The 71,695-nt window shown below is 41.1% G+C and overlaps 2 protein-coding genes, 1 long non-coding RNA gene and 1 other non-coding gene across 14 annotated transcripts in view; 2 read left to right on the top strand and 2 right to left on the bottom strand.

Moving 5' to 3' along the window:
- TPD52L1 (TPD52 like 1) overlaps positions 1–20,846 on the top strand; it is a 110,234-nt gene extending 89,388 nt beyond the window's left edge. For 3 of the 9 annotated variants that reach the window (XM_019418253.2, XM_019418249.2, XM_019418252.2), the window contains exons 4-8: positions 6,756–6,857; positions 10,598–10,612; positions 12,469–12,507; positions 15,444–15,504; positions 20,199–20,846. In XM_019418253.2, the coding sequence (XP_019273798.1) occupies positions 6,756–6,857; positions 10,598–10,612; positions 12,469–12,507; positions 15,444–15,504; positions 20,199–20,327 (346 nt within the window). In that variant the 3' untranslated portion in view covers positions 20,328–20,846. Of the gene's footprint in view, positions 1–6,755; positions 6,858–10,298; positions 10,342–10,597; positions 10,613–12,468; positions 12,508–15,443; positions 15,505–16,929; positions 17,012–20,198 lie in introns of those variants that run through there. The other 6 variants (XM_053904525.1, XM_019418251.2, XM_019418254.2 and 3 more) reach the window with 6 other exon arrangements.
- Positions 20,847–25,608: 4,762 nt separating this feature from the next.
- Positions 25,609–51,198, bottom strand: HDDC2 (HD domain containing 2). Of its 3 annotated transcripts, none has more exons than XM_019418258.2 (6): positions 51,062–51,194; positions 49,699–49,820; positions 47,819–47,921; positions 42,302–42,370; positions 29,562–29,700; positions 25,609–25,973 (listed from the first exon to the last, which is right to left on the bottom strand). In XM_019418258.2, exons 1-6 carry the CDS (start codon positions 51,128–51,130, stop codon positions 25,876–25,878), a joined length of 600 nt encoding a protein of 199 aa, XP_019273803.1. In that variant the 5' UTR covers positions 51,131–51,194; the 3' UTR covers positions 25,609–25,875. The 3 variants fall into 3 exon arrangements, with proteins under 3 accessions (XP_019273803.1, XP_019273802.1, XP_053760499.1); XM_019418257.2 differs by having other exon boundaries at positions 51,047–51,186; XM_053904524.1 differs by lacking the exons at positions 25,609–25,973; positions 29,562–29,700 and adding an exon at positions 30,165–37,970 and having other exon boundaries at positions 51,047–51,198.
- A 5,581-nt stretch (positions 51,199–56,779) lies between these two features.
- Positions 56,780–63,726, top strand: LOC128777820 (uncharacterized). The gene is made up of 3 exons (XR_008423141.1): positions 56,780–56,847; positions 59,558–59,668; positions 63,460–63,726. It is a non-coding gene; the product is annotated as an uncharacterized LOC128777820 (long non-coding RNA).
- LOC128777842 (U6 spliceosomal RNA) lies at positions 61,764–61,870 on the bottom strand. The gene has a single exon (XR_008423160.1). It is a non-coding gene; the product is annotated as a U6 spliceosomal RNA (small nuclear RNA).
- Positions 63,727–71,695: the final 7,969 nt, after the last annotated feature.

The raw sequence follows: 71,695 nt of genomic DNA, 5'->3' as shown, positions 1-71,695 counted from the left end.
AGCAACAGAAAGGGGACAGAATTGGAGGCCAGGCCAATGGGACTTCTCAGTGGTTTGGGGCTGAGACATGCGGGAGGTAGAGGGATCAAATATGACTGTCAGGTCTTTGACACGGGCAGCTGGTTGAGCATAGGGACTGTTTGCAGCAATGGGCATGTAGCATTGTGGCCAAGCCCGTGGGCTATGGACTCCAATTGCTTGCATTGCAGTCTAGGTCCCCTGCATCCATGAAATGAGATCATATTAGTACCTATCTCATAGGTACTAAGAATTCAAGGAGTTAATATTTGTAAACAGGCAGGACAGTTTCTGATACTTTGTAGGCCTATATGCTGTTCTAGAAAACAAGTCTGAGGGAGGGGGAGACCCAAGAATTTTGTTTTGGTGTGTGCTGACTGAAATACCCAATAGACAAACAAGTGCATACATCTAGAAGGCAACTCAGAGGAAGAGTCAAGGATGGAAATGGACATGCGGAGTCATCTGCATGTTGATGTCATTGAAAGCTGCAGGACTAGATGACAGTTATTCAGAGATTATTTAATAAATCTGGGTGATCATGGATTCCTCACTCTTAGGAATGATATGAACCTTACTTTGTACGGAAGAATCAATCCTTAAGTGGAAGGCATGAGTATATCAGTAACACGATTCCAGGAAAGCACCTTTCTCCTGCCCTCTTTTCTTGGCTGCTGATAGAGGGGGAAAAGTCTTAATCACATGGTGGGGGGGGTGGGGGAGCGGGGGGCGGGGCTTGGTAACAGAATCTATTTTCCCCTTGAATTAATTAAATCCCTGCTGTTAGTGCCATGTTACCCATTCTGGGACAAGATCTACACCTCATAGGATGAAAATTTTGATGTGAGAGAATGAGAAGCTGGGGTAAGGTGAGGTTGAGTAAAATTAAATTTCAAAGCACTAAAGAGAATTTTAGCTGTCAGAGGATTGAAGGTGATTCCCAGAGGCAATACTTTGCATACTGATTAAGCAATCATGACCTATTTAGTTTGATTTATACTGAAAAGAAAATCTATGATATGTTAATGAAGGATCTTGGCATATTTTAGCCTGTGGTAGGATTCAAAGAGGAATAGGACTGAATGATAGAAATAATTATATAGCAGACTGAAATGATCTCCTTTATAGAAAGATAACCATACAGCAGCAAGTAAAAAGATCATCTGTAAACTGGGGTTTGTTGTTGCTGTTGTTTTTGTCATAGTTTGTATGGCTTTGATCTGGAATCTAAGAACATACACCAGAAATTCCCACCACCTCCTTTTGTTGTTGTTGTTGTTGCTGCTGCTGGGGTTTTTGTTGTTGTTTGTTCTCTGCTGCTTTTTTGTGTTGTCTTTAGACTTTAAAGAGGCATGGATGAGGGAGGTGGGTGGCTTTGGAGTGTTAGAGGTAGGGAGGCCACCAGAGGAAAAATTGAATCTCTTCTTAGGTAGAAGGAGTAGGGATTCAGAAATGCGATGTTCTGGTGAGCTATTCAAGCTGATAAGCTTCATTCCAGTGAGTGTTCAGCCTTTGCTAACCCCTGACATTTCCCCACTAATAAACCCTTCTGAGTTGTACCACAGACCAAATGGTGGGGCTGCCAAGAGGAGAAGGTTTGGGGAAGGAAATCCTTTTGGAACAATTAATAACTCCATCCTACATAAAGAGGAGTAAAATTCAGCATTAAGAAAACTTGAATTGAGCATGTGATTTACTTGCTCTTTGATTTTTGTGCTTCTAAGACTTCCAAACCATTATAGTCAATAATGATCATTCCCTCTTTTTTATGAGAAGCTGTTGTAGCACCGTGGAGTTTGGAAGTGCCAGAGAAGATTAAAGACCTCATTTCAAAAGATACACATAGTCAATGTCTTAGACAGCTGTTTATTCTGCTTACCTTTCGGCTTTTATCTTATCACAGAAGGCAGGAAGTAGACTCTTTCAGGTTTAAGTGATAACTATATTTTGGTAGTGTTTAGGGAAACTTCCAAAGAAAATAAGCCTCAAAACTTTGGTGTCTTTGGGGAGACGTGCATGGGCCACTGTTAAAATAATAATCTTTTTAAAATCCCATAACAGAAAGTATACCTGTGCTATAAAATATCTTCTTGTAAAAAGACTGTTGAATTAAAAAAAAAATAATGTTTATTTTTGAGAGAGAGAGAAAGAGAGACAGACAGAGCAGGAGCACGGGAGGGGCAGAGAAAGAGGGAGACACAGAATCTGAAGCTGGCTCCAAGTCCTGAGCTGTCAGCACAGAGCCCAAAGAGGGGCTCGAACTCACGAACTGCGAGATCATGACCTGAGCCAAAGTCGGATGCTCAACCGACTGAGCCACCCAAGCACCCCAAAAGACTGTTGAATTTTTAAAATTTACTTCTATTTGTGTGTAAAAAAATACTTTAAATCAAAACATTGTAGAACACCTGCTTTCTTCTTTTGATTAACACTACTTTCAAATCAGTAAGACATGACAAGATGAACTGTGTGAAAAGTCAGCAGAATCCCTTTTGGCTGGCTTGCAGAGAACCTTACCCCTCACTACTGATAACCTCCTGGTCAGTGCACCAGCCAAACAGTTAAGCTGTCCTGGCATTAACTGCTATCCATTCCTTAAAGAAAATGTGGCATATATACATATACAAAGGAATATCATTCAGCCATGACCAGGAAGGAAATCCTGCCTTGAGACACTACAGACAAACCTTGAGGGCATTATGCTAAGTGAAATAAGTCAGACAGAGAAGGACAGATACTGCATGGTATCAGTTGTACATGGAATCTAAAAAAAACATTTTTTTTTTTAAGTCAAATTCTCGGAAGCAGAGAGTGGAAGGGTGGTGGCTAGGCACAATGGTGTGGGGAAAATAGAGAACGTTTGGTAAAAGAACACAGACTTCCAGTTATAAGATGACTAAAATTCTGAGGATCTGATGTATAAAAGAGTGACTCTACTTGATAACTGTATGGTACGACTGAAATTTGCAAAGAGAGTAGGACTTCAATATTCTCACCAAAATATATATATAAACATGTGAGGTGATGGATGTGTTAATTAACTAAGTGGGAGGAATTCTTTCACAATGTGTATGTATATCAAATCATCACGGTGTACGCTTTAAATATCTTACAATTTTATTTGTCAGTTATACCTTAGTAAAGCTGAAAAAAAAAAAACCTACCCATTCCAGCCAGTCTCTGAAAAGTAAAGCCTGTGTTCCTGTTGACTTTCACTGAGAAATAGAAATTTTACTTGTACACTAAATAAAAAATCTCCCAGTAAGAAGTCTTCGGTGAATTAAAGCGTGAGCTGCTCTGTGCTATCTACACTTTGGTCAAAGAAAGGTTCAGCACTGGACCAGATTCCAGCCTTGTTGGGAACTGCAGGTTCCTATAAGGCTGATGTTTGTCAGAATGGCTTTAGAGCACAGGAGGACACATTTCCCTTCCCGCGTCTTAAGGCTTCCAAGTGCCCTCCTCCAGAGTCAAGAGCTTCACAGTGGGAAGTACTGACTCTGCATCTGTAGCTGAAGTCTGGGAATCAGCCTGGACTCTATTTCCTTCCGTTGGCCCCGTGTGGTTCTTGCTCTAGTGTATTCAGGCACTGGGGACACAGCAGTGATGGACAAGATGTGGTCCCTGCCCTCAGGAAGTTCAAGCAAGTCACAGAGACAGATTTCAAAACCAGAATCGCAACATGGTAGAAAAAATGTTCGGAAAGAGCTGTGCGAAGGGGTCGTAGGAACACAGAGGAAGGGCACATAACACAGACTTCTTGGAGCATGTATTCCCAATTTTTCTGCCTCCTGGCACACCATTGACAGCAAGCTGAGGGTACCTTAATATTTTGACTTTTTTTTTAAGTTTATTTATTTATTTTTGAGAGAGAGAGAGTGCGCACACACACGAGAATATGGGGAAGGGGCAGAGAGAGGGAGAGAGAGAATCCCAAGCAGGTTCCACATTATCAGCCCAATACGGGGTCTATCCCACGAACCATGAGATCATGACCTGAGCCGAAATCAAGAGGAGGACACATAACCAACTGAGCTACTCAGGCGCCCCATTTTGACTTTTATTTAAGGAAAATATATTAGTCTCCTATTTCATCAGTTATGTAACTCAGCAATGTGTAACTTCTATTTAGCTTAAAATAAGAGACATAATCTAAAATGCTAAATACCATTTCCATTTAAATTACAAGGTTGTCAAGTCAATTATAAGGTTGGTGTTTAAGTTGTTTTTCATTATTTGCATATTAGTGAATGTAATTTTATGTGATAGGGTTGAAAATCAGTTTTAAGTATTAGTAGTACAAACTGTGTGCCAAATTCCATGCCACAATAAAGGGAGTAAATTGTAAGTATAACGACATCCTGGGAGTTTTTAGTGGCCTGACAGGAGGGTCTTTTTTCAAGACGTGGGTGCCTCGCATCTAGATAGGGATGTATATTACTTCATTCAATCTTAAGATGGAGCCCAATCAGGATGCAGTGTAAGGTTACAGGATCTGTGCAGTGCGCAGTTCCGGAGGGACCTTTCTCTTACACTGTGAGTGGTACTTCTTAGAGCTTTTAAGTGCTCTGAGCCCAATGGCCTATTTCTCATGGGGTCCCTGGTTCCTTTGTTCTGGGAAACCACTTCTTCACATAGAACCCTCTGACATTGCCCACCCTCTCTACATTTCTTTCCCTCAATTATTGGTCTCTATGTAATGTATGTGGGATGGCTAGTAATTGTTTTCAAGAAATGTGGTAGTTAGTCTGGGGAGGAGAGGTATAAAAATGTGGGAAAAGAGGCGCATCTTAGAATTCTTGAAATGCATTACCATTTATCTCCACAAATACTGGAGCTGATATAACTCACCTTCGAATGTGTGACGTGTCCAAAGCAAGAAGACATTCTGAAGGAAGGAAGGCGCCCTGGTCCTAGCCTTATCTCTGTCTTTAAAAAGTCACGCAGTTGTTCTGGGCCCTGATCCCATCATCTGTAGTCTGAAGAAATTGGGCTCCAATGCCTTTCAGATTTAACATTATATAATTCTCAGGAATAAAGAGTTAACAGTCTTAAAAATCTCTCTTCAACACTCCTTTGAGCTCTCCATATGTTTGAATTTAAACTGAAATTGCACATAGGTATAGAGTTGCATTTTTTCATGATGAAGACTTAAATGCCACTTGTATTTCACTGAAGTACTCAGATTCCTGTATATACCCACCATATATTTTGCTAGAGAAGTGTTTAAAGCATAAAGTAGCTAGCACTTACTGCTTACTATATGCACTTCTGTCTGACTAGGTCTTTTATGTTTAAAATAAGCCCTCAAATTCACAATATGATACACAAGTGTTCAAAAGTCACCTCATCTCTAAATTCAAAGCATTCTCAAATATATCAAGTTAAACTTCATGGAACTGTTTACAAGAAAATTAAATATTTGCTCTAACTGCAAGAAATTCCTGTGGAAATGCAGAAGCAATGCAAGAAGGAATTCTCTAACTAATACCCAGTCCCAGCCTCATGCAAAGGTCACAGGTCATGCAGGGTATTTCTTTACTTTTCCCTTGTGTCACCTTTCAGGCCTTACAGACTCACAGTCTTCCTAAAGATGCAGGTTTTGGTCCTTTTAATTCTTCAAAGTGGGGCATGTACGATACAACAAAATCCTTTTTCTTGGCAAATTTGATGGGCTCACACGGCAGAGTGGCTGGAGCAGAGGTTTTAAGGCAAGATTTGGCCTGGTAAGTTCAAGGACTGGCGAGGAAGTCAGTGATGGAGCAGAATGAGCAGATAGAAAGAGGACCAGCTTGGGTGCGATCATCGTGAGGCCTGTTGCATGGACTTTGATTTTGACTCTGAGTGCTCGAGGTATCAGTCAAGTGGGAACATAGGCTTATCAGTCAAGTGGGAACATAGGCTTATTATGAACAGATAATTGCAGTATTATATTTCTAAAACTGTTTAGAAAAAGTCACTACAGTATCCTAAGATCATGTGTCCTCCTTATTCCCAGCTATGAGTATTAGAAAAATAAGCTAAATACTAGTTGTATTTTGCCCTTTTCTGATTAATTTTACCCACTTGAACAATAAAAGCTAAGTCTTCGCGTTGAAATATACATTTTCTAATTTCTGTGTTATTTTTGGTGGCTAACTGTTTACTTGCAAGGGTCTCTTTTTGCAGAGTTAAAACACACACTTCTTTAAGAATAACTCTGTACTCTCGGAGCACGTCTACTGCTTGTGATCACACATCTGATCTGCATATTCAGATCTGTACTTGAATATGAATATTTTTCCTGAATTCAGATTTAATGGTCTGACTTTCCCATTGATAAGTAGCAGCCAACCCATCATCCCCAAACAATGAATAGAATCAGTAACTGCTGTGGATCATCTTCCTAAATCTGTTTAGAAAAGGAGAGTTTCTTCTTCTTTTTTTTAATGTTTATTTATTTATTTTGAGAGAGAGAGAGAGTGAGAGCGCGTGCAAATGGCAGGGGGGTGGGAGTGTTGGGGGAGAGAATCCCAGGCAGGCTCAGAGCTGTCAGTGCAAAGCCTGACATGGGGCTCGAACTCACAAACCCTGAAATCATGATCTGAGCCAAGACCAAGAGTCGAATGCCTAACTAACTGAGCCACTCAGGTGCCCCTAGAAAAGGAAAATTTCAAAGTAAGGAAGGAGAAGGATGGTGAATGTTCTGTAGGCGATCATGACATATAAACTGTATTTCTATTGTTCTGTTTTACTTCTAGCTACAAGAAAACACATGAAACCCTGAGTCACGCAGGGCAGAAGGCAACTGCAGCTTTCAGCAATGTTGGGACGGCCATCAGCAAGAAGTTTGGAGACATGAGGTACCATGGGAAAGAACCTTGGGAATGACGCTAAGCCTTTGGCCTTCTGAGGGAAGGGAAACTTTCTCATTGGCCGGTCTTCCTAATGCATTCTTTTTTAACTGGATTAAAATTTTTATGTGGCTGATAGTGATAGTGACTAAGATAAAATTTTTAATGGAAAGTCTTCTGTCCCAAAGTCGGGTTAGTGAGCCTGGTCCCAAAGATGCCCTCTCCATTAGGACATGACCTAGTAAAAATGGAAGATACAGGGTTCCTTTAATGATTAGTAATTAGCAATAATTAGTAATTAGGGAGGATTTCAGAAGAATGCAGCACACACAGAATTTTATTCATTAAAATTTAAACAGTAAGTTAAATATGTATTCAATGGAGTATGCTTTGATAAACTATTCTAGGCTTCATTTTTGTATACATTCATTCATCTAGTATATTTTTTCTATGCTAAATATTACATATTTATTCTGTTTTTCCCAAAAGGTACCATGGTAGATAGTCCTTGCATAATTTGGTTATTCTCAGTATTTCATTATCATATAAAGTAAGGGTGAACATCAAGATTTTGAACTAAGAAATAAATGTCCTCACTATAGGCACCAGAAAAACAATGTAGTATTGACCATTCTTATTTTTTATTATGTTTTCGTAAGTTATCTCATATAGTGTTGTTACTTTCATTTTTTTTTTTTTTGCTTGTTTAAATACCTATCAGTTTATTTTGAATTTGGCAATATGCTTAAGAAATTTTTCTTTATAAATCAATTTTATTTTTCTCCCTAGAAATCAAATTCATTTTTAAAAAACTTTTGAAGTATACATTTTAAATTTCTTTTAAAAAAAACTATGCATATTATTTCACTGGATTCTTCAAACTATTACTTTCTTTATTACTCTGCAACTTTGCTACTTGCAGATGAATATTTATATCTTTGTGTTTATTTTGTTCAGAAATAAACTTTACTAGATTGTGCCAAGTATTCATGTGCTGTCTTAACAAGTTAGCATTCATGAGGCTAGAGTTAAGTACATAGCATGAATCTCAGTACATTGTTTTATATTCATATTTATTAATAATGCAGTAATGAAAAGCAACTGAAATTTTTCAGAGGCTGCATGTGATGAATGGATAAACCTTCTGGATTATTAATTAACCCCATTATTACAAATAAAATTTTTTGTCTTGTTAATGGCATTAAAACATTTATCTAAACTAATTAAATAATTTTTCTAAACAGAAAATACCCTATTACCTGTTATAGCCAGGAAAATACATTGTGCCATGTTTATAAAATTTGTTCTCCATATACTTAGTTGAAACCTTTCATTGGAACACTAGCACCGCTGGAGTGTTATTTTCTCCAACTTGAGAGGACTTTATGAACACCTCTGATGCCTGTTTAAAGTGCATATTTCCATATTCCACCTCTTGGAGATTATGCCTCAGTAGGTCTTGGGTGGGCTTTAGGGATCTGCATTCGTAACAAGCTCGTAGGTGGTCAGGTTATGAGGAAGCCACATTCACTTAGCTCACCTGTACCCAGGTGTTCTTGTTATGAAAGGGGGTAAGAGTGACAATATCATCAGGTCATTATAAAAGTTGTAGAAGAGAGTCTGCCGTGTATTAAGCACTCAATAAATGTTAGGGGGTTTTTTGTTTGTTTTTTGTTTTAGTTTATTTACTTTGAGAGAGACAGCCAGGGTGAGTGGAGGAGGGGCAGAGAGAAGGAGAGAGAGAAAATCTCAAGCAAGCTCCATGCTGCTAGAGCAGAGCCTGATGCAGGGCTTGAACCCATGACCTGAACCGAAATCAAGAGTCAGGTGCTTAACCGACTGAGCCACCCCTGCTAGTTTTTATCCTTACTAAGTGACTGTCTCAGTTACAAGTGACCCCCACAAGATGGCAGTTAGGAAGTGTACATTAACAGGAGTGCACTGTATTTTGTAAAGGTTTTGGTAGTTTTCCTAAGTAGAAAAGAATGAAGACTGTTTCACATACGTAATCTGTTAACCTATTCATGTTCATACGCTAATTGGGTATGACATCAAGGTTGTGTTAACTTCTTTTTCTTCTGTTTCAGTGTAGATTTGTTTTAGGGTAATGGATAGTCCATTTCCCAGAAGTTCCCAAACTTTTCATTAATTGTTTCTCTATATAGAGGATACAACACTTTCATTCTAAAAATGAATGAAAAATGAATGAAAAAAATGTGGCTAAAAATGTTAGTTAATGTAGCCTATGTTAGTGGAGACTCAAATGTGGTCCTGTAATATGTTGTAGACTTTGCAAACTTAGGACCTATATTTTTCTCAAACTATAACTTTAACATTAAATATAATTGCAGATAAGTCCCTGTGAAATCAACAAGTTTTATGAAAAATTTTTATTAGTCTTAAATTATGCTAGAACAAATAATATATGTGAAAGTCATATTTGAAAAGTACTTAAATTTAGTGTAATAAAGATTCTTAAATGAGAAATTAGTAAGATTTTATTTTTCGTTTAAATTAATTTGCTAATTTATAAAATAGTAGTAGAGAAATTTAAAAAAATTATCACATTTTACTTTGAATACCTTTTTAATTTAAAACATCGTATTATCTGGGGCTCCTGGGTGGCTCAGTCAGTTAAGTGTCTGACTTTGGCTCAGGTCATGATCTCAAGGTTTGGGAGTTCAAGCCCCGTGTTGGGCTCTGTAATGACAGCTCAGAGCCTGGAGCCTGCTTTGGATTCTGTGTCTCCCTCTCTCTGCTCCTTCCCCACTCACACTCACTCTCTCTCTCTCTCAGAAATAAATAAAACATTAAAAAAATTTTAAATATCATATTATCCTATATTCTTGTTAGTTACACCGTAAAATTTTCTTGTGTGTTCTGGGAAAAAGTTCCTGAACTTGTTCAAAAAGATTGCCAGCAATATTCAGATCCTGGAAAGAAAAAGAGTACCTCTCAATTTGTTTTTTGTTTTTTTTTTTTTTAGTTTATTTATTTATTTTGAGAGGGAGAGGGAGAGAGTGTGAGTGGGGTAGAGGTGGCAGGGGAGGGGGTGGTGGGGGAGAGAATCTCAAGTGCTAAAAGCACAGCATCCAATGTGGGGCTCCATCTGAGGAAGTGTGAGATCATGACCTGAGCCAAAATCAAGAGTTGGACGCTTAACCAACCTAAGCTCCCCTTAAATTGATATGTTTTCTAAAAACAAGTCATATTTTCAAGCTAAGATTCTCCTTTTATCGTGATTGACATTGCCTGAAGTCCCCATAGCCCCATCAATGGAACTGCCCCCCCTTCTCCACCTGTAAAATACCATTGTTAATAGATGGCTACCTAACTAAAATGCTTTCTGCAAAGTGAAAACGAGGACACATTTATGAAAGTACTCTGAAGAAATGCAAGCTCTTGGAATCATTTTGATAATAACACTGGCATCTTCTTGGAACTTCGCAGTTGTTTATTCAAATGGTGTGTGAACTAGTGGAGGTGAAATCTCTGGAGGAGGTATATACCTTAATAGAGTCCAACCATCTCTATAGATAGCTATGAGAACAACAGAAGCACAACTTATAACAGGTTGGTAAAGTAATTGTGAAGACACATTAAAAAGTATACTCCAAAAGAGTAATATATGGAGTTGCATAGTCTTTGCTTTGGGGCTGAGAAAGGGGACAAAGGGCACTGTGGTCCTGTCTTTGCATCCTGATATGCTAACTCTGCTCCTGCTCTCTCCTGTGCTGCCTGGGCTGCAGGTCTCACTCCATCGGGTAAGCGCCGCCTCTGGGTCCCTGCCAGCTCCTTGGCTGTTCCCTTCCTTCCCAGAGTCCACTGCTTCCCTCACACCGTGGGTGTGCTTCAGCCAAAACACTAGATCTCTTTTCCTGAGAGTGTTCATGACCAGGAAATTACAGAGTACAGGGCATCTAATGGGTTTGAATTTATTTAAGCACGTATTTGTATCATTTCTGAGTCATTTACACCAGTTTCGCTTGCTGAGCAATCTCTTAGGAATCCCTTCCTACATTCCCAATCGTTCCTGCGTTGGCAGGGGTCCTTAGAATTGAAAGAATTAAAAAAAAAAAAAAAGCATAAATTGAGAGGGGTGTGTGTGTGTGTGTGTGTGTTTTAAATGTTTATTTATTTATTTAGAGGGAAATAGAGTGAGAGCAGGGGAGGGTCAGAGAGAGAGGGAGAGAGAATCCCAAACAGCCTCCATGCTGTCAGCAAGGAGCCCGACTCAGGGCTCGATCTCATGAACCATGAGATTATGACCTGAGTTGAGAGATCAAGAGTCAGACAACTAACCCACTGAGCCACCCAGTCACCAAGAGTTGTGTGGTTTTATGAGACTTTAAAAAGTAAAATTGAGAAACAAAATTATTTTCTCTAGATTGTTGTTTTTCTGAAATTCTTATAACTATTTCTTATGTGGATGGTTTACCTTCAACTTTCTATTCCTTCTGAAGAGGGGAAAGGTTACCAGAAGACCACTTATGATAGGAAATGTGCAGTTGTCCAGTTAAGCCTTCTGTTAGGTGGAATCTTATTATATACTTTTGAGGTAGGATATACTTTTGAGGGGGGGATTTTTTTTCCTAAGTAAACTGCCTGTATTTAAAGAGATGAATTAGATTAATAATGCTGATGAATTTCTTTTAGTAATTCTTTTTTAAACATAACTTCTGAGGAAATGTTTTGCCTATGGTTTCTAAGTGGAGCGTGTAAGTAAGATCATAAGTACCCCCTGAATTTCTTTGTCTTTTTCTTTCTGAGTTCGAGTAAAGTGCTGCCCATACTAATGACCTCAGTGGATATTGTTGGGGAAGGGTGAGGAGTTTGATTGCTTACTCTTATCTTCTTGGGAGGAGAGAAGCAGGGATAGTGTTGGAAAGTGTGAAGGGGGAGCGCCATCCCAGGTAGTGTGACCCTGTAGTGCTCCCTCTCTCTGCCCAGCCTGACTTCTGAGTGGAACTCACAAAGGAATTACAGGCGATCAGAGAAAAGATGACTCAGCTACCATAGGATTAATAGAGAAGGCCGAAACCCTTAGAATTCTCAGAAATATTGGTATTTGTACCAGATGTCCTGGAATGGATACTGAAGTCCTTGCTCCCATGTTGAACTGTGCTGATGGTGTTTGCCTGCCATGTGTTTCCTTGAATGTCTTATGTTAACTACGTGTATTCCTCTGGAGAGTTTCTCTACAATGGAACGATTAGCTTTTACCTGCTGGGCTCTACTTCCTCAGTACAGCCCTTCCTCTCTTCCTGAACAGAAGGGAGGGGAGAGGGAGCTGGACCTAGAGAGGGTGTCCACGGGCTCCTGGGCGCACCTGAGGAAACCAGACATTCTCCTCATCCTCAAAGTTCCCAGCCCACAGAGAACCCACAGGAAGTAAAATAACATGCAACTTGAACAGTGTACTCTTCTTTATGCCCTTGAAAGCTGACCGTGGTCCTTCCTACCCAACGAAAACAAATGTCATCTTGGTGGGGTGGGCAAGGAATACTTCAGACAGTTGAAATTGCTGTTTTAAGAACTGTGAGGAGGGAGTTTCTCATATACTTATGTTGTGCTATCTTTTCTCTCTTTTTTTTTCTTTTAATCTGCTTTTGCCCTGAAGCTACTCCATTCGCCATTCCATAAGTATGCCTGCTATGAGGTAATGTGTGTCAATTACTTTATATAATATCAATGCAAAATGTATGAAGTGTGACTTTATTGATATTTACTTTGTGGAGTTTTTCCCCCCTCTCAGTATGAAAGGAAATCCCATGACCTCCTGTATTCTCTTTTCTGATGGCCTTCAGGAGAAAAGGCTGAGGGTTCTACAGAAGGAGGGTATAATGGTCTTCTGCTTTTGACCACACTGGCTTAAATCCAGCCTCTTCTCATTTGTGTAACCTGAGACAAGTCACTTAACCTTCTCAACTTCCATTCTCTTATCTGTTCATTGGGAGAAATAAGACCCACTGCACATGTTGTTGTGTGACACAAACCAAGTAACCTGTGTAAAGCACATTCTTAGCACTGGCCTGGACGAACACACCTGCAAAGGCGGAAGGACATTCTTTATTTCAGCAGAATTAAATGCAAGCCTGGGAGACAGTTTAAATGAAAGGAATAGGAGACCAGAGGGCTGTGGTTGTAGAGAGGATATTAACAGGATTTTTTAAGGTAGATACTAAGGTGAGGTGTCTGTTGAATAATAAAATAATAAGTGATTAAAATTACTAACTGGATGGAAACCTCCGAGAAAGACATTCCCCACTTTGAGTTTGCATGGCTTAATTAGATAAAAGCACACTAATAGTAATAGGGCATGGAAGAATGAATGTCAGACTGGGGGTCAGAAGATGCAGACTGTAGCCCACTTCTGCCATAAATGAACTTGGCAGCCCTGGGAAAGTCACCTCAGTGATAGCAGTTTCTTCATATCTAAAGGAAGAGGCTAAAACCAGATTACTGCTTCCCCCACGGTGCTTGCCGTGGGAGGGCTGCTGTGGGCTAGGCTGGCACGGTGGGGGGGCGGGTTGTGGGAGATCAGGCCTCCAGGACCCTCCCCCACTACAGTCTGAACTATCCCCATGCTCCCTGCTTTATAGTGTATATTCATACCAAATCTGCATAGTTTGAGACCACCGAAGCCAAATTCTTTTGGGGTCATTTATAGCTGTATATGACCTGATTAAATCTGAGGAAATAGCTTCTCCCTGTTCTCTAGCACACATCCTAGTGTAATTTAATTACAGGAATGTCTGTTTTATTATCCTGATGATGTTTCTTCCACACTGGGGTTGTATAGTTACTTGAGAAATTCAGCCGCAGTATTTGATTTCCCTAATTTGGTGGTAAATAGAAAGCATAGATTCAAGATTGCCTAGTCTATCTTTGAATGACTTGCTCCCTGTGGCATAAAAACACTCAAATTGAGTAGCACATCCTGCAGCCCTGAGCTCCTTTACATGTCCAATTCTAAGTGTAGGTGTCCAAAGAAGGGCTTGCCAAAAATTAACATGGTTTTGCTCTATGAACCCATCTAGTAGCTTATGTAGTCCTCATGCAGATGTAGTCTTATTGGCTTATGCAGATGTAGTTCTCATGATCTTGCCTGAAATTAACTTAAAAAAATTTTTTACTCATCTAACATGTACCCATGAGGCATTAGGCTGAATTGTCTGACCACCGCGGGCCTGTTAACTGATCAGTGATAGGCAGGCATGTAAGCAGGCTTGCCCAAATAAAACCCACAGTGGAAGTAAAGTGCCAGTGAATGTATACTCTTGAGTCATTCAGATATAAATTTGTTAATATTTCATAATGAAACAGCAATATTATGGAGGATTACCCAAGAATTTGACTTATACTTGCATTATAGATAAGATGTGAGATCATAAGGCCCTGTAAACTCACTGTTCTTAATTCATACAGTATGAATGCAGATGCATTTCTGACCATCTGGAGTGTCACAGTTTCCGGAGATAATCTCTAACAAAGCCAAATGCACTCCAAAAACATACTATGTACATTAGTTTCCTCTTGATAGTATTAGAGCCATGCTTCACTCCACACCATACAAAGAAGCCCATATATTATAGCCATTCTCCCTTATAAAATTCCTCTAGGCCATTCCTTTTATTTCAGTTCTTTTGCACTCAAGACAGAATAACGGGCAGCTTATTAAAATTAGTATCATTCAGTTGAGTTATTTGACTTGAAAATGATGACAGTCTTTGTGGCTGAGTGCTTACATGGATACAAGAATTCAGATACATTTTTAGTTCCTTCTTAGTTCCTGTTTCTTTAGTTAGGGATATCATTTTCAGTGGTCATGGTGTCATTAAATCATGATGTCATGTGGCCAAATCCAATATAGGAAACCAAAAAGCACCAAATGAAGTATCTAACGCTTAAAGTAACAAGATGGTGTATATAGATTATTTAACACAATGAATGAGTCACAAATAAAATGTCAATAACTGAAAAGATCCTGTTTGGTAAGAGAACAAAAAGTATATCCTCTTTACGAGGAAAAACAATGAAAGCATTGACGTTCAGAAACACCACTTCATGAAAATTGACGAAGTGATTACCTTTTGAGGCATGGAAAAGAAAAATTTATGAACCTTTTTTTTTTTCCCTGGAGCTATTTCTGTCTTCTCTCACATTTACTGAAATAAATAACTTTAAAATTCCAGGGGAGACAACTCTAACACAACATTCTTCAGATAGACTTTCCATTGCTTACCAAAAAAAAAAAAAAAAAAAAAAAAAAAAAAAGCTGGAAAAAGGAGTACTGTGCTAGAAACAATTAATTAGTAAATGACAAATTAAGCTATCACTCCTTTGACTCATTGGAAATGATTTCCGGTGCCCCTTGAAATTATTACAGTTGTGTCATTAACAAAATGCTGTACTATTTATTCTACAGTTGATTATCTGAATATTTTATTTAGCAAATGTCCATGTCAGGACATGGCTGTGGTGCAGAGATGATGTTTACCAATAAGAACAGAAAGCCACGGTTTCTGCAACCAGCACAGTTGCTAAGACAGTGAGTCTTTGGGGCTGACCTCTCTTCTTTTTTTGTTATTTTAGGAATTCTCCTACTTTCAAATCATTTGAGGAGAGGGTTGAGACAACTGTCACAAGCCTTAAGGTACAGATGAAGTGAATTTTGTGTCGTTGGGTCCGTGAATCAGGACAGCATTAGTCACTGCTATGGTTAGTTCCGAAGGCAGGGCCGCCAGCATTTGGTGCAGCCAGGAAGGCAAACTTGCACAGAGTCCATCTTTTTCTTTCCATATGAATCTATCAATAAAACCAGTACTGAACGGTGTTGCTGTGCCCTCACAGAGTTGTTCATGTAAGCCCTTCAGGGGTGATTACTTGTTGGAAGTGAACTGGGATTTGTGTTCACGTCTTGAACTAAGATTAGAACTAAGATTACTAAATTAGAACTTAGTGGTACCCCTCGAAAACAGGTATGTGCGAGAGGATTGTGGATAGGATAAAGGATATGTGAATTCTGGATTTAGAATGCAAGTGGAAGGTCAGTAACAACTCAGAGCCCCTCCAGTTTGCACACGGGCTAGCAATAGTGAACTTGACTCCACACGTTATGCTGCCTTCCACCTCCTGTCAGACACCTAGACTTGTTTCCTCCATTCACACACTGAGCACAGCACAGCAGGATTATCATGGAGGGAAAATAAAGCTGAGTCACAAAATGCATAACTTTGTAATAATGCATTTGATTTCCAGGTTTAGACTGAAAATATGTCTGTTTCATGGGAGGGGCTAAAAAATTTCATTTGAAAATATTGTCTGAGCATAGGTAGGTTAGTCTACAGAGGAAGAAAGCACAAATAAAATCAATCTAGGCTTAAAAGATAGAGAACTTTCAAAACAGGAAAAATCATTGAAACTACTAAGACTGTTTATTTAAACAATGACTTAAATACATCTTGACGTTATTATCACTATTTTGTAGACCGACCATTTCTGTATTTCCCTAGCTGGGAAAATGAAGGATGCAGATGATCTTTAACCAGATCAAAAGCAGGTATATGCACATGCTGATTATCCAGCTGCCTCTGAATTCTCTGCCACCATGTGCTGCCTGATAAGCCTGTGAGGCTGGAAAGTCTTCCTCCTACAGGATCTCGAAGAGTCTTTCCTCTTAGGGAAGGATCTTCCACACAGTCTTCTACTTCTACTTTATTTAGCCTGTGATTAGATGTTTATGACCCAAGAATGAGATTGTTACTCAGCATTTACCAGCAGTTTGTAGTTGTGTAATTTCACTACCCCTCTTGTCAACATCATGGCTTATTGAGTGTTATAGGGACCCATAGGAACCATTACAATTGCCCCCATGGGTAGGGAAAACTTTTGATAAGGAGGGTCAGTGTGGTTCCTTGAACATTTCTCTTGCTAAGATATCAAGTTTCAGAACAAAAGGTTCAGAAAATCCTAGGAGTTAATTTCTCTGCATTTGGTTCTCAGCCTCAGACAATCGAAGGGAGATGGATTCTGTTACTTGTTAGATAAGTTCTGACACAGGAGAAGTTGTACTTTTTAGGTTTTCTTTAGAAGAAGGAGATATGAAGAAGCAAAAGAAGAATAAAGAACAACCTATTTCCATTTGCTTTTAGGAAACTCTGGTAAGCTCGCAGCTCACATATCATTTGTTTGGTCCACACTCCGAGCTTCTCCCTTTTCTCACTTCATGGGGATGGAAAGTGGAGAGCCTGCCTCCTCCTTCAGACAAGCACAGAACTAACTCAGCCGACTAGATACTAGCCTGTGTCAAGACTTTTCTTAAAGTGGCTTCTGTGTCTGCATGATTGTCCCTGGGTTTAACAAGACTCACATGCCACCCACTTCCTATGTCACAGTCAATGCCTACTTCCTCTTTTTCTGCCCACCCAGGCAATGGAGAATAAGCAGCTAATAATTGTGCTTTGTGTAAAACTTCCCACTCATATTCAGTAATTGCAAACTGCTCATTCTTTTTTTCCTCCAGACTAAATAATACAGGTTTAACCCTTCTTTATCTAGTTTCTTTGCTGTATAGTTTACTTTTGTGTTCTAGATTTTCTTCAAAACTTCTGTAACTTTCTTTAGTTATGGATCGTGAGGCTGTTTCAGCTGACTCACAAATCAGTAAGGATGAATCAGTAAGGGCATTCCTTGCAGGTTTATAGTCTGCAGTTCAATTCACACACACTGCTTTAGGCTTGGTTTGTAAAACACCACACGAAAGGAGTCATGTTCATGTTTGTGTTCTGTTAGAAATAATGTTCTGCTGTGAAGAGAGGTCCGTTCTTGCATCTTCCAGCACAATCTGTCACACACCAGGTGGCATTTATACCCAATTGATTGTTATTCCCTTTTTTTTTTTTTTACCAAGTTCTGTAGTTTGATTTTCCATGAACATTTTCCCAATGCATCATAATTATGTAAAATTTAGTCCTTTTTGCCTACATCATTGATGGCATTACTTGATGACATATCAGCTGATTTCACCTGTACACTTTGTATTTCATCTAAAACAAACAAGCAAGCAGACCAAAACCCAGCTCCTGTGAAATCATATTTGTTATATTCTGCCATGTTCCAGTGAATAAGCAAGCACATCCCTTCCAACCATTCTAATCACGTAGCCTTCCAATCATTCTTCGAACCATGTCAACCACACCATATTTTTAGCACGCCTCTTTTTGATGAATACATTGCATGGCCTGATTTAAAACCTTAAAAAAAAAAAAGACAACATATACTTATTACTTCTTGGTGTCCTCTCAACCAGCCATTTTTTTATTAGAGATTAGGAGGCCCAACACCATAATTCAAATAGAATTGTATGCAAACAGCAATCATAGTTTTGGGGACAAAGTGACAAATGCTTGGATTAAGAGTCCAGAAGATGTCTATTGTTCACATCTTTGCTGAAGCAACTCCTCACCTAAAGTATTGCTGTGTGCACTCATTCAACCCACATGGTTAGGACACCCTTTTATTCCACTCAACCCACATGGTTAGAAAACGCCTTTATTTCATTCCCCTTTTTGCCAAATTTGCTTTATTTCAAAATGATTCCCTCCTTTATTTTTCTATTTTGATTTGAGAATATCAAGAAGAGAGGAGAGGAGAGGAGAGGAGAGGAGAGGAGAGGAGAGGAGAGAGGAGAGGAGAGGAGAGGAGAATCCAACAAAACCCAACAGAAAATATCAGTACTTGGTATTCACTTGATTCAAAAGTGTGTGTGACTTCTGTTGCAAAATTGAATACAAATACAATAAAGAGGAGAATGGGAACTATTAAGAGAGTAGATTACTCTTGTTTCTCTCTGGAAAGAAATAAACATAGTGAAAAATTACCAAGTTGAAAGAACGCCTGCTTCTTCCCAGTGCTGAGATGACCCAGAGTGGGGGAGGAATCCATGCTCAGTGCCAGAGGTCTGCAAATGAGGGCCTGTGGGCCAAATCCAGCTGGTTGCCTATTTTTGAATGGCCTGTAAGCTAAGAATGGTTTTTATCTTTTTTAATGGTTGAAAAAAATCAAAGGAAGAATGCTATTTTGTGATGTGTTAAAATTACATGAAATTCACATTTCGGTGTCCATACATACAGTTTTCTGGGAAAGCAGCCATGCTCATTCATTTATGTGTTGTTTTTGGCTGCTTTGTACAATGGTTGATTTGAGTATTTGTGACAGAGACGATGTGATTCCTAAGCTTAAAATATTTATTATCTGTCACTTTCTGGAATGAGTTTTCTGACCCCGAGCGTGGTGGTAAATTCAACTTAGGAACTGAATTTAAAGAGGCAGAGAGGGATTTTAGTGACAATTGGAGAAAAGTGTGTGCTTGTTCTGCAATGATTAAACAGCTTTTAAAACCTGGTTAAGTTTTTTAAAGGGCAGACCAGGCAGGAAGCGGATACATCCCCTAGTGTGGCTTATGTTCCTGTGAGTGAGTGATCACTTTGGTGGCAGTGAGGAGTAGTCAGCATTTTGGGAAAAGCAACATTTTCTATTCTGTACCTTTCTTTTCTTAACGTGTTTTTCCATATTGTTAATAGTTAAAGGAAACCAATGTGACCATCAATAAGGCTTGCATTAAGCATTAAATATTCTTTCAAAGGACTTTTTATGAGGAATTTTTCAAAATACTTTAACCATATTTCTTATAAATTGATTTCTTCCTGATTCTATTCTTATTACCAGTAACAAGTACATGAAAAGGGAGCTTCCTAAAACATCATAACTTTGCATTTCAAGGGATATTCCTCCTATAAGGGCAACTGCCTAGAAAGATGTGAAGGGGCCAGAACTTAAGATTTGAGTCCTGTCTACCTCTCACAGCAGAGACCAGAAAGCATGCTCAATGCAGCCGCTTTTCAAAACACATTTGTCAGGAATCCAGATCGCCTTGCTAAATCCCAGTAGAAAGCCTAAACTGAAGTCACTTAAAGATGTTCATACATTTTTTAAATTGAGGGAATTTATCTAAAATCCGGTAACATTTTGATTACATCTGTTCTCAGGGTGAATGTGTAGACAGTGTAAATCCACAGATCTGGATATGCTCCTGAAGGGATTGAGATTCTTAGATGTAGACGGGATAAAGAGGGCACTGCTAAAATTGTACAAAATTGTGGAGTTTTGGATCCTATCCCAGAACCCAAGTATAAATGGCATTCTAGCACTCTTAAAGGAAATTACTCTACACCCTTTACGTCCCTTCGCAAGAAAAAAATATATTTCTGAGTTTGAGAGTAATCCGTCTTACAGGAACATTGCAGACCCGATGAACTAACGGCACGCTTGCGTCTCTGCCCATTTCAGACGAAAGTAGGCGGGGCGAACCACGGCGGAGGCAGCTTTGAAGAGGTGCTCAGCTCCACGGCGCACGCCAGCGCGCAGAGCTCGGGGGGCGGGCCCCGGCGGGCCGAGGAGGAGGAGCTGCAGTGCTAGGGCCGCCCCCTGCAGCCGCCGCCGAGCCCCGCCCCCGCCCAGCGCGCCCTCGGATGCGGCGACCAAACACGCACTGCGAAAAACCCAGGCCTTGACCTGTTCTTCGAATGGCCCCACCGCGGAGTTTCGTAAAATGATTTCCATTTTGTATGTGTGCTAATGATGAACCACTTGACCATCACACTTAAGTATTCGTAGATTGTCATAATTTAAAATATCCCCACTTCAGCAGGTACACAATTGGCCATACCTTTGTCTTTGTGTAATTCAACGTGTATTTCCCGTAGCTATTAATGACCTGCTTTGATTTTTGCTTGGACTTATGATGTGCATGTTTTTGAAGGCTGAGGGTGAGCACCCCCTTTCAGTTCAGTCACGTGGGCGGGATGGAGCTCTTTCTGAGAAGTCTGCAGCAACGGGATGGACTCACTGCAAGTTTCATCAAACTGCTTGTGATCGCCCTCACTTGCATCAATTATGTATGTTTATTTAAGCAATTAAAATCGATTTTAATGATGACTTTGAATTCTTAATTTCTTTAAGTTTTCAGGGCTAGTACAGACTTTAAAAGGTGGTAGCTATGAATCTGCAGATGCTATTTTAAATCAACTTATGCTAATTTGGTGTACATAAGAGGGTGTGTAGGTAATTACCCAGCGACCCTATCAATTCTAAAATTCTCTCTAATCTACATAGAGTAGGGTTTTTTTGTTTTGTTTTGTTTTTTGTTTGTTTTTTTTTACATAGAGTAGTATTTAACTCAGGTAAAGGAGATCTGAAAAGGGAGTGGCTAGAAACTGGGAGAAATAGTTCTTCAACACCTTCCATTTTGCAAATTGCGCACATGAATGAAAAAAAGCATTGTATTAATACAATCGGATTTCTGCAGGAATTTTTACCTTCCACATCATATACTTCTCTTTCCTTCTAAATGGGAACATACATTTGTTACTAAGTAGACACACATGCTACAGATGCAATTTTTTTTTTATTTTTTAATATATGAAATTTACTGTCAAATTGGTTTCCATACAACACCCAGTTACAGATGCAATTTTTAAGTGAACACAGAATTGACCTACTAAGAAAATTCACAATTTAATATATATATATATATATAATCCATGCAATATATATTATATAATATTTTTTAGTGTTTATTCATTTTTTTTTTAATTTTTTTTAACGTTTATTTTTGAGACAGAGAGAGACAGAGCATGAACGGGGGAGGGTCAGAGAGAGAGGGAGACACAGAATCTGAAACAGGCCCCAGGCTCCTAGCCATCAGCCCAGAGCCTGACGCGGGGCTCGAACTCACGGACCGTGAGATCGTGACCTGGCTGAAGTCGGACGCTTAACGGACTGCGCCACCCAGGCGCCCCGTGTTTATTCATTTTTAAATTTACTACTAGAGAGAAGTGGATATATGTGACATAGGGAAATAAAGCCAGTCTGAAAAATCCTATTCAAATGAATGGGGCAAGACAATGCATACAGCCAACTGAAAATCAAGCTAGTTCAAAGCCATATAATCTCTGAGGCTTGGAATATTAGCAGAGGTAGGTATGGGGCTATAAATTTGAACCAGAGTGGACAAATGTGGACAAAGAAGCCCTGCCGATAGGATCATTGGCATTTTCCCTAATTTTAAGCTTCCAGCATGTTGGTTGAAACTAAACCCTGTCCAGCTGGCTTGTGACTTGCTCACCCACTGCTGCATGTGGGTATCAATCTTCCTGTGCTCAATCTGCAGTTGCCTGGTGTGTTTGAAATGGTCACCTTTTATAAACTCACTTCTCGACCATACTCCCTTTGACCGCATTCAGCACACTGCACTGCATTAGAAAAAACAAGAGTTGTGGTGCATAAACAAATATCTTCATTCACCAACTAATTTCTGCACACACAGGTCTCAGCCTTTAAGGCTGAAAACCGTATTAAAAGTGGATAGAAAAGCAATCAAGAAAATTAGTGTTAATGTCTTGAAGCTTCAAATATATTTTAGCTGCTTCTTTTAAACCATTCTTCAAAACTTTGGATTTCACCCATTTTATAAAAACTATATTCATGTCACGTCTACTAATTGAAAGGTTTTCTTTGATTATTATTCACTCTGATCTGGGAGTGATGTAAGAGACAATGACACGAGTATCATTTTGTGATGTGTGAATAAGTCACATCACTCCAACTGAAATAATCAAACCAGTTGTTGGTAGGTGGGTAGTCTTAGCGTAGAGGTTTCATTTCCTAATCACTCAAGAGCTGCCTGTTTCTGCCTCACTTTGCACGTGCAAGGTCATCCCGACTTGACTGGCCCTGGAGTTTCCCTATTATGTTCACATGCGGTAAAGTGTTTCCACAAGTGTTAAAAGGTATTCACACACGATGGACATCATCTTTTACTAAAAAATCAAAATGACTTCAGGTCAACACCATGTATACAAAATTATAGTACAACAAAAAAAATTCTCAATAACCTGGAATTCCAATATGAGTTGTGGTTACAAAATAAACTGGCTCTTCAAAAAAGTATGCAGTTCTGTAAACTAACCATTTGCCACTTTTTAAAATGCTGTTGCTTGATGAAAAATATTCATGAATTTACTGTGCAAATTTATCTTATAACTCACATCTCATAAAGACTATGACCATTGGTAGGTAATGTCAGCAATCTGCATCTTACTCTAAATTATACATTTTCTTATAACGCTGTTCTCAAACTATAGAAAGCAGAGCTGCATGCTTTATTATGGAACGTCTTAATAGGCCACACCATTCATGGTGGTCAATGTGAAGAAAACACTGGAAGCCTAGACTGCTGCTCTGTCACTGTTCATTGTTCCAAAAGTATCTGACAGCTTGAAATCTGTAGAACTTCACCACAAAACAGTGCATAAGCTTGTGCACTTATTATCAAGTTGGACTGTGGATGGGTGTGGGAAAGGAAGATGGTGGGAAGATGAAAAAGTGATTTAAACATGAGATGTAATAAGACTGCTTCAAACCTGGTGTTCAGAGAACTTCAGACTATCATATGTGGCAAAATCGTGTGTGTGTGTGTGTGTGTGTGTTTTAAGTTTATTTTTTGAGAGAGAAAGCACAAGCAGGGGAGAGGCAGAGAGAGGGAGAGAGAGGATGGCAAGCAGGCTCCACACTGTCAGCACGGAGCCCAATGCGGGGCTCAAACCCATGAACTGTGAGATCAAGACCTGAGCCGAAATCAAGAGCCAGTTGCTTGACCAACTGAGCCACCCAGGTGCCCCTCTTATGGTTACTTTTAATAATATCTAAGAATGGTAAAAATGCTTTACATGTCTTTTAGCTCATACCATAAAGAGTAGGTATCAAGGCAATGCAAAAATAACATGATCAATCATAAATCTCCCCCCCAGAAATCATCCCAATCTCACTTTGAGTATGAAGACTGGCAAATTACTCAGGCAGAAATGCTGGGTACAGAGGATGCTCTTCCACAAGGCACTTTATCAGCCATTCATCTCCAAGCACACATCACCACGAGACTGAGATGAACAGGTTGGACATTCTGGTAGAACTGACATTTTTCAAATAGAATTATGTAACAGCTGGTGAAATTCCAGTCCACAAGGGAAAAACAAAGGAACTATTTTTGAAAAAGGGCCCCCTCACCCACGCCTCCATGCCCCCAGGATCTAGGTAGGGAGAGCCAGGCTGAGAAGAGCCCCGTCTGTCTTCCCCTGCAGCCCTGCCTTTCCACCCTGTCCTCCTTTTGAGTGGGGTAGTCTCTCTTCCTAATTACAAGGAGGTAACAAATTCTCTTTTGTTGAATTCAACTCAACAATTTTTTGGTACCACATTTTAATTATAGGTTCTGTTATTCAGAAGATCGATTCCAGGCAAGTAGCAGGTATCTTCTAAGAGAAAAAAAAAAAAAAAATTAAGCAACGATGCCCAAATATTTGCAGAGTTGGCTGATGAATTCAATAGCTATCTCTTCCTACTGATCTTCGTTGTGTTCTTTATTAAATGATATTTATAGCTCTCTTTTTAAGCCTGTTACTCCAGCGAGTAAGGTTTAGGACAAGTGTGAACTTGGTAGGTAGATGGGAAACTGAAATAATGATTAGGTGACTAGTATTTTTTTTTTTTTTTTTTTTTTTTTTTAGGTGACTAGTATTAAGTCTGACCCAATACAGGCTGGATTTATGAAAATTGCAGCAGGCAAAAAACATCACAAGTAAAACTTCACGACCACAGAAAATCTTCTGGTTATAAATATTTGAACTTTTATCTGTGATTATTTTATGTGCATATTTTCATGCCAGGAGAAAAAACTCCAAAATACTGATAGATGGAGTTCTGTTTTCCTACTAACCATATCTCTAGTAACGAGCAGACTTGGAATTTTCAACCATTTACCACTTTTTAAATACCGTTGCTATGATGCATCAGTATTTTGAAGCAAACTGCATTGCTCTTTTCAACGCGGAGCAGTTGTATGTACACGTGTGTTGCTTCTGAAGAGATCATGCACTTTGCTTCCTGCAGATTGGGTATCCATGGATACTGCCAAGAGTTTCCAAAGAAACGCTTCCTAGAATATTCTCATCATGCCAGAGTAACAGGCCTTCTTCAAATGGAAACTGACGTTTGAATTAAAGGGGCAGGCATCATTGCTTCACGCCAAAATACTGGGCAAGTTTGCACAGATGGACTTCTTTTCCTGACCATTCCATGGTTGTGCCTCATTCAGAGGCAAGCAGGGTAGGTTACTTGTCCAATGAAAGGAAATGGGGGAAGAAACCTGGTCTGATGTGTTCCCAACATAAGGTGCAGTGCCCTCAGTAACATTCCTCTGATTACAGATTTCTTACCTGGTGATAAATGTTCTCATAATCAAGGTCTGAATATTTATAAATCAGACAGGGAAAAATACACAGAGGAAGACAAGATGGCATTTGAAACCGTATGCCTGAATTTATATCCCCAAATGACAAAAAGGATTAGGGGGAGAGGCAGAACCTGTTAGCCGGTTTACAAGTCTATGATCAGGGGCCTAAGGCAGGTCACAGTGAAATGAACAATGTGGCTCCACGGAGTGATCATCTGAACAAAGCAGCATTTCATAAATGCATTATAATACATTCCTTTTCTTGGATCCTCACCACTAAGTCAGCTGAAGAATCTGTTCTTAAAAGCAATCGTAACTTAATTTTCCATCATTGCATGAATCTGGCCTTCAGGGCTGTAGGTTATTAATTTAGAATAAAATGATTCAAAATCTCCAATAAATAGTCCAAAGTTTAAGGTTTTAAAAATTTATTTAGTTAGTTCATTAAAAAACTCCCCCCACTACCCTCAGGCTTCATCCATGGCATTTTCAGGACCACATCCTGTTCTGTAGCTCCTTTTATTATCCAGATTGTATCAGGTTTCTTACTGGAGTCCAGGCAACGGAAAATAAACAGACTTGCATCTGGGGAATCAACAAAGCAACAGTGGCCAAACAACACCATGAAAGGGAAAAACACAATGTCTGTCACAGGAGTGCAGCAACCCAGAGAGCACATCAGGAGCGGGGCTCACTGGTGGCGGCAGCTATGTTAGCGTTTCTTTCTGCCTCAAGTTCAGAGACAAGTTGGACTATCTCCGGGTGACTGAATTTTCCTGCAAGGCAAGAAGACAGGGAAAGAGGTTGACAAGAGAATACATCAGTTTCTCCAGCTTGATCCTAGGCTTGTCAGGGCCCGGGTTCTGTGATCGACTCCAAGACAGAATACAACTCCAGGTCCCGGTCAGAGGACCACTTGGAGCTTATCCTCCATCACCCTGGATGCCACCAAGCATTGGGGATGACAGTCGGGCAAAGAACTGTTCATCAGGCAGAGCTAGGGAAAACTTCACCAGGTAGAGAGCTGGACACAATCTCTGCCCATTCTGAAACCAGAAATCACGGGCACAAAGCACATACATATTAAAAAGACTAATAGGAAGAGCAGAAGGTCTAGGCAGTCCCAGGATGCAAATGTGTCTCTTGTACACAACTACACTAAAACCCACTGATCTGTCTTCCCTGCTCCTCAACCCTCCCAGACTTCTGCCCTGGGCAGCAACCTACCTATAAGCTCTCTTAGTTGAAGGTGGTTGGCGTGCAGGATTATCAAACCCACCACTTCTTCCCTGTTTTTTTCTTGCCAGTGCCTTTGTTGTTTACTGTTCAGTCCAAATTTGATTCCATTTATTCCCTATCCTCAACCTCTTCTCTGAACGTTCCCTTCACTTTCTGGCCCTGATGTCTGGCTTGTCCTGAGGATATGGCTTTCCCTGCAGCTTGTCACATGGTGGATGTTTTCTCTCTCACATGGCTCTTTTCACTGGGCCTGGGTCTGCCCTCTATGCTCCCCGTTGCCTCCAGGCCACCGTCTGCCCCACTGTGTAAAGGTCACGCTGTCAAACTATTACTGCGATTCCACCAAAATGGCTCTTACTTAGGACACACCAATTAGCAACACATTGCTGAATCTGATGACTACCCTTCTTGAAACATTTTCTTCCCGTGGCTTCTGGGACTCCTGACTTTCTCCTGTGAAACCTATCTTTTCCCCACCTTCCCCATCTAGTGGCAACTCCATTCTTCTATAGTTGCCAGACCAAAGTCCTTGGATTTCTCTCATAAACACCCCTACACAAATTCTGTTGGCCTTTATATTCAGAATATATCCAGAATCTGGCCGTTCCTTTCTTTTTCTATTGCTACCAACCTGGCTCAAACCACTATCATTTCTCACTCAGATACTGCGATAGCCACCAGCTGGTCTCCCTGCTTCCAGCCCAAGTGCCCCTTTCAAAACCCAAGTCAGATCCCACTCGCCCCACGATCCACCTCCGCCAAGGGGTCCCCATCTTGCTCAGAGCACAAGCCAACCTCTTAGGCTGCTCGGTGGGCCTCACCTGCCACCCTCTCCTCTCATCCACCCCCACGAGCCACAATGGCCTTCATGCTGCTCCTCAACACACAAAGTTTCAAAAAGAAAAGAGAAAAAGAGAGCTCTAAGTATTGACTGAATTAGAGAAATAAAATTGTAAATGTTATCAAACTAAAGCCTTTAAGTCCCCTTCAAAATCCTAACAGAGGGGGGAGTGGCACCCGGCTGGCTCAGTTGGTAAGCATGAGACCCTTGATCTTGGGGTCATGAATTCAAGCCCCACATTCGGGGTACAGTTTACTTAAAATCCTCATGAGGTTTGCCATGTACAACTTCACTGCTCCCGAACTAAGCCTGTTGTTTTCTTTAAGCATTTTTGAGAAAAGAAACCACTCCTTACATCACTTATATTACTTAAAATTCTTAACTTTTTTAAGCGTAGTGCACCAGAGTGGAAAGTGAAGTGAATTTTGATCTCAACTCAGCTGCGGGCACATGACCCTCTTTCTCATTTCATTTCTTCCTCAATAAAATCTGGAGTTTAAACTAGATGACCCTTCCAGTTCCCACATTTTTTGATTCTACTAGTAGTCTGATGTTTCATTTTCTACTTTTCATTGTGAGTGTATCAAAATAGAAGATGATAGTGTGAAAATGCAAAGCACCACATAAACATGACTTGTATTTTAGAGTTACGTTATTGGTGACGCAGGCTATCTTGGAGACCGATCATTGCTCACAACGGGTTGGCAAACCTTTTCCGTAAAGAGTAAGACAGTACATACTTCAGGCTTTGTGAACTATGTGGCTTCTTGCCGACTACTCAATTCTGCCACTGTGGTGTAAAAGCAGTATAGACAATACATAGAGAATGAGCGTGGCTGTTTCAATAAAATTTATTTATACAAACCAGCACCAGTCCAGCTTGGCCAATGAGCCAGAGTTTGCTGATCCCTAGTTTACAATGCTACTCTATTTAGCTGAAGTCAAACATTTCCGAGCATCGTCTATATCAAAGATAGATGAGACAAACCTGGTCTTGGCCCTCACACAGCTTAGTACGGGATAGGCTGAGCAACTGGGGGTTTTGGGAAGAGACCCAGTAAGAAACATCCTTAAGGAAAACGCAAATCACACGGTCACAACATTATGGCAAATGCAGACTGAGCAAAAAGAAGGGAATACCTCATGTTGACAGGGAGGATTCAGAAAGGAGACTAGGGATGTAAGTGGCCTCAGACTGCAGAGCTCTTTAGGCCACTCCAAAGTGTTAAGATCTTACTTTTGAGGAAGAGGAAAGCCACAAAAGTTTCAAAAAGGAAGATGCGATAATATCTAGGTCTACGAAGGAGGAAAACGTTGAGACCTGTAGGATGAACTAGTGAGCCTGGCTGGCCGAGTGAGGAGGCTATGATACAGAAATAACAAGCAGAGAGAGGCAGAGAGAGTGGGGCTGGAAAAGAGGAAAGGAAAACGGAACCAACCTCATGAACACCAGCCAGCACCTCCATAGCGTATGCAGCTTCACTAAACACTGTTATCAAAATGAAGATAGTGAAGGCTTCTTGCCAGGTATCATTCTAAGCACTTCACGTGAACTAACCCGCCATGTCTTCAAGTAGCCCTATAAAGTTGATTTTAAAGATTTAAGTCATCTCTATACCCAACGTGGGGCTCAAACTCACAACTCTGAGATCAAGAGCTGCACACTCTACTGAGTCAGCCAGGCGCTTCTATAATTATCCTTATTTTAAAAATACAGAAACTAAGGCCCAGAGCTATGTTGAGTAATTTGCTGGAGGTTACATGGACTGTAGGTGGCAGAACCAGAACAAATCAAGCTCCCGGCCTGTGCAATGGAGCACTATAATGACACTGGTGACTTCAACTGTCTGGGGTTTCCTATTTTTACATCTCTTTTTCTACCTTCATCTCATATGACTTTACTCCTATAAAGACCTTCAGATTACAATGTACTTTCACATATATTCTCTCTCTTGAATCTCAAAACCCACCTGTGACTCAAGCAGGGTCAGTTCTGTGCTTTCCATTTTTCTGGGAGGACACAGAAAAGCCAGGAGACTGCCCGGGGCGGGGGCACACAGGCAGGTGTGGACGTGAACCTGGCTTGGTGCTCAGATCCAAGGCGCCAATGCTCTCCCACAATAGACCACCTCTCACCATGAATCCCACCCTTTCCTATTTACGTGCCCCAGGTGCAAGTGTCAGAAGAAGGTAACAACAGCAGATTTCGCTAACGTGATGTCAGTCACTACGCGAGGGTAAAAGCCACACTAAAATGGTGTTTACTGAAAAGAGCACCGAGTACCTGCTGTGGAATCATAGAAGTCCTGCAGCCTCCCCGGTGTGTTCTCAAGGTCTTCATACTCGGATGCCTGAAGAATCATCTCACACTGGTCCAGCTGCTTCACAAATTTGGCTTCTGCACTAGACTGGGTTTCATACTCCTAAGTGAACGGACAATTAAAGCAGCATGATGAGAGCCGCAGGACGGGGTCCTCCAGGAAAATTCAGACTCTGGTACTGACATCAGAGCCACATGTAAAAGCACACTGTGAACTGGCCGCCCTTCTCGACCACGCACAAACCCTTCCCAGAGAGGCTTCGGCTGTAATTTCACGGCTCACCATCAGCACTCCTTTCGAGAAGGGTGTGTGTGCCAGTCCATGCATTGCACCGGAGGCCTCAGGAGGCCCATTCGTTCACATCAACGCTCCAAGCATTTCTCTTCCTGTCTGGTACCCTGTCTTCATCTCAAGATCGTTACTCTTTAACCCACCCGAGTGCTGGAGGTCTTTTTAACTTCAAGCTAATATTTCGTCTCACATTTCTCAAAGGATTTCCCTGTCCATTTAAAAAACAGTCAGCTTCCGTTTCCTTTTTTTTTTTTTTTAATTTTTTTTTTTTTAACGTTTATTTATTTTTGAGACAGAGACAGAGCATGAACAGGGGAGGAGCAGAGAGAGAGGGAGACACAGAATCTGAAACAGGCTCCAGGCTCTGAGCTGTCAGCACAGAGCCTGATGCGGGGCTCAAACTCACGGACCGTGAGATCATGACCTGAGCCGAAGTCGGACGCTTAACTGACCAAGCCACCCAGGCGCCCCTTCCTTTTCCTTTTTAAGTGAATTTCTGGCTTTCTCGTTTAATTTTCGCTGTCCCTTTCCAGTGGAAATCTCTGTCCTTGCTATCCATACAGGGAGGATTCAATCGAGTCCCCTTGGGTTATAACTCCTGAGGATACAGTCAGGGTCTGGGAGTTCTTCATGCAATGGTGTGTGTGTGGTATTGGTGATAAGGAGGTGGTGAAGGCAGCGGATGGGGAGCAGGGTTTTTTTTTTTTTTTTCTATCTTCCTCCCTTGGGTCTGTCTCCCTCCTTACTGCAAAACTGAACCAAAAATCTACAGGAGGGTTGCCTCTTATAGCATGACACATGCCACACAAGTCCTAATTAATACTGTATAGAATCGTTCTTCTATTAAGACCAAAGTGTTCCCAACTGATTTCCCTGCAAAGTTCTCATTTGTAACTCCACCCCAGATGTGTCTGGATAATGAACCTGTCATGCCTTCTTGGCAGGGTGATGTGATGTGAATCACTTAAGGTTTCTCAGTTTCTATCAGATGCCTTATTCTTATAAAGGCAGCTATTTGGATTTTGATAGAGCTGAAAATTGTACACGGAAAAACCATTTTAATACGAGACCAAATACATTTTGTTTTAATTCAAAAGCACTTAAAAATAACTCCTTTTACTTAATGCTGATTCACATTTACAATTATATATAAATATAATTATAAATAATTATAAAATATTATAAAATATAATATATATATTTAACAAATTCAAGTTCATTATTTAATGAAAAAGAAATGGAATATACTCAAAGTATAGCAGTCCAGGATTTTTCTCTATTGAAAGTGAGAAGAAAAAGATTTCAAGACCACTAGGAAATACCACATACTGTATAACAAATTCTGGTGAAATTCCATTTCTCTTAAAAATGTAAATTGTTGAGTTTTTTTGGTCAAAAAATAATGGTACAGACATTCTTTAATTTCACTTTCCAACAAGGAGGCAGGGTAAGAACAGTGTGGCCACAAAGCTCTAGAAGTAAGACAAGGCATCTTTGGGAACGTACTGCAAGTAGTTTCTCACGACAGAATGCAGAATTAATTGCAGGAGAAAGGGAGAGAAGACGCTGAAGGAGGAGGAGGGCCAACTCCCAAAAGGCTTTGTGGTTGTGAGAAGTGGTTTCGGCTTACCCTGCAGCTACTGGACATCACCAAGAGATTTCAGGCCAGAAGGGTCAGGATCAGATTTGCGTTTTAGAAAGATCATTCTCCCTTCGGTGTGGAAAATGGCTAGATGGGAAGCAGAGAAATCAGGCTCTGAGACTGTAGCACCAGCAGAGAAGTTTGAAGAATCTGGTCTGGCTTAATCTCACGGCAACGAAGATGGGACAAGAGTGCAAATTTGAGAAATGCTAAGGATGAAGAAGGACACCAAAATATGAATGTGAACAAAAGACAGAGCTGAGAATGACTTCCTAGTTCCTGGCATGCGTAACTCAAGAGGGAGCAAAAGAGAAGAAACAGACCCAAAAGACTGACAGAACAAAGAAACAGCAAAACCGAAACCTAATGAGCAACATTTATAAAAAAACTAAGGTACATAGCATTACCATGTATCACAAAATATACATAAGTGGGGACAAACTGGCCCCAGCCATAAGCCCCACTTTCTTTTTACATTTTTTAACATTTATTTATTTTTGAGACAGAGAGAGACAGAGCATGAACGGGGGAGAGGGTCAGAGACAGAGGGAGACACAGAATCTGAAACAGGCTCCGGGCTCTGAGCTGTCAGCACAGAGCCCGATGCAGGGCTCGAACTCATAGACCGCGAGATCATGACCTGAGCCGAAGTCGGACACTTAACCGACAGCCACCCAGGAGTGCCATAAGCCCCACTTTCAATCAGCAGGAGCAACAGGGGATCTGATGCACCTGAGAGATGGAGAAGCTCAGGACAGCCAACAGGTGTGCTCCAACAGCACCTGACACAATCCCAGCCAAGGTGGATTCAGCAGTCTGACCTCCCGGGGCTCCTCCAGGACAGGACCCCACATAAATAGAAGCTGCTGGGGTGGAATTAAAACCGAGTGAGGTAAAATGGGGCGCCTGGGTGGCTCAGTCAGTTAAGCCTCTGACTCATGATTTTGGCTCAGGTCATAATCTCACGGTTCCTGGGTTCGAGCCCCACACCAGGCTCTGTGTGGACAGTGCAGAGCCTGTTTGGGATTCTCTCTGCGCCCCACCCCCCCTTAAAATAAATAAACTTAAAAAAATAATACAATTGAGTTGGGTAAGATAACAAGATGAAGCAAAGAAAAAGTCCAGATAAAAGTGGGGAAAGAGCACAAAGCCAGGGAATATCTGAACATAAGCCACCGAACATTTTAACATCCCATTAAAACACAAACCAAAACAGAAGAGTAAGTTCTGTGAAGTCAAAAAAAAAAGCTATCTGGACCAAGTTTCCTTCCAAAAGTTAAGGAAAATGAAGTGCATATCAAAATGAGCAATGTAAAAAACACAGAGATCAAATCCCCTACAAGGCTACCAGAAGATACAGAGAGCAAGGAGCGAAATGACATCTCTACAGAAAAGTCACCTCAGAAAGACATTCTTCATTTTTTTAAAGGATCAAATCTGTAAGAAACTACTTCAAAAAGAATTAAAAGATGCTAAGAAAATGGTAAGACATGAAAGAACCACATTAAAAAAATTAGAGATAGAGATGAAAGAAAAAGTCATTTTCTCAGCGAAGGCTAAGCAGCAAACAGGAACACTGGGATGGATATTTTAACACGATAAATAACGCCTTAAGAGAAACAGAAATTGAAAAGGAAGTTAGGCTTAAAAGTCAAAAAGAAATGAACATGATGTAAAGGATCTGAGAGAGAAGGTGACAAATACTGAGTTGAAGAAGAATCAACAGACAGACACGTAGGAGTCTTGGGGGGGAAAAAGGAAACTAAAGTAAAAGAAAAACTATATTCAAAAAAACTTTCTTGAAATTAAAAGCCCATACTAAATAGCTGAGGATATTGACCCAGAAGGACCAATACCAAAGCACATTCTAATGAAATTACTATATATTTAAAAAAATCATTTGTACACCTATGCAAAAGGAGCATCTGACACATAAGGAAAATAAAATTATGATCCAACAACAATGCTTTACGACCAAAGAGAATGGAGGAATGTATTTAAGATATTCAAGGAAAGAAACTGGGAACCATGGGATTTTTATATCAAGCAAAACGGACCTTCCAGAGTAAAGAACACAGAGGAACAATTAAAAACAGGCAAGATTTAGAGAATATTGCTCCTGTGAGTCCTTGTTGGAGAACTTACAAGAGAACAAGTTTCAGACACACAAAATGACCAGGAGAAATTGACATAAGGACTGGTGGTGAGCATCAACAGGGACTCATAGAACTTTTTTTTTTTTTTTTAAGTAGGTTCCATACTGCTCGTGGAGCCTAACATGGGGCTCAGACTCAGGACCCTGAGATCAAGACCTGAGCTGAGATCAAGAGTCAGACACTTAACGGACTGAGCCACCCAGGCGTCCCAGAACTAAGATTAAATGAGGTGTGAGAGACAGCATGTAATGGTTAAATGATTTGACAGTCTAGATGGAGTTCAACTATAAAAAAATAAAGGGAAAATAAAAACAGCATAGGCAAAACAATTTTTTAAACTGTTTTTAATAATCGGAATTGACGATGGTGGGACATACAATTGTTATTCTGAGACATGTACATGTGTAGAGAAGGATAAAGCCTGTATAATCAGGGTTCCTTGTATGGAAGAGTGTATAATATAAAAGAGGTTAAGACATAACATAAGAGGTTACGTGAAAACCGTACAGTACTGTATCTGAATTGAAAACATCACCATGAACTCAGGAGGCACACACACATATATATCCTAGCCCTGTCTATTAAAAACATGAAAACCATAACCAACTCAGTAGCAGGAAGCACCCTAGTGCGCATATTGTGGTCTTGAAACAACATAACCCATTTAAACAAAACCAACCAAACAAACAAAAAATAGGAAGAGGTCTAGCTGAAGCGTGTTCGAGATAAGTGAGGCTACAATATCCTGCCATTCCTGCCATCAAGGAAACAACCAAAGTCAAGTGTTAACCCACCTTTCCTTTGTGAACTGCAACCAAAGAGCAGATGAGGAAGAAGCCTCTGCTAATATAATTATTTCAACTACTAAATGAAAATAAAATAAAAACAATAGTGTCTTACGATTCTGCAACCCAAAGGGATTAAGGGATAGAAGCATCAAGAAAAAGGATGGAGGAAGGGCTAGATGGGTGACTTAAGGGGGGCACTTGTGATGATAAGCACTGGGTGTTATAGGTAAGCAATGAATCACTAAATTCTACTCCTGAAACCATTATTACACTATCTGTTAACTGACTACAATTTAAATAGAATTTTGAAGAAGAAGAAGAAAAAGAAAAAGAAAACCCAGACATCATGTGCCTCATGATGAAAGAATCCAACACCACCTACAGTTTTGCCAAAAAGATCCAACGTAAGTCTGATCCAGCCTCTGGATCCAGCTGCCACTCTGCAGAAAACAGGAGAACAGAGGAACATGGACTGCATCATGAGTGTGCAACTGGCAAAACCCATGGCAAAACTATGGAAAACTCTGTAAGCCACATGGTCTGAATTCTTCAACAGATAACTTGCAAGAAAAAGAAAGAGACGGGGTGGGGGTCAGGGACAAACTATAGATTAAAGGAGATTAAAAAGACATATTAAGCCTTAAAAAAATGTGCAAGATTAAGCTAAAATGTCTAAGCATGAGCACTTTGGTGAAAAAACCATAAAGAAATTCGGGTGATCACTGAAAATCAGGACAGTGGGTTCTTTTGGGGGAAGGGAGGGGCTGGCTTTGGTCAGGGCCTAGGAAGGGGCTTCTTGCGGTGAAATGGTCAAGTTCCAAATCTTGATGTAGGTGGTAGTTACAAGGATGTCATCCCTCTAGGAACTCATGCTATACAAAGGTTTTTGAATTTTTTTCTGTGTTTTGTTTTTCAATACAATAGTTTTTAAAGTAACAAAAAGGACTGAAGAAAAGGAGGATGCTGAACAGGATACTTAAGTGGAGCTCCATTAGGCTGTTGGATTTGTATGTTTGGAGCTTCGAAGGAAGATTTTCAGAACATATGGGATAATCAGAATGTGACCACTGAAGCCTTGGAGGAGTGTGCAGAAAGGACAGGCCAAGGACACAGCCCTGGGAAGACAATATCGGCTCTGACAAAGTCGGCTGAAGAAGAGGAACACTTGAAGAAACTCAGAAAGAGCCAGAAAGGTACAAAGAAAATCAGGAGGGAGCCATGTCGCAGACCTGAGGGACGAGAGGCAACATCTTCTATGCAGCCAAGGTGTCAGGTGGCACCTGGGCAGAGCAGGACTTGCCAGGCAGAGTCACACAGAGGCAGTCTGAGGTCGCTACAAGAGCAGCACATGGTGGGGCTGAGTCACACTGGTGGGCTGTGGGGAGGCAGAGGCAGGGAGTGGGGACCATGTCCGACCTATTTGGTGGTGAAGGGAAGTAGAGAGATGTAGTATCTAGGAAGTTTATTTCAAAAATATGATGTGTAAACATTATTTACAAGGCTTACAAAAACCTGAAAAAGTTCCCATCTGGAAACTTCTATGTTCTCGGTGAAGGAGGCAAGATTATTTGCTATAAAGTTGGGAGAGAAGTGCAAAGCAGGTGAGCAAAGAGAGGGATGGACAGCTGATGTGGGGCCAGAGACAGAGAGACTGTCTGTTGCCAACGAGGAGTCCTGCAGCTCTGAGGCTCAGCAGAGCCTGGAGACCTAGATGGGTCATGAGTGATTCCGGTCCCCAAGGCAGGGGGGTGGGAAGGTCCCTGCATCAGCACTCTGCAGTCTCCAGGTGGGACTCGGGAAGACAAGTTGACTGAAATGACTCAGACTGGGGTTCTGTGGAGCAACAGAAGAAGTTCAAGAAGGAGTTCAAGCTGCAAAGAGATACAAATCTAGGTCGTGAAAGGGAAGAGAAGGGGACGAAAGGGGACAAGGCCACAAGTCTCCTCCCTCTTCCTTGGGGAGGGGTCGGCCCCGACTGAAGAGTTACATGAAGTCTCTCTCTTGCACCTCTCACTGCCTACCTTCTGTGACTCTCCCTCTGGGACCCAGTACTCTCATGTTGCTCTGCATCAAACTCCCCAATAAAATACTGCACCTGAACTACAAAGTATCCTTTGTAGGGAGATTTTAAAGGGTACCCATTAACCCACTGTGTCTCCCAACTGATTGGACTTCCGGCAATGGCAACTGCATGAGGGGCAGCTCCTGCTATGCCTTGGGATTCATGGGGATATTTCTTTAAAGTGAAAGGCAGGTGGTGGGGTGAACATCTTTCAGTGATGCTTTGAAAAAAATGAAAATGTTTGCTCTTGACTTACTGATATTTGGTTTCACACTTCTATGGCAAAGATAAATTATAATCAAGGATGTTGAACTGCATTAAATAGATGTGACCCTCTGGGTTCATAGCTATTTATAGTGGTGAGCAGCTATGATTAACATTTCAGAAATCAATCAACTGGCATTTTCTTTTTTTAATTAAAAAAAAATTTTAATGTTTAATTTATTTTTGAGAGAAAGAGAGAGGCAGAGACAGAGGGAGACACAGAATCCGAAGCAGGATCCAGGCTCTGAGCTGTCAGCACAGAACCCGATGAGGGGCTCAAACCCATGAATCATGAGATCATGACCTGAGCTGAAGTCTGACACTTAATAGACTGGGCCACCCAGGTGCCCCTCAACTGGCATTTTCTATGTAACTGTACTATTCTAAGTTCCCTGGGTACAGAATGACCGTATCTTCTTAAACCAAAATCAGAACATATGGAATGGAGACAGAAGGAAGATAGAGCTTACCGTGTGCCAGGCAATATTCCAAGCACTTTACATATAGTAATTAATCTGATTGCCATACAACACTATAAGATAGGCATTCTACTGCTATTGCCATTTTATAAATAAGGATATTGAAGCACACAGAGGTTCAATAAGTTGCCCAAGATCACAATGCTAGTAAACAGGGCATCTGAACCCTGGAAATTGGATATCGAAATCCATGTACTAACATAGGACATGAATTACAAAAATGCTTAAGTTAATATGAGAGTGTATATGGGTTGCATAGTGTTTTCCAAAAATTCAAGTCTACCTGGAACCTGTGGATATGACCTTATTTCCAAATAATGGAATATCTGGAAGATTGCAGATGTAATCAAACTGAGATAAAGTCACACTGGATTGGGATGGACCCTAGTCCAATGGCTGGTGTCCTTACAAGAAGGGGGAAATTTGGGCACAGATACAGACCCAGGGAGAACAGCATCTGACTACCGAGGCCTACATTGGAGTGATGTGTCTATAAGGCAAGGGATGCCAAAAGCTAGAAGCAGCATCTATCAGAAGCCAGGCAGAGGTAAGAAAGGATCCTCTCCTGGAGCCTTCAGAGCACAGCCCTGCCAACACCTTGATTTTGGACTTCCAGACTCCAGAACCATGAAACAATACATTTCTGTTGTTTAAAGCCATCCAAATTTCCGGCAATTTGTTACAGCAGCCCTAGGACAGTAAAAGAGTATCTTACTACTAGTAAGTAACTGACATGGTGTCCTAAATACAACAGAACTATAAATGCTTGTTCAATCAACCCCTGTGCTGCATCATAACCTAAAGACAATGCTGAACTAGGAGGCAGGCTTTGTCACCCACTAGCTAAGAGACCCTGGGCAACATACTGCTCCTCAGCCCTGTTTTCTTATGCGTAAAATAAAGGAGTTGGGCATGGATTTTCTTCCAGTTTTAAATTTACAAAATTCTAACATGTACAGTAAAGAGTCATAGAGATGGGATCCAGAAATAATTTTAAAATACGTAAGAATATGGTAAAGTAGCCACTACATAGTACCAAAGGTCTCAGAAAGAGGAAAACACAGAGAGATACAGAGAAAGAGAGAAGAAGAGAGAGAGAAGGAATGAATTAGTTTTCTAGGGTTGCTATAAAAAGAACCATAAACTGGGGCTTAGGTAACAGAAATTTATGGTCTCATAACTCTGGAGCTAGAAGTTGGAAAGCTAGCTGTTGGCAGGACTGGTTCCTTCGGAGGGCTGTGAGGAAGAATCCACTCCAGGCCCTTTTCCTGGGCTTATAGATGGCCTCTCTCATGTTCACATAGCACTTCCCCAATATGCATCTTTGTGTCCAAGTTCCCCTTTGTATAAGCGTAACAGTCATATTGCATGAGGACCCACCTGAATAACCCCATATTAATTTGATTACATCTATAAAAATCCCATCTCCCAAAACACTTTTTAAATCCTATCTCAAGGAGGGGCGCCTGGGTGGCTTGTCGGTTAAGCGTCCGACTTCAGCTCAGGTCATGATCTCATGGTCCGTGAGTTCGAGCCCCGCGTCGGGCTCTGTGCTAACAGCTCAGAGCCTGGAGCCTGTTTCAGATTCTGTGTCTCCCTCTCTCTCTGACCCTCCCCTGTTCATGCTCTGTCTCTGTCTCAAAAATAAATAAAAACGTTAAAAAAAAATAAAAAAAAATATTAAAAAAAAAAATCCTATCTCAAGGAAAAAAAAAAAATCCTCCAGTAATCACTTCCTCTTTGAAGAACACCTGAAATGATATAATTACATTTTGACATGAACAATAAAAATCTGAAATACAATTATAAAAAAAAAAAGACGTCCTTCACACTAACAATAAAAAGTCCTATCAATTCATTCAACAAATATTCAAATATTCATTGCCCACCATCTATTTTATATTTTACTAGGCACTGAGAATAAACTACTGAATGGAGGAGAAAGAAAATCGTATCTCCAAATAACGTCTTATTTGGAGATACCTCTGAATTTTAGTGGGACACAATTCAATCCATATCAGATAGAGAAGAGGGGAGAGGAATATCTTCTTCTGACGTACCGCCTAGAGCTAGGTTTTTTTGTCATAAGATCCTGTGAGCTGTGAAGAAACAAGTGTTGTATACGGAAGGACAGTGATACTCTAGTTCCTGAAATACAGGCTTTAATAGACACAGGATGGGGAGAAATAGTCAAAGAAATTAGGAACAATTCTAATGTCTAAAACTCTCTTTAAAGAATACTAGATTCTAGAGAGGTACATTTTCCTGCTTTGTTTTCACGATATTTAAATAAACTTAAATGTATCTGTGCCCCCCAGCATCAGCACATACATACACACTCACCCCCTTGCACAGAGAATAGACACTGAGACTTAAACATGTTTAAGTCCCCCAGCCTGTACCTCAGGGGCCTCTCTTGACCTGAAGCAGCTACTTCATTCATAGGGGTGTATGAATTGGTTAAGGAAAGTTTAAGAGCCATGAATAATATTCTCTATAAATACATTTCTACAATTCTGTCTGAAAAATTTGTTGCTGCCTATTTATATGGTCCTCATTTTTCCCCCCTCGGGCTCTTAACAGAAAAACGACCCCAACCCTTTCATAGCATGCAAAGATGGGGTTCACGTCAGAAAGTAAGAAAGTGCAAATGTTCCTCCTCCACATCCATCAATATCCCACAGTGTCACCAACAAAGTAACCGAATCCCATGTTCTCTTCTTTTAAGCTGTCTGCCGGCACAGCTCCAACAATTCTAAAGAAGGACTGTCACATTCCAAGGCCACTGTGTACCTGTCCTGGGACCTTCTTTAACAAGCTTAATTGATTCAACCACTGACTTTCATGACATCATAAAACTGTCACCTATTTAGGGGTTATCGAGTCCTTTATGCTCTGTATTTTATATTTTTCCAAACCCAAAGTCTTTATTGTGATGTTTTCATTTGGAACCTACTTAAATAAAAGGAAATTTTCCAGTAAATGTAAAGTAATTTTTGTAAGTAAATTTTGCTGTAAGCTTTTTTTAGCCAGTAGCTGATGGCTAACTGAGAAAATAATTTAACAGATACTGCCACTGTGTTTATAATAACTAGGAGACAGTAGGGTACCAATTCTTATGAAAAGTTTTTTGGGTTTTTTTGTTGTTGTTTGTTTTTTGTTTTTGTTTTTTAATTTACATCCAAATTAGCATATAGTGCAACAACGATTTTAGAAGTAGAAAAGTTTTAAATTAAAGAGTCTTTCCTTTGTCAAAACAATACTTGAGATTAGTTTCATAGGCTCAGGGGCTACTTTTTTTCTCTTTCTATGTATGAAATCTCTTTCTATAATGAACTCTATTCCATTATTCCTCAACTCACAGTGTTCCAGAAGTTCACTTGAAAGGACCTACTTTGGCACAAGGGACTCTTTTTCCTAAAGAAACCCCGTTACACCTAGTGACAGATACCACCCGAGCCAGGCTCCGGCTACATACCATGCATATTTTGCCAGATTGAATTTTCACAATTATTTGGCAAGGTAGGCATTAACAGCCACAATCTTTCACCTTCAGTCCTGAGGACAAAACTGTTTCAGTTTTCAGCATATTTTTAACTTAGAAAACAATATGGTATATATAGTACACATTACAGAAAACCTCTAGTGGGGTCAAGGGCAGACTCAGCTGCTAAACAGATGAATGAATATTCCTACATCAAAGCATATTAATTTTCACACCAAGGGGAATGAGTGGGGACTCTAAACAGCCTCATGTTGATTCAGGTAAATTTTGCCGTATGAGTGAAGTTAGGTCAGGTTTTTTAAAAATGGGCTCTCTGAACTTTGTAGATTTCCTAACTGAGGATTTAGGGCCTGTGGAGCTGTATTACTCTCATGTTCTAGGAGAAATAGGCCAACTAGAACCAAGTAACTCACCCAAGGGAGGTGGGACTCAAATCCAGGTCTCTGGAGGCAAGCCTTGCTCTCTGCATCATAGTGTACTGCCTCACAAGGGAAGGATGCTCACTTCATCCCATAATCCAGCTAAACCACAGAAATGACATCATACTACAGAATCTGACCACTGAGGAAAATGGCATTTATAGGAGAAACATCTAGTCAGGGTTCAACCTGGTCACTTCCCAACCTGACCCCTAGTCTTCCCAAGTCAAGGAAAGACCTGACCCAGCACGCTAGGCAGTGGGCAGTGGGAAGGGAAGTCTGCCAGCTCTGAGGCTCCTGGGAGAGCCGGGGGGGGGGGGGGGGGTTTGGTTGTGAAAGGGGGAAGATCGTCCTCTGACAGTGGGAGAGGGGAGGGGGGCTGTGGAGGGGGGCGTCTCAGGGCTCACGCAAGGAAGGGCCAGTACGGACTGCAGGGAAGTGAGAAACTGCAGTAGGCAAGGATTTGTCTGCTGTTGTTTTCTCTTCACAAATGAAAACCAGCACTAGGAGGGGGGAGCAACAGGAGCACGTGGGCTTTCTTTGCTCTTTCCACTCTTCCTGCCCTATACCACCAGCCATTCTGCCTCCCACCTTGCCATCAAGCACCGGGAAGGCAGTGAGCACCTACAGGGCCCCCGTTCTGTGCCGGGCATCATGGCACCACTTCACTTTGACCTCACTCAGCTCTTAACAGCCCTTCAAGGTTTCACAGGTGGGCAACAGGCTCAGGGAGGGGAAGAAGCCCAAGGTCAGAGGCAGGAGGTGGTGAGGGCCCACATTCTTTTCAAGGACCAGAAGGCTGGGCGAGTGCAGGCTGGCAGGGTGGGGGTGAGAGCAGCGCAAGAGGAAATCCAGGGGCTGAGTCAAGATCTGCACCAGGCATCATGGTGTCAAGGGAAATGGGGAGACTGGAGGGAAGAAAAATTTCTATTAGCCATGAGAAACCCCTCCAGCAACCAGGAGGTGAGAAACAGACACAAACGAGAAAATAATAAGTTAGAGACAGCTTGTTAAGATAATCTGAGGCAACTACAACATTGAAGATCCATATAAACTCAATCACAGTAAATAAAAAGCAACTCATCACATATACTTACTTCCCAAAGTCCATAAAGTTCCTTCCTGAGATCTTCTGGGAGGAGCTGTGTTAGCTGCTTCATAGCTTCCTGAAATATCAAACTGTTATTTTACTCACGATCACATTTATCTAATTAACAATTCAACTACAAAAGCCAAATAGTGGGCTCAAACTCTTACAAACAACTCCCCAAAGGACAGCCAAATGTTGGACAATATTTATAGATTACAAGGAGGGCAGTTGTATACTTTAAAGAAACATGCGTACTTATTCATATGGGGTTCAGCAAGCACTTATTTTGTGGCCTGAAGCACACCAGACACCAAAAAAAAAAAAAAAAAAAGACAATAAGGAAGGTGTGAGATGATTACAGAGATATCAGAAGTGAGGCCAAGGTTTTACATCTTGTGGATGAATCACATCTTGTGATTTCAATCATAAGCATCCTGGAGTTCAAAACTAACCTGAGAACAAGAACAGGAAAGTAACGCTGAATAACAAAGCTCAAAGAAATTTCCTGTGTATTATTATATTCATTTCCCACTGTTAATATTTTTATTGCATAACATAAAGCACTACACACATGGGCAGTTATTGTCATTAACATAAAGGAAACTACAGGATAGTATTTTGTGGGGTCATACGCACAGGATGAAAGAAAGGGATATTAAAGCATAATCAGCCATACCACCCGTGTAGTATCTGAGCCATTCGACAGCATCACCAATCACTTCTTGCCCTCCCTTCATAAACATGTCCAGGGCTGGGACTCTAGCTCCTCCAGAGGCTGCCCAAATGGGCTTTAGGCAGCACTGACAGAAAATACCTTCTTGTACCAAGTTGGAAGCTATCCCTGCAGGTCCTCCACCAGGCCTCACCTCACCCCTCGCAAACACAGCATCAAATGCGTGGGCAGTGACCCAGCTGGGCCAGAATCACTGCGGCCACAGTGACCGGTCCAAGGGAAGGCCATGTAACCCAAACCAGCCACTTGAGGGACATCTGCATGGTCTGTCCAGCAGAGGGTAGGAGAGAGAAGGCACTACTCTCTGAAGTCCCCGGAGCCACCCTCGTTCCTTCCTCCTCCATTTCTGTGTTGCTCCAGCTTAGTTGTCTTTCTAAAACATCATGTCTTGGGACACCTGGGTGGCTCAGTCAGTTGGGCAGCCGACTCTTGATCTGGGCTCAGGTCATGATCCCAGGATCGTGGGATCAAGCCCTCTGTTGGGCTCCAGGCTGAGCATGACACCCACTTTAAGATGATCTCTCTTGCTCTCTCCCTTTGCCCCTCTCCCCCACTCACGCTCTCTCTCTCTAAAAAATAAAAAAAAATTAAAAAAAAATATCACATCTTGGGGGGCATGAGGTCTGCAACTTACTCTCAAATGGCTTCAGATCCCTTCACCCTCCTCATCCTACACCTCTTAATTCGCTTCAGTTCTTCTAACCGGAGGTGAGGGTCCTTGGCCAAGTGGCAAAGGCCCCATATAAAATCGAATAATGAGCTGGGAAAAAGCATTGAAAATAAAAATGGGAGGAAAATGTTACAGAACACAACCACTGGCAGGGCGAACGGCATGTGTCAGTGTCAACAGTGTGCTCTCGTAAGTAACATCACCATCTTGAACGGCCCGTAGCATCATACCACCCTCAGTGGTATCAAATTTAGGGTATTGTGTATCTGCATTCTCACTTGTTTCTTTTTCATAAACTGCAGAAAATGCTTCAAAACTCTTTGCATTTTCAAAAATTAAAGGCGTTTTTACAAATAGATCGCCTTTCTCTACACTATTCCAAAAACACACGTTTGTCCACTGCCTTTGTTTGAAAAGAATGAACTGAGTAATATGTATTTACAGGTATATAAATATCTAAACTCTTGGATTAATATATTCCCTTTATGGTGACGTACCCAGCACCGAACATAGTGAATGAGGTGTGGTCTGACCAAGGTGGGAGAGAATGGGGCCATTGCCTCCATCATGCTGGACGCTGTATTTCTATAAAGGTAGCCTGAGACTGAATCAGCTTTTTGGAGATCACATCCAATAAACTTCCAGTTGATTAAAACCGCCCTGTCCTTTAAAAAACAAAACGGATAACAAATATGTTGTTGCTCTCTTCTTGAAATTGAACAAAGATTTTCTGGATCTAAAACTCATTGATATCATGTTATTACACAATCAAAATCTGCATTTTGAGACCTTTTAGGTGGTCAATATTCCTTGTTCGGCAACATATGCCAAAGAATCGTGCCTAACTTTTTAAATGAACCCTCCAAAACCAACTTTGCTAAACTCAAAGGGTACATGGCTCCAAAGGCCAGACTTACCCTCCCGGTGGTGAGCTCTGCCACTCCCACTTCTATACTGAGTTTTACCTTGTTCACACACAGATTTAGAGTGATAATTTTCCTCTTTTTTTTTTTTTTTTTAATGTTTATTTATTTTTGAGAGAGAGAGACAGAGCGTGAGCAGAGAAGGGGCAGAGAGAGACGGAGTCACAAAATCTGAAGCAGGCTCCAGGCTCTGAGCTGTCAGCACAGAGCCCCATGCAGGGCTCGAACTCACAAGCTGTGAGATCATGACCTGAGCCAGTCAGACACTTAACTGACTGAGCCACCCAGGCGCCCCTAGAGTGATATTTGTCCTAACTTGACATGCTTCTTCCTGTGAGTAAAGCATGTCAAAAGAATTTGCCTAAAGTCCTGAGCCGAATAAGCTTCTAGCAAATGTCTTAGGTCAGTTTTGTAACCGTACCTAGAAAGCATTACGCATCTTCACACATCACTGGTAAGGCTGAACAGTACAAAAGTTCACTGGGGTTTGAACAGGGTTTGACACTTAACTCGCCCATCACTGACTGTGGAACCCTGAGGTTAAAGGTTATTAACCTCTTTGTCCTTCAGGTTTCTCATCTGTACAATGGGGGTTAATAACGGCATCCACCTTAATTGTTGTGACGATTAAGTAGGTAATATATGTAAAGCTTCAAATATCTGGCACATAATGAGCACTCTATAAAACGTTCACTATTTTTCAGTTTCACTATTTTGCCATGTTCATTTCCATCATAAAGTTTGGTTCTTCCCCTTTGAACGTCCTCATTCGCAAGCAACTTTTAGCAACTTTAACCCTGGAAGATACATACATACCATGATTCTGCCTTCTAACTTAATGTTTTCTCTTTGCAAAAGAATATAACCTGCTATTGCTGTATTCCAGCCTCAATTTCCATCCCACCAGTTCCTGATGATCCTTACTAGGCATCATTCACCAACTGGGGTTATGAAATAAAGTCTGTTTTATCTTGTTTAGGAAGGGGATCAGACAACACATATTGCTTTTGGCCCTAAATTTTCTCTTCCATGCCCTCATTTTCCTTTTCATCTTAATACCTACTCTCCCTCAAAGCAATCAGCTTTCCAAGTTTATCAAATATGTTCTCTCCCTCCTACTTCAGTTTAAGCCTTCCTGATGCAGTTGGCTAGCCTCTGGGCGAATAACGCTGCCTGCTTCTCATTATGTGCATTCCACCTTGAGCCAAGAAACCCTCATTTAATTATCTTAATGCATGGTTCAGACATCTAAATCTCGTTCATAAACACCATCTGCATAAAGAATTGTTCACCTTCCAGATCTTTCTCTCTGTTCCCAAATCCTAACCAGCAGCAGGAAGAGGTAATGGAATATCAGCACTCTTCCAAGCCTTTGGTTTCTTGTCCAAGAACTTGTGGTTCTTCAAGATGCTTCCCCTGTCCCTTCTGATTATGGCACTGAGTCCCCTGGAGAACACTGGAGTGGCAGCAGCCAAGAAGTACAAGGAAACCAGAAAAATTCTCATCATTGCCAGGACAGGACGTCCAGAAAGGCAGCGGCACTGACGGTTCACATCTCCACCAGGCCCCTCCACAAGGTGTCACCACCCAGGCCTCACTCGTGTCAAAACAGTAGCACGTTTTCTCTCATCTTCAGTGGCTAGAGAGCCTCTGATGGGTTCTTTTTTTCTTCCAAAAGGCTCTGGTTTGCTCCTCTGTGGAGGAAGCCTCAAATTCATTACGCACCTTCATGGGGACAGTTTGTCTTTTCTCCTTGTTCTGTGTCACTTTATAGTCTCTGATGACCCTCTGGTACTTCAATATACCATTTCTCCTCCACAAAGTCCAAATTTATCATCCTGAAATGAGCTGCATAATTAGGGAGATTTTTCCCTATCCCCTCTCCTTTATGTCATTACTCAACATGATCTGGTTCAGGGTTCATTCCTCTCTGCGACTCTGTCTCTTGAACTAATTGGTTTCTTTTTCTATAAATTCTGCCAATCAATCTAGGAATTCTTTATTCCCAACAGTCTAGACTCCTACAGAGAGACATCTCCTCAGTTTCCTCCCTTTTTCACAAGCTGTCATGATGCCTAGCCTGTATTCTGGATCTGTATTTTGGCAGGAAGAAAACATTGCTTATGTGATTTTCCTTGTTCCCATAATGTTAGAACTCCTAAACTAGGATTCCTTGTGGATCTTCTTGTTTCTGGAGGGATAAAAATACTGTTGGCTACTGAACTCCAGTCTCCCTCAGCTCTGAGAACAGATATTCAGGCCCACCTACTCTGTTAAACCATGTTGATGAGGATTCATCCACTTAGGAATTTATGACCAAACTCCTGTAATAAAAGTAGCTTGCAATAATCCCTGAATGGAGAAACAGCTGTTCAATTAAAAAAAAAAAAAAGAAAAAAAAAAAAAAAATCCTGGATTTTCCAACCTCTGCCTCAAATATGTGTCCTTCTTTGGTCCTGGACTTTGGATTTAGAGTCCAAATTAATACAGATTTAATATTTTATTGCTGTTCATTTCTTACTATTGCCAAGTATTTTTCTTCACTTCTGACCAATAAATTAAAATACTAATGGAAAATTCACAAATTACTATAATATTGATTATATTTGTGATTTATAGAACTTTTCTCCAAAGAGCTTAACCAGCATGGAGAATTCCTTCAAGATCTAGCTACTTCCATTGTTCTAATGAAAGCCATACCATCTATGTCCACATACTAATGAGAACAGAAACCAACAGTTTCCTGTCCCTGTGTTAAACAAGGCTGGGAATAGGCATACTTTTCTGATCTTGTGTTAAACAAGGTTGAGAACAACCAAAAACCAATGCACTGCTTATTCCACGGAATCCTTGCTTCTGGAAGAGAAGACTGTAAACCACCCAAAACAGAGTAAACACTAACAGCCTACTCCTCAAGAATTTAAGACTTTGCCACACCAGTCCTACCAATCCAAGGCTGTTTTGCCCTAAACCTTGTGCAATCTAACTAGCTGCCCATCTCGTTAAGATCCATCTAAGCATCCTCCAGCCCCGGCCCTAAAACTCGATAAATATTCTCTCCTGACTTCCCTTTCCTGAGACACTACTAAAACTCTGCCCAGGTACTCTCCCTTACTGCAACAGGTCTAATAAACTTAGCTTTGCTTCAGCAACAGGTTTCTCTGGTAGTCTCTTGTGGAGTCAACAGTCAACACTGACCTCTTCTCGCCTATGTTTTTCTTCTTTGGGGATGTTATCTGCTGGTGCTATGTCCCCAACGATGCATTCTGCCATATCGTGAACCAGGGCTAGACGAATACATCTGACCAGGCAAAAAATGGTGAATAATTACACAAAATTAGATTCACTACAAGTTCCTTCTCTATACTATTTTGAAGTTGCATATTTTTTTTCTCCACCATCACAGGGCATTTTCATGCAGTATTTTCTAAGGTAATTATATTCTACCAGCCCACAACAGTTCTGATTCAAAACTGCTAGCTAATATTCAACATAATAATACATGATTGCAGAGGAAACGGTTAACATGGATTTTTTTTTTTTAAATGGCTGGTTTTTCAAATTTCACTTTAAAACGTTGATAACTTCAGAATACAACGCCAAGAGGAGATGATCTGGTTATAGTATTTACTTACTGATACAAAATTCAGAAACAATCATCCCCTACTATACTAGTTAGATGTCAAAATGAGTTGCTTTATAAAGAAATGGTGGAGTTGGACAGATCTAGGTTCAAATCCAGCAATCATTTATTAGCTGTGTGACCTTTGCCAAATTACTTAATTTCTTTAAATGCTCAATTCTGTCAGCCTTCATTTTATCATCTGCACAAAAGGATAATAATACATCATAAGGTTGGTCTAAAAACTAAATTTGATAATTTATGTTCCTGATAATGATTAGTGATGAAGATAATCACTGTCAAAATAATGAAGGCAGGTCATAATATAAACGCCCCAGAGGGCCATCTGTTTCACGTACCCACTATCTCCAAGGTGGCACAAGGCCTGACAACCTCCTCAGGGGTGTCCCATCCACAGTCTCTCTCTGTCATCCAGTTAAATCTCAGACTACACTTAGGTTTATCTCTATTTGACACCGTGTTCATTTTGTACTTTTTGCCAAAAAATCCCACTTCCACACCATCTACAGAATAACAGGGCTAATGAACGCTTTCTAATGGACCTTTGCTACACATTGATTTACTTTTTGTTTCCAAAATACACCTTTACGTTCCTATCATCAGGGCCTCAGTTGCTAAGCTGTTCTCTCTGCACACTGTGCCATCTACTCCTCTACCTCATCAACTCTTCAGAGCTCACCTCACATTCCACTTCTTCCACTTCCCCAAGAACACATGATCTCGTCTGTTAGAATAACTTGCTAGTTTTTTCTTAAGCTTTGTATTTATTTATTTTTAAAGTAATCCCTACACCCGAAGTGGGGCTCAAACTCATGACCCCAAGATCAAGAGTCACATGCTCTGCCAACTGAGCCAGCCAGGAGCCCCAACCTTGCTAATTTTTTAACATAACTTATTTTGTTCCTTTTATAGAAGCCAGTTGGGACCCGTGTAACTCATGGGAGACTTATTTTACTGTCTTAGCTACGAAACTTTGTTCTGTGTTCAAAAAGCATTTTAAAACACTTGCTGACTGATTGAAGGACAAGATATCCCTTTCTTAGTTACATCCTGCACATTACCTCTCTAAAAAGTCACCTCACAAACAGGTGCTAGTATTTATGAAAGGGGCTAAATTAAAGCACATGGTGTACTAATACAATAAAAGAATTTTAGACATGCCACACGCACTCTCCAGCCCTGGAAATCCTAATATCACACTTGTTTTCTTGAGACCAAGGCAGGCTCTATCACTTGCCAGAGAAAACCCAGAATGCAGTTTACAATTGAAGCAATCAACACCCATAATTCCCCTTCCTACATCCTGAATCTGTATGGTTTATCTCTTGACAGATAAACTAACCTGCAAGAATTAGACACAGGCCTCAGTCAAGGGAAGTGGTGCATATGCACAGACCAGAGATCTTAACAAGCATCAATGTTCACATCAGCTTACCGGTCTTTGTTAAGATGCTCATCCTTGGTCACCAGAGCCATAATTGCCATTCTGTACATGTGATCTGATACGCTCTCTGGACTCTGAACATTTCTGTATACCCAGCCAGTCCTTGGGACTCTCTAATGAAAATGAAGAAAAGAGAGAGGTTTATAAAAATAAATATTTAAACTATCTGTTATGCTCTTCGAGACAAGTCCAGGGAATAGGGCATAGAAGCAGGGTCCTGGTTTCAGAAAGTAGTAAAAAATTCTCAACTAACCTCAAATAAACCAGGGAGGTCAGAGAATGAGAAAGAGAGAGGGGGGGGAGAAATAATTCACAAGCATACCATGCAAAATTCCAATAGTCAAATTACTCTGTTACTAATGTGTAAATTAAGGAACTTATACTAGTCCTTTGGACAGAAAAATAAAGCTGTAAATTACTGTGTTTTTCCTAACTACAAGAGTTGGGACTTTCTGCCTTCAGACAATACCATCCCACACGCTAGAAACTCTTGTGGTGAAAGCTTTCAACTTGAACAAGTGACAGACTTCCAAATTCTGGAGCAGAAAGGAGTAAGGCACTTCTAATCGTTCCTGCTACCACCTGTCATAATTCTTCCTTTTGTTCAGATCAGGATGTGATCTTGTGAGACTCCATTTTCTCCCCAAAAGTCCACATTTTAAAAGGACTTTATATAAACAGTAGCAATGGTGGCAGGAAACATAATCTGCCTTTAACTTGTAGAAATTCTGCATAAATTATGGAGTGGGGAGGACGCACAGGATACAACTCCAGTATGTACTACAGAAAATATTCTGTTAAAAAAAAAAGTATTTTTATCTCTAGAAGGAGCTAAGAGATTGAAGGCACCCCGCTTCAAATCTGCCGGACTGAGGGGCAGTTCCGCTCTTCCCACCTGCTGCTCGGAGGGCCACGCTTAACCGCGCAGCTGAGCGGTCGTGAGCCCCGCCTGTACTCTGGGCGGCCTCGGGCCAGCGGGGAGGGTCCCGAACATCCGCGCTCCGGAGGTTCGACGGGAACCGCTCGAGGGGCTGCTAGGGCCGGTCCCCGGCCGAGCACCAGGCCTGCCTCCCCACACGGGACTTTCGCGGTTCAGACTCCGCCGGGCCTGGGCTGGGCCTGGCAGCCCGGCCGCGCCTCCTCCGCCCGCCGTCCGCACGCGCCCCCGCTCCCAGGGGAGTTTCTGGGCCCAACCCTGCGAGGCGGGAGGGCGGAGGGAGGGTGAAGGCCCCGGCTCGCGGCGAGCAGGAGCTCCAGGGCCCCCGCGGCCACCCCGGCCTCTCCCCGCGCGCCGCCCGCCCGGCCCCAAACGGCCCTGCCCGGCCCGGAGCCCGTTCACCTTGAGCTGCCCTACCAGCCGCAGGAACTGCAGCAGGTTCTGGGCCCCCCGGCCCGATAGCGCCGCAGCGGAGGCCGAAGCCATGCGGCCACCGGTCTGGCAGGTCCGAGCAGGCCGAGAGGCCGCCTCCTGAAGCTCCTCCCCCTCCTCCGCCTCCGCCTTCCTCCTCCTCTTCCCCCCTCCTCCTCCCTCCCCATCCTCCTCTTTCTCTCCAGACTCCTTCACCTCCCTCGCCCTCCTCTTCCTCCTCACCCAGGTTTTCCCAGACCCTTATGGAAAAGAAGTGTTCCACCTTCCTGGCCTTGATGGCTGTGCCTCAGGCACTGAACCATCCGTGACAGGCATAGTGTTTGGTGCATACTAGTCACTCACTACTTGTTTGCTAATCTCCACTCAACTGAACTCTGTCAAATTTTTAAATGGATTGCAGTTGGGTAGGGGAGAGGCAGAGGGTAGTGTGCCTTTGGAGCAGGAGGGCTAGGCAATATTGCAGGAAAATCTTACCCAAATTAGCAACTCAGTGTCGGATTGGGGGAAGAAATAAGAGCTCTACTAAAAGGTGGGCAGTCTATGAACATTTTAACAGAGGCACAAGGAAAGTAGTCTGGAAGGCAGAAGTAAACTAGGAGACACACACAAAAAAAAAAAAACACTGGGAGAATTTGGGACTAGCCATAAAAGGCTAGGGAGTGAAAGCAATCCCATGATGCAATTACAGCCTCCCTAACGACTGAAGAATCCCCTACTCCAAAAAGTTGTCTGTCTGTCCCAACTGTCTTAATTTCATCAACAACCAATGATACTAGTTTTTAAAGACATTTAATGGACATGCATACAGAAGGACTCAGGGAGAGGCTAATGTGGAGAATAGACTATATGGGGTAGGGAGGAAGTAGGGAGATCATTTAGGAGACTATTGAAATAATTCTTTGAGGAGATAATTTTGGTTTGGTCCAGAGTGGTAATGCAGGTGATGAGAGGGTTGTTAATTTTGTATACAAGGTGAAGGTAGGAGTAACTAATAAGATTTGTGACAGACTGGACGTGGAGTATGAGAGAAAGAGAAGGATGACTCCATAAAATTTGGCCTGACCAACTGGAAGGATGGAGTTGATATTTAGGGAGCTGGAGAAAACTGCAAGAAGAGTATGTTGTGGACAAGGGTAGGAATCAGAGGTTTGGTACCTGGGGTACCCAACATTTAGAGTTTGGGAGACGGAGAAGAAGCAAACAGTGAGGTAGAAAGAGAACTAAGAGATGTGTTCTAGAGCTGAATGAAGAAAATATTTCAAGAAGGAAGGAATGTGGTTGTTGTGTATTGGTTTGTTGTGATTTCCAAATCTCCGCATTTATGACAAAAATGAGATTGTTTTTAAGAGTAAAGTTTTGATTAAGAATGAAGTAAGCTGCGACGGGCTAAGGACATCACGTCTGTTGTTGTTTATAAGCACTTAGGAGCTCAGGTGCTGGGGGCTTAGCAGTAAAAACGTATGAAGGAAGAAACAGCTATGGCAAGGGGGACATTAAGACTCTAAATACGAAGAGTTTGTAAGGACATCAGAGAGTGTTTGCTCTGTGCAAGGTGACTGTCTCCGCTGACCACAGTTCCCGGAAGACCTTGGGGCAGTTAACGCCTGCTGCTGTAAAGACAATTCTTACCCTCAGTGCAAAACCCAAGCAATGGCAGACCAAGGAGACTTTGCTGATCAGCAGTAACATGCCACTAGCAACAGGGGATTTTTAGTTTTGCACTGCCAGCGGTTGATTGGCTAAGCCGGCTCTCCTGAGTATCAACTGGTATAAAGGAACACTTCAACTAAATATGGTCTTTCTTTCATCTTCCCTTGCCTGGAACAATAGTGTGATTAATCTGTCATTGGTTTGGAGTATGTTATTCTTTACTGGGTTATTAAGAGACATTATCCTGTAGGCCATTGGTTTATAAAATTCCTACAGCGAACCTGTGAAAAATAAATTTCTGGGACAGGCAAACTCAGTCTCTGAGGATTAATTTGCCTCCCCCCAAAAAACCGTGGTCAGCCAAGTCAATGTTATGTCGGATAAGGATTGAGATTTGATTACCGGACTTAATAGATTCAGTGTCATTCGTGATGGTAGTAAGAGCAGTTTCACTGTAGAGAGGCAAACAGAACCCTAACTGGAGATCGTTCCAGAGAAAACAGGAGTGAGTATTTCAACTCATTTCAAATAGAGTGGGGCTACTGGAGGATTTTTTTTTAAGACTAGAGATATTATAGTATGTTTACTGATAGAGGCAATCTAGTAACTAGCAAGGGAAAAAAAATCATGATATAAGAGACAAAGGAGAGAAATGCTGTAATGATGGCATTGAGTAGGTAAAAGAGGATGCAATCTAGTGTATAAGTTGAAAGATTAACTTTAGGAATATGGAGAATTCATCCATAATACAAGAAGAAGGAAAGTGTACAGTAACTAATTTATGGCAGATGTGGGCATCGGAGATTGTAGAGTTCTCTTCTGATTGCTTCTGTTTTCTCACTGAAATAAAAAGCAAGATCTAGACTAGGTTATGTTGTAGTAACAAACAGCCTCCCTCTGTATTGCAGCAGTTCAACACATCAAAGGCGTGTTTCTCTCTTGCTAAATGTCTATTGTTGATCAGCCTGGGAATGCTGCTCTGACTCATCCATGGGGCTAGAGGCTCTCTGTGCTCCTCTATGGCTGACACTGAAAAGAGAAGAGTGGCATACTGCCACTTAGAGCCTCTGTCTGGAAGTGTTATATCACCCTTCTACGTGTCATTGGCCAAAATAAGCAACACTGCCATATCTAATTCAAAGTGGGGCTATGGGTACAGTCTTACTATGCTTCTGGAAGGAAAGGAAACCAGAACATTTGTGAGTGGAAGAGGAGGTTTGGATGATTATGGAGAGTGAAGGCATAAAATAATGTTTTGGAGAGTGGGATAACAGGTGTAAATATGACTAAGGACTGAATGAATGCCAAGGATGGGGGGGGGGGGCATATGTTAAAACCGGTTAGGGTGATGGGCTAGGTGGTACCAGATGAAGGAAGGATCAGAGATAAAGTGGTCAGGTCCCGTGGAGGAAAACAAAACTAAATAAACAAAAGATCCAGTAGAATAAAAAAGAGGAGGATGTTTGATTTGCAGAAGTACATAATGAGGAACATTCTAGAGATGGGTGCCGTGAAGCAATGGGACTGCAAGCCAGATGGTGGATGTGCAGTGCAACCTGTAAGTTCTCTTTTTGAGCGGCCCTGCCCGCTTCTTTTGCCAACAGTGCCTTGATTTCCTTTTGATTTCCTTACTCACACTGGGTTCATTTAGTCTTCATGGGTATCTCTACATGTATTTGCAACTTGCTTTGCAAAATACATGTGAGCTCTCTTTACTTTGTGTAGCAAGCTATAAAGACTTTCTCCAGTTGCCTAAATTATCAGGAGTCAGAAGACATTAAGTTGACAAGAAATTGGGCATATATTATTTTTGAGAGGCCCTATTTTAAAGATGATAATGGATCTGAGGGGATTTTATTATCCAAAAATAAATTGTTATGACAATTCAAAAAGTACTGTCACCTTATTACTTTTCTAAACTGTAAAGATTGGTCAGGACTTGTAACAGGGCTTTATTGCTTCCTTGTCATGAAAAATACCAACAAGAAGCGACTATGGTACATAGAGTAATGGCCTCCCAAGGACGTCTGTCTGCTAATCTCCAGAGCCTGTGCATATGTTATAGTTCATGGCCAAGGGGAATGGGAGCACATGAAATTTAGTTTGCTAATCAGCTGGATTTAAAATAGGGAGATTATGTTGAATTATCTAGACGGGCCTTGAAGGTTGAAGAAGGGGACACAAGAGTAAGTATCATAGTGATGCCATGTGAAAAAGATTCAACTGGCCATTGCTGGCTTTGAAGATGGAAGGTGGTCATGAGCCAGGGAAAATGGCAATCTCTAAAAGGTATAAAAGGCAAGAAAATTAGATTTTCCTCTCAAACCTCCAGAAAGGAATGCAGCCTGGCCAACATCTTTCTGTTGGCCCAGTGAGACCTGTTTTGGACTTCTGACTCCCAGGACTGTTAGATAATAAATTTTTGCTGGATGAAGTGTGTTCTAAGTTTGTGGTAATGTGGTAAAGCAGCAATAGGAAGCTAATAGAGTGACTCCTCATATTGGACGACCGGCCTTGACCCTTTTTTCTTCCCCCAAAGAAGGGAAATTGGCAATCCCAAACCTTGGTCCCTACCAAATCACTACCAAACCAGTGACTTATTTCAAGGTCAATCAGTAGTGTTGGAGGAAATCTGAATCAACTTGTCTCTCCAGAAGGATCGTCTGTGTTAAGCAATGGGCAAGGAAAACTATTTGGCACCACTTACTTGAGTCAGTTGGAAGAAAAGATGAAATTCGTAGGCTCTCTCTAGACGGCTTCTTCCCTTGGGCTCACTATACATTTCAGGTGAATCCGTGAATATCCTGAAATGGTCTACAAGTTGAGTTGCTTCTGAGGACTTTTATGGTGAACAGATCCTTCCAGAGATCTGTGACCAGAAAGAGAAAGTTGCTAGCTATGCAGCTGTGGTGTCGCACACAATGCTGTGGTCTTGGTGTTACAGTTAAAAAAAAAAGCTACAACTGATGGAGCCTCTGCTATGATGTGTGTTGTCACACAGCTCACCGCGCTTTAACCCTCCCAGCCTCCCTCCTAGCTATTAATAATCCCCCGTTTCACATGAGAAAATTGTGTTGCACAGAAGCTGACGAACTGGCCTCAGTTTTGTAGCCAGGGAATGGTGGTGCCATCTTCCTCCACCTCTTTCTTTACATGACATCCTGCTGCTCCCCAGCCAGCTGCCTGTCCGTACCTGTTTCTTATTATTGTAAGTATTAAATGAGACTCTATGCATGAAATAGATTTTGTAACTACTTAGGTAAAGAATTGGGGGAGAGAATAGAGAGCAGTAGATCAATTGAGACAATCTGCCTTGAAAACAATCATAAGTATGCTTTAGCAACTGACTGAACAGAGTAGAGACCAAGTCTGACCAAGATCCAAATTCTTTTTTTCCTCCTTAAGATATTCGAGGAAGAAATATTGCTTCTGCCTGCTGTATCTTCATAGATTATAAAAGAAGTTAATAGTTGACCTACATCAGTGGTTCTCAACCTCAAGGTGATTTTGCCCCAAGGGAACACTTGCAATGTTTGGAGACATTTTGGGTTGTCATAAAGTGGGGGTTGCACCTAGTGGGCGGAGGCCAGGGCTGCTGCTAAAATTCCTACGGGCATACAACAACCTCCCACAACAAAGAATCACCTGGCACAAAATGTCACCAGTGCCACAGTCTGTGGGGCCAAGGAGAAAATGCTTACAATTAAATTCCTTATATTGTTGATGAATTATAAGAGGCAGAAAACTGATGTTATGTTTATATTAAAATGAATAAGGAAATAGAGGTGCCTGGGTGGCTCAATTAAGCATCCGACTCTTGATTTCGGCTTAGGTCATGATCTGGCTCGTGGTTTGTGAATTCTAGCCCTGCATTGGGCTCTGCGCTGACAGCATGGAACCTGCTTGGGATTCTCTGTCTCCCTCTCCCTCTCTCTCTCTCTGCCCACCCCCCTCCGCTCAAATATAAATAAACTTTGAAAAAAAATAAAATGGGTAAGGAAATAAAACAAACAAGTTTCACATGTAACCCCTCTTTCTTCAGAGGCACAGAAAAGCTCCTGACGGACGCCGTGCAGAGATCAGGGAAATTAGAGGAAGGTTTTGATCATTTCTGTAACTAGGTAAAAGCGGAGCAACTCCTCTCACAGACCGTCAACGTGGGATAGTAAGTGTGGGAGCGAAGGAACAGTACGAGAGGAATGCTTATTCGCGAGAAGGAGATGGGGCTCTGTTCTCTTTTGCCACTTCTCTTGCCTGCAGCGTAGGACTGCAGTGCAGGAGAGAAGTCAGAGCGTGTACCTCCCCTGTAAAACCAGACTGTAACTAAAGAGCTCGGGAAGACTTCCTGCCGAGATGGGCAGCAGCTGAGCTCTCCAAGCCTGTGGTGGCTGAGGGTGATGGCAAACACATTGCCAGGGACGAGGTGCCTTCTTCCAGCTAACCTTAAGCAGAGCAAGGACGGTTTGGCTCCAGGCCAACCGCCATCAAAAGGTGAGATAGTCACCTTTGCACGTATCTGGATTACAGGGTGAAGGATTCCTACGTGTACAAAGGCAACATTACTGTTTTGTTTTATTTTAAATTATCTGAGTAAATAATTCCTTTGCATCAGTTTTCTGGTAAGCCCTCACATCTTCTCTGTAGGTGTCCATCTTCAGAGACTAAAATATAGTCATAGTTGTACAGGTACCTTTAGCTGCTCTATCACCCCATCTTTATCATAAGGAACAGGCTCCGACTTTAAGAATTCTTTAACTTAAGAAGTCCATATCTGAGCTCATGGAATATTTCTTCGTTTTATCATGACGGCTGACACTAGACAGAAAGATTCTTGTAGGTAGACACTGTCCAAACCATCTTTTATCCACAGAACCTAAAGCCTAGCCTGACATTCCCCTAGATACGGTGACAAGAAAATGGCAAGTGGGAGGGGAACGTAGAAGGGAGACCCATTTGGGGACAGAATCATCTTGCCCAAAGGCGTTCGTAGAGTGGCACAAATCAGGAGCTTAAAATGTTAATCTGAGGAACAAAACCAGTCTCTGGGAGACGGTTGCCAACTTCTACCAGAGGAGATGCCATTGATCTAAAGACTCCAGATTTTGTGTGAAGCAAGAGTATCCTGGATTGGGAGACACATGTGCCCCTCTTCTCCTGTGCCCGGGTGAGGCTGGGGTGGCAAGGAGCTGGGGAGGAAGCTATCAGACTTCCAGGAGATCCTTCCTGTCTCCAAGCCCACGCACGGTCCACCTACCACCACAGCCACGGCAGCAGCCACATCTGTTCTGCTCCTTCTGCTGCTTCCTATTCTCTCTTTTGAGCTTGTAAACTGCCTTCAAATGGGAGCAGCTATGAGCCTGTATGTGCCTTCAGCTGTTTCTAATTCTCTCCCAGGCCCACTCTCTCCCAGTAAATGACACATTGTAGAAGGTGTTTTATAGCTCTACTTGTTAATAGAGCCAGACAGTTCTGTAACAAAACCTAGCACAGCAATCAAGGTTAAAACACAAAATCATACAATAGGAGTAAGATAAATAGAATTTCATCTATAAAAGAAGGAGCTGGACCATCTAATTTTTAAAGTGCCTTCCAATTCTAAAATTCTAACCTATAAAACAACATTTCCTCAAAGTCGAGGTATATGTTGTTTTGTGCTTGGGCTGTTGGAACACTCCCCTGTTAGCGGAGTTAGCTTGTCTTCACAGATTCTACTATAAACAAGTGAATGAATGATAAAGGGATAATTGAATCTGCTCCTTTTCTCTGTGCCAGAGATTCAGGACTGAATGTCTATATAGGACTCCACATTGCGTTTAAATATACATTTTTTTTTTATGTGATAGAGAGTGTAGGCCGGGGAGAGGGGCAGAGGGAAGAGAGATCTTAAGCAGGCTCCACACTCAGTGCGGACCCTGACGCAGGGCTCAATCCCACAACCCTGGGATCATGACCTGAGCCAAAATCAAGAGCTGACTGCCCAACTCACTGAGCCACCTAGGCGCCCCATTAGTTATTTTTTTTCTTTTACTTATCATTGTGTTTAAAAAATAATAATTGTCAGTAAATAATTGCAGGCTGCACTATCAGATAAAATATTTTTTCTTTAAACTTTCCCTATTAATGAGCATTTTCTTCCTTCTTTTGAGATGAGAAAAAAATTCTGAATAGGTATCAAGGCCTCAGTTTAACTCAGTTAATGAAAAATTAACCCATCATCCTTTGTTACTTTGTGATTAATGTTGGTCCACTGCCAACTAGTTGCTACTGAGTTGATCTATAAGCTCAGAGAGGATCTATTAATGAAGAAGTAACAAGCAAAATAGTAAAGTGCTGTTGAACAGATATGTGTATACTGTCCACATCCCTGTTCAGGATGGGTAAGAGAGGAGGGTGTGAGAATAAGCAGTGCGTTCTCGCCTTCTCAGTAAAGACAAGAAGAAATACAAACTTCTTGGAGTTTGGCTCCTTTGGCAATTATTTCCCCGCCGTTTAGACACCGCCTGTAGTATTAGAAGATTTCCACTAGGTGGCACCATGTAATCAGGGTTCCTTTTCATCAGCAGCCCGAAGCCTGCTGGGCCTTTCTGAATCATGAAATAATTTATTGTTCTGTGTTAATTTGGACTTACAGAAAGCTTTCACCTCTCTCTACACTTCTGTGACTTTTTCTATCTTTCTACTTTCCTGTATTTTATTTTGGTTCTTGGAAATCTGGGTCAAAACCTAGGGATAGGCATAGAGTTGATGGCCACCATGGTAGTGATAATCATGACAGATGACTTAGAGACACTGATAGTGACCTTTTACTGAAGACTTATGATGTATTTCTAGGTATTGCTTCCAAGACTCACAGAAACTCTGCAAGATTGCCTTCGCTTTATGAACAAAGAAACTAAGGTTCAGAGATCTGAAGCAACTTTCCCAAGGATACCCAACAAGGAGGTAAAGAGGCACAGCATGAATCCAAGTTTATGTAATTGCCAAGGTATTAATGATCCTTGGGTCATTCACAGAAGTTGAATATTGGTTGCAATGAGAAAAAACAGGAGTCTAGCCTTTGTGAAGTTCATAATCTAAAAGAGGATATAAAGTAAAAATAAGGGAAATAGAGCAAATTTTTTGTAATACAAATGAAAAAAATATGTATATGTATATATATATGACATTTATAAGACCATAAATTTATAAGGAGTGTGAGATTACTAGTTGTAGAGTCAAGAAGACGTCCTGAAGTCGATTCTTCTCTTGGAGTAGAATTTTTCTGTGGGGACAGTTCTGAAGACAGGAGTGATAAAGGCAGAAAAAAGAGCAGATATTCTTGGATTTAGCTCTCAAACTCAGGAATCTCTATTGTTCATGGTGGGTTTCTTTTTTTCATGACACTCAGATTTGCTCTATGCCCTTGGAGGTGATATCTCAGCTAGAGCTGTATACGTAGATGAAGAGACCTAAGGAAAACGTTTTGAGGGTTAAGAAACCCAACTATTCCAGATTCTTTATCCTGTAGAACCATAAGAACAGCAAGAGCCAGGAATATCATAATACTAAAATAAATGAATGTTTATTTGCTGGAGGCTGGGCATCCCACCTGGTACCTTGCATGCATCACTGAACTTAATCTTAACCCAACTCCATAAAATGTTCATTAAATTAGTATTCCCTCAGAATGTCGAGTTTAGGCAGGTTGTGTAACTCACCAAAGAGTGCACAGCTAGTAAGTGATGAGGCCGAGATTTCATCCAAATTGGCAGATCAAAGAACCCAGCTTTTAACCTTTAAATACAGTGCTTCCATTTAACATGCATGCTACATGGCAGTGAGCAAACGCTCTGGCCATCGTAATACTAACTTGATTTTGATTTATAAGATTCAAAGAGCTTTCAAGGATGTTATTGGATTTGAGGCTAGCAGAAATCCAGTGAGAAAGACAGTTTAGATTTTCTTACCTCTCCCTTCCCTTCCACTGTCCTTCCTGCCCCTGCTGATGGATACACATGCCTCCAACAAAGAGTTTACTAACTTAGGTTAAGTCACAGAGCTACTAAGTGGCAGACACTTGAACCCAAAATTCTCATCCTTAGCCCGTTGCCTTTCTCCTCCAATAGCAGCACCCCTTTATAGTAAATAATGTATTATTAGGTAAAATTTCTGCCATTGGCACTGAGAATACATTATCTCCAAGAGTTTCTGTTAAAAGTCAAACAAGCTATATAGGAAAAACTGCATGAATATCAAATAATACATAATGGTATATATTTTAAATTACTTAAAACTCCCTGCAAAGGAAGAAGAATCAGAAATGCTTTTCCAAATATTTTACATGAATGATTTTGGAGACATATGCAGTGATTTGTAAAACTATTTGCAATCAACATCTGTGTTTTTTATGTGTTATAAATAGAGAGGTCTGCACTTTATTAATACAAACAGAACATAGTAGAGTTTAAAGGTAAGAAAGCTGTTCAGTTACAGCCTGAGATATTACAGTAAGCTTTTATACAGTCCCAATATTTCCAATACCCTCTAAGCTGCAAAATTCTGTGAACTCAAGTGAGGGAAGAGTGGTCCAAAGGAAAGGACCCTAGGGTAGTCATCAGTTGGGTGAGGAGTCAACAAAGGAAGTGTATGATGTAGTCACTACACCACTCTGGACCCCAGGCTCCTCGTCTGTAACAGGAGAACCCCAGAAGACCTCTAAGATCCCTATACTTCTAAAGAATAGTTCTTAATCTGAATCATATTTTGAGATTTGTGTTATTCAGCAGAAGATCCAGAACTTTTAAGAATGGTCCAGGCTGAGAAGTAGATTGTGAACTTTCCATTATTCTTTTAAAATTATTTTTTATTATTTATTCATTTTTATGGAGACTTTTTTTTCTTTGTTGAAAAACCTAAGACTTGGGCACATCAAATAAAACCAATTTCTGGGGGAGAAAAATCAAAACCCACAACGGAAAAAAAAAAAGTTAACACTGTCTGGGCCACAGCAGAACCCAGAGGATATATTCGTTTAGTTGAAAAATTCTAGGTACTTCCTAAAAATATGGAATGCTTCATGAACTTGCATGTCTTCCTTGTGCAGAGGTGATGCTCATCTTCTTTGTGTTGTTCCAATGTTAATATATGTGCTGCCAAAGCGAGCACCCATTACTCTTTTTTACGTGAATTCACAGGTGGTGAAAAAACATTTTGACGTGGGAAGCTCAGGTTTTATTTTCAAAGCACCCACCTGGCTGCTTCCACTGCAACAGGCAGGATGGATGTATAGTCTCAGGTCCTTTGCCATTGTTGGTAGAAAAAGTGGTCAAATGCTGTGCAAAGAGAAAATGCTAATGAACACAGATTCACTCCTCTGGTTGACAGTTGCTTTGACTCTGGCCCACAGAGAGGCCATACTGGTTTCTGATGACAGATGGCGCACTTCACCAAAAGATCATCACCACAACCTGACGGTTGGGCGGGAGCCTTACCACTTTATTCTTTCCTTTTAATGGGCTGCAGATGTTCAGTATATATGAATGTGGCATGCATGAATATCCAAAAAGTGATTATCAAGGCATCGCATTCCTTTGGATGATAAACTTCGTTCAGCACTGAAAGAAGAAAAAGGGTAAAAAGAGAAGGGTGAGAGTGGGGGAGGGGAGAGAAATCTTTAAAAAACTTCCAATGTTTCAAGAAATGTTTGTATTCTCTTGTGGGCCACCTGTAAACTAATTTAAAAATTTGAGTTGCAAATTAGTGTGCCAACGAGGTAGCCTTAGGTTTGATTCTGCAGGTAGAAGGAATTGGGTTTTTAGGATCCCTAAGCCACAGCATTGAGCTTGTATGTACCAGACCAAATTCTTGCAAACTTTCAAAGGTACAAATGCTATTCTTAGTTAGAAAGAAAAACCTGAAGGATTGTAAATAGAAATTAAAAACTTAGGATTTAATAAACTATGGTTCAAATGTAACACACAACTCCCAGAAAGCAAGGCACAAGTATTTGGTCCCCTGGTTTAAACTGATGGTATCACAGGATGCATCTTTTTATACCTTTCAAGTAATGAATATCTTTGTGTTCATGAAATAGAAGGCGTTGGAATTTTCCTTGGCCTCCTAGCCAAGTTGGCTGCCCCTGTGTTAACCTCCCAGGTATGGTCAACTGTCTAGCTTATGTACCAGTGTCCCTGTTTTATGCTTGAATTCCTCCAAAGATGGAGAACTCACTGTCTCTCATGATGACCCACCTTGGACAGTACTTCTTATTAAATCATTCTACTTATGTTAAAATGAAATTTGTTTACCCGAAGTTCTTTTTTTTTTAATCCATCAATGAAACAATAGTTCAAGAAGCATTTCATAGTATCTGCTACATGTCAGGCCCTGTTAGTCCTTAGGAATAAAAAGATGAGAAAATTATATATAGTTTAGCTGATCTTGTGGGATTTATAATCCAATTGGATGGATCTCTCCATTTTTTCCATCCTAATTCTTCTAGAAAATAGGTCATACTCCTGTGGACAACAGTGGTACTCTACTGTAGGTACATCAGCATCTCAGTAGAGAAAGGGGCTATAACCTGAAGGGGTCCCTAAGTGACTCTATTTACCACCACAGCCCTATTTAAGAGTCATTGTTCTAATGCTTTTCTATTCCTCCAGAAGTCCAATCTTACTCCAGCAGGATGTCAGATCAAATATCTGAAGAAAACTGTCATATTTCTTTCTTCCCTCCATAATCATTTCTTCCAGTTAAACATGCCACATAATTCAAACTATGATTATTTTATTCTGAAGAAAAGATGGCCTCAAAAAAAGCTGTTGAGAGCAGCTCTAAAGGCAGAAGAAATCTGTGAGAAGTGAACCTGAATCCATCAGGCCAAAGCAACAGCCGAGGAAGAAGAGAGGTGACCAGCAGGGAGAAGCCTGAGCTTTGTGTGATGCCCTGTAGATGTGGTCTTTCCAGAAGAACATCGTCCACAGTGACCAACCAAAAGTGTGGGGAGCACAGAGAAGAAAAGGCAAGTGGATGCACTTAGTTCCCCATCTTCTTGTCTTCTTTCGTTCTGAGGCACAACAGATTGTTCCTTGATGGGGGTTAGAAACCAGGTAGAAGAAAGCAAATTCTGTACTGTGAGCAAGTTAAGATTTAGAGACAGCTACAGAGAAGCAGGGAAAGACAGAGAGAGAGGGGGGAAAGAGGAAGAAGAAGAAGAAGAAAAGACAAGCTAAGATAAAAATCATTCCCACTTATATAGCTGGAATGTTTATAATGTAAAGAGACAGCTGCATTAAAGGATTAGGCCCCACTGCCTGATTAACATCATTTGATCTTTTGCTATTGAAAAGACCCTGTGTATTTTCAAAGGCAGTGGGTTTCTTAAATAAAACCAGGAGTCTGGGTTAGCAGAAAGCTGTTAAAAAACAACGCACTTTTAGTTTAGTAATCTTTTTGTCCTACCTGCTTCATAGTCTTCAATTTCCTTCTTTGTGTTCTTGGGGGAGGGGGCTGCACCTAAATCTGAAAATTGGGGCTCCAGGAAATACGATATGACAAAAATAAGCATGAAAAGTCATGATGACCTAAATCGGTCAAATCAGATTTTTCCCATGAATATCATCCTGGGGAGCTTCTTTTTCTGTTTTGTTCTGAGTTTATTTTTTTTATCCTTTACTCTCCATTGCCAACCATCACCACACAATTTCAGTGAGAGAGATTAGCACATCATACCATACGATTTTCATGTTTTACTTTCTATATTATTAATCTGCTTTTCTTTCTTCCTCCCTCCCTCCCTCCCTCCCTTCCTCCCTCCCTCCCTTCCTCCCTCCCTCCCTTCCTCCCTTCCTCCCTCCCTCCCTCCCTCCCTCCCTTCCTTCTTTCCTTCCTTCCTTCCTTCCTTCCTTCCTTCCTTCCTTCCTTCCTTTTTGTAAGTTAAAAGTGAGATCGGAACTCTTAACTGAATTAGATAGAAATTGATTGTGAGGAAGTCAAAATTTTCCATTAGCCAACTTGTGGGAGGAATCAGAGCATCTCCACATCCATACTGTCATCCCAGGGTGGCCGGGCAAAGAGGTGGGAGGGCCTCTGGTCATTTGAGAGGACCAAGCAGTCGTCATAACTAGTTCAGTCTCTGTGGCCCATTCAGCTCTTGGCATAGTTGCCAAGCCAGCCAACAAAGGAGCATTGTAATCCTGACAGTTTCCCAGCATTGACTGGACAGGCACAGACCACCAACCAGCTCCCTTCACTCCTACTGTTCACAAGTGAGACCATGAATGGAAAAAAAAAGTCAGTGGCAAAAATCCCACATCCTGCTAAGTTGCTGTGCAGATGCTTTTCTAGCAAGTGAGTCTCCCTCCAGGCTGGTGATGCTCATACCTGTTTCCTTTTTCTTTTTTGTTTGTTTGTGTTTAAGTATATTTAGCTGAAATGGTGATAACATAATTCTCACTGATGCCTACCAAAAAAATTAGGTTTGACTTTTGATAAATGAGCATATGGCACACAGTAATATGGAAAATGGGAAGTGTAACAAAAATAAAATGTCATAAATGTAAAGAAGATAAATTGAGGGAGGCTGCTGCTAAGTTAAGAAACTAGTGGTACAAGCCACTGTGAATCTTAAGCAGTTGAATTTGGAGACATAAGAATATGGTTTTCAGGTGTAAAGTGGAATCATTTTAACTCAATTTTGAATTTTGAATATGTGCCCCAAAGTCTGCCCTTTCTGTAGACCAAGCCAAGGACGTCTCCAACTCTGGTTTTAAAAATAGCAATAAGTGAAATAAAATTTTTTAGAACCGTGTAAATTCAAGAGATATATATCATGTATTTATTACTGATTAAAGGTCAGGAAGTATTTTTAACAATTAGATAAAATGATCTTTTAATATGTTTCAATGGTCAATGTGGCATAATTTTATCTATTTAAATTGCCTTTTTAAAAATAAGTACAGATTCCAGCAATGGGATGCCATCTTTACGTATCAATTTTCAAATATTCAAGCAAATGACAGTGTGCTCCATGCTGATGGTGGAGGTAGAATGAGAATATGGTGTGTAAACTGGATCCACAGATTTAGACAGCAACTTAGCAGAATCTTAGTAGTACTCTGTCCCTTTGACTCATCATCCTACTTCTTAAAATATATTTATGTGTTTATATATTACGTATGTATGTGAAAAATATTATACTGAAGGCAAAATAAGGCAAATACAGTATTATTCATCAAGGGGAAAATAAAAGCAAAAACAGAAAGAAACAAAGCCCCCAAACAAAATGAAAATAGAGTTACCTTGTTAACCCTAAATAAATCTACATGATAGGATACTATGTAGCTATTAAAAATTGATGTATCCAGGGGCACCTGGGTGGCTCCCTCGGTTCAGCCATTAAGTGTCCAACTCTTGATTTTAGGTCAGGTCATGAACTCATGGTTCGTGGAATAGAGCTCTGCATGAGGGTCCATGTTGACAGCAAGGAGCCTACTTGGGTTTCTGTCTTCTTTCTCTGCCTCTCCCCTGCTTGGGCATGCTCTTTCTTTCTCTTTCTCACACTCAAAAATAAATAAATAAACTTAAAAAAAAATAAAATTGATGTACCCAAAGATTCTTAATAGTATGGGAGAATGCTTATAAACGTTAGGAGAAAAGAGAAGCTGTCATTGAGTGACTGGTTATGGTTTTAGCATAGCAAAGTGCAATAAACACTAATGATCGTTGTCTTGTTGGTGGGGTTATGGTTGATTTTTCAATGTACATTTCCACATTTTCAAAATTATTGACAAAGAGCATATGCCATATTTCGGAATCATTAAAAAGTTTATTTTAAAAAAAATTTCTTCTGTTGTAAAAAGACTAATAAAAACCTCTAAATATCCATCTAAGGGTTATTTTACTTAAAAACAATATAAATGAATCAATACCTCGACGTGTTACCAGGAAGTCCTGCTGAGACTATTTTTGGTGCTGATTAGATTGACTTTCACTTCCTTTATTTTCTTCTTGAAACCTACCCCCCCCCCCCACCCACCCCGTAAAAATATACAGCAGGTTAAGCAACATAACCTGGGGTTATTCTTCTCCTATTACCCCAGTATTGCCTCTGGGCTTGTTTGAGATGGCTTATCATGGGGAGAATGTGGAGTCCTGAACTCTGATCAAAAATCCAGCATGCTGGAACCTGTGCGCTAGGAAATAACTGCCTTCATGGACAGCTAAGCTGCAAGATACCCCTCACGGAAAGTCTAACCGAATGTCACAGGTTTGAAAACTGGTGATGATCAGAGTTCTTTTGCTTTTATGGCCCAGCATTTTTTCAATTTTGTTTCATAGGTAATATTCAAGTCTTACTCATTAAACTCCAGGTACTGGGTCTCTCGATACAATCACTCATTCAACTAGCAAATTTCAAACACCTTTTGTGTTCTATGAAGCTATGTAGCCTTGTGGTTAAGAGCATAAGCTTTGGAGTCAGACCCAGTTTGGTAGCACTAGCCTCAGGCCCAGGCAGGAGGTGGAATAGTACGTGGGGGGTCCGTACCAGGCTCCACGTCCCTGTTCTGGCTGCTGGGGTTGGGATTGAGGAGTATGCACGGTCAAGGGGCACATTCCTGTAGAACCTGTGCTCTTTGTGGCCACCCCGCCTTTTAGGCCATCATCCAGGTTCCAGGGACCCTAGAATTTTCTGCCTCAGGGCCCAAGCCTAATTCCAGTCTGCTCAGGCCTCTTCCCAGGTCCTTTTCTCTGAAAGTGCATTATATCACTAGGGGATCACTCTCAGGCTCAGAGAGGGGCAAAGGACAGACATTTGGGGGGGATGTGGAAGGAGTTTGGCTGTACAGACTGGCACAGAGTCATTGTGAAAATGGAAACTATTTAACACAGTGCTTACCATGCAGTGGATGCTTGACAAATGTTATTTTTGACAAATCCCTTAGTATCTTATTACGTGATATTTTCTGCTTTGAGAGAGAGAGAGAGAGAGAGAAAGAAAATAACCATGAGAATAAAGCTTCTATAGGGGGACACTATTTATTTTATTATTATTTTTTAATGTTTATTTATTTTTGAAAGAGAGAGAGAGCAAGCAGGGGAGGGAAAGAGAGAGAGAGACACACACACACAGAATCTGAAGCAGGCTTCAGGCTCTGGGCTGTCAGCACAGACCCCGACTTGGGGCTTGAACCCATGAACCATGAGATCATGTCCTGAGCCAAAGTTGGATGCTTAACCGACTGAGCCACCTAGGCGTCCCTAGGGGGACACTATTTTAATTTTTGGTATCCAAAATGGAATCTTTTTTTCAGTAACTTGGCTATTGTGCTGGCCCAATTCCAATACTCTATATTCAAGCTAATTACATTCCTCCCCCACTGGATAAATTATCCTTTACTTCCCCCATAAAAACCATCATGTTATACTTGTGAAACAAGATAGCTTCTGTGTCCTACCACACAGGCAAAAAATGGTTGCATTTCAATACATACTGTATTTCTCTGTGTGACTCATCTGAGGGCTGCATTGGGATATATTACAGTGATATGTGAGTTTAATTTAGTGATGCGTCTGAATAATGATAAATTCCCATTTAAGTGGAGCATTGTAGGGGCGCCTGGGTGGCTCAGTCGGTTAAGTGTCCGACTTCGGCTCAGGTCATGATCTCATGGTTTGTGAGTTCGAGCCCTGCGTCAGGCTCTGTGCTGACAGCTCAGAGCCTGGAGCCTGCTTCGGATTCTGTCTCCTTCTCTCTCTGCCCCTCCCCAACTTGTGCTTTGCCTTTCTATGTCTCTCAAAACATAAATAAATAAATGTAAAAAAAAATTTAAAAATAATAAATAAATGGAGCATTGTCACAAGATACCTTCTCTTAGTGACTTAATATGAAACACTTTTTTAAAGCATTATTTGGGTTGAGACTAAGCAGATGTAAGCTATTGAGTCCACCTCTAAGTCACTGAATTTGTAAGCAAGTCATTTATTCATCTATTTGACTTTTTTAATGCCAGAGGCCTCAGCAGTCATGAAATGGCTTACCAGGTGTTCTACTTTTATCCTGAATAATTCAGAGAGGTGATTTAAAAAAAAAAATAAATGTTTATTTATTTTTGAGATGGAGACAGACAGAGTGCGAGTGGGAGAGGGGCAGAGAGAGAGGGAGACACAGAATCTGAAGCAGGCTCCAAGCTCTGAGCTGTCAGCACCGAGCCCGATGGGGGCTTGAACCCACAGACTGCGAGATCATGACCTGAGCTGAAGTTGGATGCTTAACTGACTGAGCCACCCAGGCACCCCATCAGAGAGGTGATTTTAAGAGAAAACTGGAGAGAAAACTGGTAAAACTGGAGAGAAAAATACTGGAGATCGTTAAGAATCACTGTCCTCTTTCTCTCCTTTCCCCTGAGTTTAGTACCACCTAGGTTTACAATCCTCTCTTAGTGTTTGATTTAGGAAGGAGAGCTTCATCTCCTGAGACCACAGAGCATGAAGCAGGTGGGGGTGGCTATGCCACACTGGCCAGTGTTCATGAGGAACTAGCAGTGTAGGACTCATGGCTGAGAACACAATGGGCTCTTCTTTGAGAAAGGTCCCAAGAAAGGTCGTCCCTCAATCTAAACTATTCTAAATACAGGTGTCCCCCACGATCCAGAAGGCTGCAGTATGCCACTTTGCTTTAGCAAAAGACCTACTTTAGTACCTGCTTTCAATAACCAGAAGAAGTCTGAAGAGGGTTTCAGTGTTTAGGGAAAAAAGTGAAAAGCAAAAATAGCCTTCAGCATTTGTTTTGTATCAGGTTGTTACAAAGCAGCACACAGCTCAGCATCGAGAGGGGCACGCTCCTCCCACCCCCAGGAACTCTACTCAACAGGCCAGGCCTGTGAATCATGTCTATGAGCGTCTGTGCTTTATCTTGATTCGTTCTGTGCATCTATTAGCAAGATATATATTAAGGTACCAGAAAAGCCTAAGAGAGATTCTTTCTTGGGCCTGGGAACACTTAAAATCTTTTCCCTAGAAGTTAGTGGTAATTACTTTTCAACTTTATGTCATTTCAACTTACAAGAGTTTCAATGGGGATGCTCTCCTTACACAGAGTCGGGGAGGGGGGCACTGAACTTGGTTTTGAGACTTCACACAAGAGACAACTCTCACTAAGAGAGTACCCTTTCCTGCATTGCGCCTGTTGGGAAGGGATCTTGTTATGAAGCAGGAGTTCATGCCTCAGGACTTATTTACAAGGCTGCGGTGCTCCAGGCACTGTGCTGTCACCATGCTGTGCTCAGTGCAAGGAGACAACAGTGGTCATCAATCTCTCCTGTACTTGTGGACTTGTTATTATTGCCCCTGCTTCAGGCAGAGGTCACTCAGTTCTGTGATGTTTCCCTTCTGGCCTTATCTTCTAAACCTTCAGCCTGAAGTGTTTTTCTCATTCTAAGTCTCCGCTGCTAAAGCAAAACAGATCATTGAAGCAATTTACAAATCGTTCAGGCCCAGGTAACATTTTGGAAAAGGAAGTATCTGAATGATTCAGTGAAAGATAGCTGTTTCATCTGATTCTGAAAAATGATCTCAATTATTTGTATTTCAGTTTGTATCTATCAAGGTATAGGTTTTTTTTTTAAGTTTTTCAAGTTATTTATTGCCTTAGTCACTTTGCAAGCACTGGCAATGGAAATAATTTACGTTAGATTATTATACCAATTATTGCTGTTATTTGCCTACTAGGTATAGACTTTTCTCCAAACAGGACTCAAATTGGTGACTCCAGAATAGAATTCTTTATTATCGTGCCAGTCTAATTGGGACTCTGAATAACGTTGCCCTGAATAGTTTTAGAACGCTATACCTTATTTCTCAGGGTATGTCTCTCCACATATGATAAACTTCAGACAGAGAAGGAAAGTCTCTGTGTTCACTTTGTGCAGCAGACTGATGTGCTGGGCACATGGGAGAGTTCAGTCAACTTCATGCTTTAACAAATAAAGAAGGAATTAGAGATGCTGAGTAAACTGACTAGCAATTCAGTTAAACAACCAATGATTAGGGTCTAGTTAAAAAAAACACCTGTTAATTTTGTAGAACCCCCCCACATGAGCAAAACTTTTGACAGGAGAATGCTAGACGCTAGGAAAAGAAATCAGAGCCAGTATGAACACCATTGTAACCACGGATAAAACAAGTTGAAGTTAGAACCCGGTTTGAAGTATGGGTTGACTATTTACTAGCCACGTACTTTGCAATAAGTTTCTTAGCTTTCTAAACTCCTCAGTGCTTAAATTTCCTAATCAGCAAAATGAGGACAGTAACAGTCTTCATAGCACTATTGTGAGGGTTTATTACTGCAATGTGTATAAAATGCTTAGCATAATGCTTGGAACAAAATAAGTACTCAAGAAATAGAAACTTATTCTTATTAAGAAACCCATAATATTTTCTGTTATGCTTAATAAAAAGGAATATGAATAGATTGTATGTACATTACCCTAAAAAAAAGTCTCTCTCTAAATTAAAAAACATGAACCTGAGGAGAACTTACTATTGAATTTTTAGCCTTCACTCAAGCAGTGAATGTAGTGTAGCAGGAATTTGAAATTTCATTTAAGTTTTGTGTTTCACTACACTGTGATGCTTCAGAAAGAGGGAGAACAATTGTCTACTCTGAGCAACCATCTCTAGAAAGAGATGTGGTTCCCACAGCTCTCTCAGTACCACTATTGTCATTGTTTTGGCTGAAAAGTCTCATTTTTAATGACTCCGCCCCTTCATTTCATAACCAACCAGTCATCGTGATCTCATGGCAAATCGCTTCTTTCTGCTCCCATATCCACCACCGTTAGTGGTGCTTAGATCACTTATGCTTGACTATTGCAGGAGTGCTTTCTGCCTGCAGGTGCAGTGGGAAACCCTTCTCTCTCCAGTCCCTGTCCATGAGAGTGTGAGGAGCGCCAGTAGCAGGGGTGGGATTGTCGAACGTGGGCATGTGTT

Source organism: Panthera pardus, unplaced genomic scaffold (assembly GCF_024362965.1).
Source record: "Panthera pardus isolate Hobbes unplaced genomic scaffold, ASM2436296v1 HiC_scaffold_17, whole genome shotgun sequence".
Taxonomy (NCBI): domain Eukaryota; kingdom Metazoa; phylum Chordata; class Mammalia; order Carnivora; family Felidae; genus Panthera; species Panthera pardus.
Note: the sequence above shows the minus strand (reverse complement) of the source record. Positions and strands in the feature narration are given on the sequence as shown.

Coding starts and splice junctions, on each gene's coding strand:
- HDDC2 (XM_019418257.2), bottom strand. CDS start 51,130: ATGGCTTCGGCCTCCGCTGCGGCGCTATCGGGCCGGGGGGCCCAGAAC. Junction 42,371..47,818: donor AAAAACATAGGCGAGAAGAG/GTCAGTGTTGAC, acceptor TTGATATTTCAG/GAAGCTATGAAGCAGCTAAC. Junction 25,974..29,561: donor CTTCTATGATTCCACAGCAG/GTACTCGGTGCT, acceptor CTTGCCTTGCAG/GAAAATTCAGTCACCCGGAG.